The sequence below is a fragment of the Hippoglossus stenolepis genome, chromosome 5 (assembly GCF_022539355.2).
Source record: "Hippoglossus stenolepis isolate QCI-W04-F060 chromosome 5, HSTE1.2, whole genome shotgun sequence".
In the NCBI taxonomy this organism is placed as follows: domain Eukaryota; kingdom Metazoa; phylum Chordata; class Actinopteri; order Pleuronectiformes; family Pleuronectidae; genus Hippoglossus; species Hippoglossus stenolepis.
Window position 1 is genome coordinate 20,310,363 of NC_061487.1, and position 60,948 is coordinate 20,371,310.

Here is a 60,948-nt window from a genome sequence, read left to right on the forward strand (position 1 = left end):
AATGCACACAGTATCAAAATTAACTTGTGTTATTGCATAATGAGCAAATGGCAAGTCACTGTGATGTCAACACCCATTGATTTGTGACCTGACGCTGAGAAGTTTGGTATTTCGAGCGACACCATCTTGTTTGTTGAAACCAGACGTAACCATACTTTTCGAGGGTGAGTCTGACTGAGAGCTTGACGAATATACAGTGTTGTACGATTGCAATTACATACAGTATTTAAACATCTATTACAAACTATCGATTGACACCAGAAAAGCTGTATGAAGATGTTTACTGACGTTATAAATCCAGTGGGTTGTCGGTTCATTTTCTCATAGACATAAAATTATTTTTGAGACAAGCTGAGTCGCCCTCCACTGGTCATTGGTTTCACATTTCGGTCCGAAAGTCTACATCCATTTTTTATACACAGTCTGTGATAATGAGTTACAGCCGGACCTCCGATAAAGCCTGGTATATTCAATAAAGTGTGATATATTCATCGTGTTACGATCACTTATCTCAGCCTAATGCATGTTTCCTATAAAAAGTGAGTCTGATACATTTTTCGAGAGCACGTCGATGGGTTGCAGAACCTGACTCCCCATCCTTGATATCATAATAGGTAAATCATATTTCACATCCAGCCGATTGCTCACCGTGCCTTTTATAATAATCTGTGAGCATTATAATATATCAACCGCCCAAAAAGCCTTCACGCCGTGCCCATAATACTGAGAGGTCGCTGATGTGTGAAATAAAGGACAGCTTGACAGCACCTGAGCCGTCCTGTAGGACTCATGCAGAATCGTCCATATTAGAAGACAATGGAATTCTCAGTGAGGATAAAACGCAATACATCACAGTCTTCAGTGCCACAATAAGGGGGAGACAAAGAGGTAATAAATCATGCCAGGCTTCTGTGACTCCTTTCCTGCATGATCCTTTTGTAAGGTTTGTCACAGCACATCATTACTGCACCCCTACATTGGACCTATAGAGGAAATGGGTTAATGCAATCGCTTCTAACATTAAAGCTTAAACAACTTTTACAGCTGACATGATCTGTGTAATAAGCTGCAGGGTAAAGAATAACTTAACAGACCATCTATTTCCTCACAGTCACACTTACGAAATGTAAATGATTCACTCAACACGTCAGAGATCATCATTACAGAGACAACAGGAACAGACACGTGGCATGTTTTAATTATTTTACACCCGAGAGTCAGTAATTGCTGTTATTCCCAGATTGTCTCGGCTCAATGGGGTTATCACCACTATTGTCAATAGCCTGTTAAGCGTGTGTTGTTTGGATCAGCAGTTTACCTAATGTAATTGGGGTCAGAGTAAAGTGATGAAGTGATGAAGTAAATAGAAACCAAAAGCTAGCCAAGCTGTGTTTAATGTCTCATATAAATGTACCCGGGGAACGGTTTACAAGACGTCTGTTGTATATGGCTTGATGGAGTGAGAATTCACAGCCCCGTGCGCGTGCGTGAGCGGAATCCAGCGAGCTGAAGCAGCAATGTCACTTTCAAGGTCATAAACAAAGCTTCAGAAGATAATTTTTAATGAAGGCCATTTCCCTTCCTGCCACCGTCGCCCGTCTCTATTACCTCTAACATCTTGCTCTTTGCTGCAGTCACATGGCTGCCATGGTTTTTATCTTTTTTTACAATTTTATGGTCCCCTGTCCATGGATGTGTGAGTGCATGCAGGTGTTGTGTAAAATGTGCATATTGTGCGTGTTTGTAGATGCAAGTTTTCAAGGCCTGCAAGAGATATTCCTCCAGGGTCCCATTTTATCTCACACCGGTTTTATCTCCTTCATAGTAGTTCTCTCTTTATTCATCCGCCTGATCTGCAGAGATGGTATGAAGCATAAGAGGCTTTGATGGGACCTGGGTGTGAACTCCAGAGGGTCTCTGGAAAAAAATATTTTAAAAATTGACAATTCAATTGAAAATCTGTCATTAAAATGTCTTTTAAAAGCATGCTATGTCCAGTATTAAGTAGTCAGGGATTCCGGTGTGTTCATTTTGTAGCCGCGGCCGGTTGCTCCTTCAGGATTGGGGCAGACACATTATAGGTCTGGTATCCTTGTATCCTTGTATCCTTGTATCCTTGTTTCCTTGTTTCCTTGTATACTTACCCTGTCCTCCCTCCTCTCTCCCCTGCTGACCTACACTGAAGTTTACTTTGTGTTTGTTTGATGCGCCCCCTCGAGTTTATGAGACATGTATTTAAACACATTGAAAAGATCCAACATTTTGCGTGAACGCTGTTCATCTGCCAGAGACGAGACGTGACGGGGACAGAGGTTAAAGTGACTGGAACGATCCGGATTCATGATCCGACATCATGGATTAATAACTAAACAAATTTGATCATCAAAAGCGACAGAGACGAGCGGACACACACTCAGGCTGTAAACAGGAGAGAAATTCTTCCCACAGATTATGACACAACACAATGCTTTAACAATCAAAATATAATGATCACAATTGATTTTATTATTTATTTATCTATTTATTTATTTACCCATCTATATATGTTAGATTATCCAGTCCAAGTTAATGCCAAGGAGACAAAAAGAGCAGATAATTACAGCACTGTGTGAAAACAATGTATAATGCCTGGTTTCTGAACTCAGTAATTTAAGAACACCATCTTTGAGTCAATAATAAATTACCCTATCTCCACTGAATTGCATAGTATTCATTATGTAAATCAATATGTTATAACAACTCATCTTAATTACATCTGTGTCTTTTTCCCAAATGTCGCAACCTTTCACTATAATAAAACATTTTTCTCTTGAGAGTCAGGCAACGGCTTAGAGACAAGGACTTAATAAGAGTTCAAACATGCTGGTACAGAGCTACACACACACACACACACACACACACACACACACACACACACACACAAAATCAATAACTGTATGAGGTCAGGCATTAGTGTGAAATGAAATGAATGTGTTTGGTGCCAGTAAACAGAAAAAAACCTGATAAAATAATGGGATTCCACATCTCAAGATAACATCACATACTGCAGACACTCAAACTATTAAACTGTTAAAACTACAACTCTGACGCTCTGGAGTGATGAGAGCTGCATCCAGCGGAGAAGGGACAAGGAGGAATGCAGGACATTATTTGCAATTAAATTGTAAAGCAAGTTTGAATCTGTGAACCAATCATGTGAACATGTGATCACAGAATGAAAGGGAGGTGAAGTGAAAAGATCATGTCCAAGGAGACTGTCAATTCTATATGCAGCATCACCAAATATGCGTCCCAACAAGATGCACATCATGTTATTAGTAAGTGTCGTTGAATGCATGTAAATAAAGCCAAAGAAAAACTGTGATCTCCCATTTTAAACTTAAACTATTTCCCTTTTAACAAAGTTTAAATGGTCTTTGTAGACTTTTGCAAAGTGCATATCACATATGCATTACTCAACGGGGTTTAAATAAATATGGCTAAAAATGGCGACATCTGAAAACAAAAAACTTCACTAAGCCAAGAGATGAGCACTGAAAACGCTCTCATCCTCTCTGTTGCCTCATCTGGACCCTAAAACCAATGAGACCGAACCAAATTACAACACTTCAACAAAACTTCAGTACTCGTCCAAACACAGAGGAGAAGCCACAGAGCAGAATGCAGTGTTGTGAGGCCCTAAAGAGACAGAGCAGAGTGGCACATTACCTGACTACAGAGACTGGCATTACACACACAGCCACTTTGACAAAGTACAGCGTCAGCGGGCACGGCTCGACTGTGCAGCCAGGCTGTTACCAGAAAACATGGCTCTCGCACAGCAGAGCAACTCAGCCAGCTGTAAAAGAAGAAAACAGAAGACACAGCAACAACCTCTGAACAAAATGCACTCAACTCTTCAGTCTGTCAGAGCGAAATATTTCCGCTAATTCATACAGAAACATCTCCAGCTGTACGCTCAAGTGTGAATGACAAAGTCTCACTGAACTTATATGTTTTAAATGTTCCCCAATGATGTCAAATGCTTTAAAAAATCGACATGTGTGAACTAAGGCATCCACCGGGGCAACATTAGTAATATATCATGATTAAGATGACTAAGAATATATTATTACTCTGGATACTTATACTGATATCAGACATATGTATGGATAAGACTCTCTCTCTCTCATATTCTGCAGGTATCTCTGACTCCAGAGCTGCAGGATCCAGATTTGACATGACGCAAAAAGAGGTACAAGCATTATTATTATTAACCGGTGCTTCTATCATTAGCAACATAATTGCATGCAGAGAGACTACTCCAGTTACTTCACATCACTTTGCTTCCTGCCTCGGCTGTAACTGTTTCGGTGAATGTAAATATCTAATGCATATGAGTGATATATGTGCATCATTTATAAGTTACAGGCTTGGTTTGAATGCAGAAATGTTTCCTTTCCATATGAAAAATAGATACAGTATATCTATGACAAATGTCCTGGTCCTCTGTATATTTGTTTGATTGGTTGAGTGTAGACGTGGATTTCAAGATGCAGTTTAGAAAACCGAGGTCCCCACGGGTGTATGAACCGATTTAGAATTAGAATAATGAAGATTGGCACTTATCGAGATAATTGGTAAAGAGAAATTTTCGTGATTAAACTTCGAGTGAAGAAAATCAATGCACTGTAACCTCAAGCTGTGTTTTGTGTTGGTTACCGGAAACAAGCACATTTCAATCAAATATCCAGCTCGTACGTTCTTGCATGTGTGGATGACAGGTGCTCTTTGATTTTGACAGAGATAAAAAAGAAAGGGGACATACTCATTACCTAAACTCAGCCTGCTGATGCACACGCAGGCAAAACAAAGCATGACGACGTGCACGCAGCCCTTGAGTCAAGTAACAGCTTTGGTCCCCTCACAATGAAACATCCTATCTAAATGTCATGGAACATGTGGCGTGTGAGGAGGCTTTCCTCCGAACTCCAGTGACCCTGGATGTTATCATGTACACAGCTGGTAGGCTGCCCCTCAAGACGCACATCAATGAGTAAATATGTGACTTCCCAGAACACAAAACATAATCCCTGAGTTTGATGCTGAAGAGGCCTGATTACTTTTGTTGCTCAGTGGATTCGTTGTAAGAATAGGGGGCTGTGAGTCTTCCCCCTGGAGACATGAGGGGGACATCACACAGCACAGCGCCTGTCATCTCACATGCGTCCTCGCCGTCCCCTTTTCCCTGTCATTGACGACTGGATCAGAGATAATGAATCTCACAGGGACCCTTTACAGGATGGTGGTCATTACGCTGATATGGTGAAAAGAACAACAAATACAGCCATGCATGGGATGGTTAACAATGGGCTACGATACGGCAGCTGAGAGGAAGCAAGATCAGTCACTAGTCGTGTAATGCAGCGCATCATTTCCTCACCCTTTCCCCCTTTGCCATCACTGTTACACATCATGGAGAAAGGAGATTTGAAGAGAAAAATAAGCACATCAGTCATTCATCCTCCGCAGACACACATACTGTAGCTCATTAAATCCCCACACCAGGCCTCTTACAACATTTGCATTCATAAATCAGCGGGAGGACTGTGAATAGCCCCTGCTCCGTTATTTATTATTTCCCCCGCCACTTGAACGCTTCCATCTGGATCTGAGGGTCAAGGCATCAACAACGTAATATAAAATAAATAAATAAATCCCAACGTATTAATAAAAGCACGGCAGCTGCTCGCGATGTTTTAAGTTTGGGCAGAAGGCTTTTGGGCCATTTTTCTCCCGAGATCTGGCTACTACTATATGCAGTTATATAGCTGCTGGAAAACAGTTTTTTATTCTTTGAAAGCCACGGCTTAAGACAGACCATCTCTCCTCAACACTGGGAGCAGGGAAAACATCATTACTGGGCAGACTGTGAACGGCCAAGTTCCCCGACTGTGGTGGAGCACAGCTTAGAGTCAGGAAGAGAAAACTGCTCAGTGAGTCGAAAATTATGACCATAGACTGTCTGTGAAGACGGACGATGTGACTGCTCCCTGAAAAATGACGACAAAATGTCTCTATTGCCCCCTGTTGGCTGGCTACAGTATATGTAATAAATCCCACCTTCTCCATGTTAATGAATGGGTCATGGGCCAAACTACAATATCAAAGAATACATCTCTGTCATTTTATGTAGCTGTTATCACACTAATGTACGACCAAGTGAAAGTACATTTCCTTTTAATTCATTATTATATGGTATAATAACGGTGTGAGACATCATGATTGACAGCTGAGACTGACGCGTGATTGGTCGGAGCGTGTGTATCTGTACGACCTCACTACCGCTGCTCCATCATGGACTCTGGTTATAAATGCACAAGAGGGCAGCGTTTGCATCTGTGATATTTTAGCTTAATTCTTAGATAGTCGGAGGAAGTGGAGATGAGTCATCCATCTTTATTTACAGTCTTTGACAAAGAACCTTCAGGTGGAGAGTGACATAATCAGCTTTATTCTACTTTCAATATAGTGTTGAATTAAATTAAATTACATTTTCATTTAAGTCTTTTAAATTCTCAAAATGCACCTATGATAAGACCCAGTGAGGATCCACAATAAAAGTGTATAACAGCTACAGGTGGACATTCTCCCAATCATATCAAAAGCTATGGCTGCCTGGAGAATGTGCAGAGAATGCATGAGTCTGACATTAATGCTGATTTACTGCCTCCATCTCTTAATGTCATAAAGCCTCCCTTTCATTACTCCTCTCCCATCCGTCCTCGCTCTTCCCCCGCTCGCCCCCTCTCTCATACGACCAACACAGCCTGCATTCTGCCGCTGCTCAAAAGTTGCAGCAGGAGCCACAGGCGAGGCTGTGCCACTTACGCTCAGGTTTATAGTCTTGGTTTTATTATACACCTCCCCATAAGGCAGCCCTCAGAGACGATGACACCCCAGACACCTATTTAAAGGGCTTGGTGAGCTGCAGATGATGGAGCCGGGGCAGTGGCAGGTTGTCATCTGCAGGCCTTGTCTCTGTTTATGGGCTGTTAGAGCGTTTGAACCGCAGGGTCAGTCCTGCTGCGGAGCCACCATAACGCTCCATAGGCGGACCACAAAATGAACAAAAATAAATCCAAACGAACCTTTTAAGCCCTCTTGTCCGTCCGCAGGCTAGGAGTGCCATGTGTAAATAGATAATGCAAGTGGACAGGGGGAGAAGTGGTCTGCCAGCAGGGACAATGAGAACGGACAGAGGGGCTGTCACTGCTTGGTAAAACCCTGTGATCATCGCGTGAGGTGACAGATGCCGAGGAGGTGATAGTGTACTGGTGCACGTATCACAGGGCCATGTCCGTGTGTGTGTGAGCATGAGCGTGTGGGCGGGTGAGTTGAACTCTATCTACTGTCAAGCTCATCTTAAACAACCACTCACGGCCATTTTTAAGATGGCCAGTCAATAAACTACAGAGGATTCATAAACATGGGGTGCGGTCGTTTGAGGTCGCTTCATTTTGCCTGGGTTCCGACGGCCCCTTGAAGCCTTCCTGTCAGCATGAACACATTTAAAACTAGCAAACATACACACATTTATTCTCTATGTGATCAGCTTTGTGACCCTTGGTCCTTTTACGTCTCCAGTCTTGATGTGTTTACTATGTTTAAACAGGGGGTAGATTACCGCAGGGGTTGACAATCCCCTAGATATTTTCCCATATGCAGCAATTTTCTGGACTGCACTTACGACACAAGTTTCACTTTTTCATTTCTGCCTGTGCAATTCATGGCTAATGTGCAATCCGTATTTTTGTGACTTTGCTCTTTGCTGCTGTAACACATCAAATGTCCCCGTTGTGGGACTAATGGAGGATTATCTCCTCCTATCTTATCTGAAAAAGCTGAATCTGAAGGGAATAAGGAAACATATATTTTGGGCTCTCTCCTGTCTGACCTCTCTCTCCTGGTCCTCATTCTGCACCTGACTCCAGATCTGCAGTATCCAGATCTGCAACTTCTACTCAGCTGTTATAAATATTGGCCAGTTGCTTTTACCATTAACACCATAACTATCATTATTACTATCATTGATTGGTGCTGCTATCATTGCCTCTATTATTTTTAACAACATTATCACATCTATAAGCAACCAGCCTGACAGAGCTTGAACAGTAACACCACTGTTCCCAGTTTCTCTCGAGGAACTCTTGCTTTTAAAGCTCTTTACTGTAAGCATGTGGAAGGTTGCTGACTCTGCCTGGTGCCAAGCGTCAATGGAGAGAAGGTTCCAGGCCACAGGCTGAATTATTCTCTATCATACGTACCTCTGGACATCCACCCCCAACCCGAGGAACCTGATCCATTTTCAGCTCTGCGCCGACAGACATGACACCCACCTACCAGACTTGAAGCCTAATTGAGGACCGAAGTCACTGTAACATCTACTAGGTGGTTTTATCATTATGTGGGGGGATGTTGTTCGGGATGACTTATTATTAAAGTAAATTCTGTAAAGTCACCATCTGCCCCGGCTTTGTCACAAGAGCTATCACCATCTGGACAACGAAGAAGAAAAATTAAATTACATTACTCTTAATCACCCTCCACTGTAACCTTCATTTCTTTCCATTCTCACTTCATCGTATTAGAGGATCATTTCATCACCTTCACATCGGGGTGCAATAGAGACTACGCCGCAGATGTGCCCCCGCCGCCATCATCTCCCTCCACCCTTTATCCCTCCACCTGTATCAGAGAGCGTGTGGACGGAGGCTCAGTGGAAGAGGGCACAGAGAACAGGCAGGCTGAGGACGGAGGTAATTTCTGCTGTCTCACCTCAGCGCTTTCCTCATTCGACTCTGATTAGCTCCAATAATGTATCTCAGACTTTTCAGCTGTTCAAAAAAGAATGGAGGCTGAAAGGAAGTGGGCGAGAGGGCCAAGATGGTGAAGAATGCCCCCCCCACACACAAGTCTTCCACACCATTAATCTTTCTCTTCTCGCTGTCGTTTCCAGAAAGTGATTACGGTGACTTAATTGTATTTGAGCAGTTTCTCTACAATATATATTTTACCGTATAAGAGGAATTGCCTCGTGTTGGAAACGTAGACTCTCCTGAGACACTTCACATTTCAGGGGTGGCATTTGAAATATAAAAAAAATTAACAATTGTCTGATATGGAGAAGAGTAAAGAAGAGAGTAGAAGAGGTGATTTATAAACAGCCACATACAAGACAGAGGTTGTCATGGGTAAATAATTCGTAGTATGAACATTGAATACATTGAATGTTCTCATCAAAAGGGAATGACTGTTCTCTCCATCAGAGTGTGTATGGAGTTTTGCGATCACGTACCACCACCCCCTAGAAAAGCAGGCTCATCGGCAGACACGCAAAGGGACATAACGCACAAAAACACACGCAACACACACAATGCCCACAGGTTAGCCAGTTGTCATCAGGCACTGTCTCATTCCTTCTGCGCAGACGAGAGCTTGTGACATGTTCATTAAGTAACAGGGATCCCATTACTGCACTCTACAGCCCCCCCTGTCACAATGTTCACAAATAATTAGCTACACATGCAGCCCCAGGAATGCTAATTGTCGCTCTCCTCCCCTCCGTCTCTCATTTCTTTCCGTACAGTTTCTCACGTCCTCCTCCTTCTCCCCTCGTTTGGTAGCTCCGCAGGTGGCATGGTGTGCCACTTTTAGACTGTCAAAGTTGTTCAGAAAATATGTCAGAGTACAGTTTAAATTTCCCTGCTGAGAAACGATTAACTCTTAATGGAGGCAGAGAGACAAAGAGAAAAGCAAAGGTGCCGATGGCAGACTGGAGGGCTGGGACGTTTGACACTTTAAGGATCCAGATGGGTTATTCACATGTCCTAGAACAATGGCCCCCACTCCACGATCAATTGCTGGCTGCTAATTTAGTGGAATAGGTCAGCAAAAATGTCTCAGTTCCTGGATGAAAAATGATGTTGCCTCTTTTGCTTTTGAAAACCAGAAAGCCAAAAGTTTGTTGCCGGACATCATGATGCAGCACAGCCTGGTGGGTATCACTGAATAATGAATGGAAAAAACATCTATGGACTCACTTGTGAATTCCATCCATCTATTATCTATACCTGGTTGCCCAGTAGGATCTTATAGTTTCCCAATCCCTGGTGATATTTGGTGAGAAGCCGGGTACATCCTGGGTAGATCACCAGCGTATCGCAACATACACAAACAACCATTCACACCTACAGTCATTTGAGAGTCTCCAATTAACCTACCCTGCATATCTGTGGAAGCAGTACAACCCACACAGACAAAGATCCTGGGATTTGAACTTGTAACCTTGTTTTGTTTTTGTCTCCGCGAAATCCTTGCTTGCTGCTGTTTGCAGTCTTCCTTCCAATCTCTCTTAATTGATTCTTAATGAACTGAGACGAACAAAAGTGCAACACAGAGCAAAATTTAATCAACATTTGGTTCTATTTTGGGGGGAATGATGCTGATTTGGTTGGCTACAACTGTATTGCTGCATTTTGTTGAGGAATTTTTAACCATCCTCACACAATACTGTATATGCCACTATATATTATGCATATTGTATATTACACCATATCTGTACAGGAGAATAGTGCCTGTCTAATTCCAGAGATAATCTGTCTACATTAAAATCTTCTGCATAAGACATCAGCTGCTGCCTGAGTTCTTCTTTCACCAGTTTCCAGAAAACTTCCATAACACATTTAACGAGCACTGGTTATAAACTTCACAAAAGTACATTTTCTCTGTTTGAGAATCCATTACTTGGATGATAGGTTCAGATTTTTTAGTTTTGTTTCAAATAAGCCAGGAATCTCCAAGAATTTTCTCCATTTAATGCCAAAAGACATTTTCACAGCAGATATTATAGAGCAAGGAAAGCGAAGGTGAAACTTGAAATATCAGAGTTAACATATAACCTATTACATTTACCAATAAATGTAAATGTAACATTTGAGTGTACAGGAGTCAAAGAAGTTATTAAAAGGCTGTCCAGGTCTTTCTGTTAGTGGCAGCGGTGTTAGGCAAAATGTACAGGTGTGGAGGTCTGGGTGAACGGGCACGTCGAGCATCAGGAGAAATAAACACCATCACTACTCATGCAGAAACAAACAAAAAACCATGCTCCCCACTTCCTCCACTAATGAAATATGCCAAACCACCGACATTACACCTCGTTATTGTGAAGACCTGCTGTTTTCTGATTTATGTTGCCTGTAAAGCACTTGCACAATGTTCGAAACTGAAAAATATTATCCTGCATGATCCCAAAGTACGACAGCAGCTTTAACACCGCGGGGGAGGGTCAAAATTGATTAATCTGCCCTGCAACATGTGGTTTCACCGAATTATCATCCCAGAATCATATGCACACAGTGAGGGGTATCTGGTAATTTCAGGAAAAGGTTGACAGCTGTGAAGGCGCTGCAGCTAATTCACTAAGACCAGAATATCAGCCCCCTGCTTGTGCAGGTTAGCTGACAGTATAGATAAACCTTCAGAGCTGGTAAGTCACATGATGTTCTGCCTCTATACACGATCTTTCCATATTCCCTTTCCCACTCATCACATTTCAGTTCTTTGATTTCCAACAGCCTTTACAAAGTAGGGTTGTTACTTTGTGAGGGATGGACAAAGATCACATGCATACTGTGTGTTTCCATGGTAACTACTTTACCCATAAGCCTCACCAATGTGTGACTAATTAGACGAGCTCAGACGTCCATTCCACTGTCTGTTAGTCAGCTCATCAGCTGATCAATCATTCCAGCAAAAATCTAACTGATCATCAATAACATCTCTTTGATGTTAAGTAACATCAAAGACAATTTATTGATGCTTTTTGATAATGATGATTATATGCAGGAAACAAACACCCAGTGCCATGCATAGTAATGTAGTATTAACAGTTTATACAATTAGACCATTCAATGATATTTTGTTACCATGTTTTTATGAAATATAATTGGAGTAACAATAAATACTCCGCTGCTCCGCTCCCTTCACTGGTTAGCGGTGGCTGCCCGCATCCGTTTCAAAACATTAGTACTTGCGTACCGTGCTGCGAACGGATCAGGTCCAGTCTACATCCAGGACATGGTCAAACATTACACCCCAGCCCGTTCACTCCGCTCTACTTCTGCCAATCGGCTTGTTGCTCCCTCACTGCGAGCTAAACACTCATCAAAATCACGACTGTTTGCTGTCCTGGCTCCTAAATGGTGGAATGAGCTCCCCGTGGACATCCGGACAGCAGAAAGTTTACACATCTTCCGTCGCAAACTAAAAACACACCTCTTCCGACTATACCTTGACTAAAAGTTTAAAACTAACAATTTAGTAGCACTTAAACGGCACTTACTTTGTAGTTTAGCTTTTTTGAAGAAATTGTACTTACTTGATTCTTGTTGTTCTGGGTTTGTACCCTCATGGTTGAATGCACTTATTGTAAGTCGCTTTGGATAAAAGCGTCAGCATTAAATGAAATGTAATGTAATGTAATCTATGGAAAGTCAGTCAAAGTGATGAAATGTTAATGCAGGCCAAGTAGTCATCAGCTGCTATCTGACATAGTAAGTATATACATTAATATGACATCAATGAAGCCTGCAGTATATGATAGCACCTTGTTCTCCATGCTCAGTAAAGGCTTGTTATTAAAAAAAGATGTATGCAAAGCTCTTTCCCGACAAGAGAGGAAAGTTCAGCTTGGAGAGATATTTTTATCATATATATTCTGTTTCATCGTCATGTTTGTCTGTCAGATATCTGTTAGGCAGATATGCGTATGTACAGTAAGTATCCAGCCACTCGTCTTTTCATGGTATTCAAATTTTTTGCTTTTCTCTGCGCAATTATTTCTATTCGATAGTTCTGAGGGTTTAACATAGGGCCCCTATGTAACCAATGGGTTGATTTTTCTATTTGCCATGATAAACTAATACGTTTCAGTTCAGAGACTGGTATCAATATTGTCGGACGTCAAATTAGCAGGTTTCAACATATTTAAACCAATGCATCGACAATTTTTTTCGGCCAAAGTCGGCTTACGATGTAAACATTCAGCGGTCACACTTAGAGATCATTTTGAGTCCGATATCCTCACTCTCTTTGCTCTATTTGCTCTCAACCAACTCCTGAGTGAAATATCTGGCTTCTTAGCAGCTACATTTTCTACTGTGTTCACCTGCTCTAGTCGATAACTGCTTCTGCTGTTTAGTGCTGTGCAGGTTGGAGATTTTAGGGCTTCTCTGCTGAAAAACACCTGCTGCTTCTGCAAATGGCGCCGATGGGATCAGTGAGAGAGAACCAAGACCAGGGGCCGTAAAACTGAGACACTGAACAAGGTAGTTATGTTTTTAATGGAGCTGAGAGGAAAAAGGCAAAGTCTTTATCATGATTAATCAGTTATTTATTGTGGAAGCTTCGGGTGATATTCATTGTGATACTGTTATTCACCAATAACAAGAATACATTGAGAGGAAATAATAGTATTGATGATAATAATTATACTTTTATTCATATCAAACAAAGCAAGGTAAAAGAAACAGTGTCATTATGTCCAGGGTCCGCTGGCTGTTTCAATAATATGACACTGTACATTCATGCTGGTTACATGTACAGCCTCGGTGTGACCTGTCTGTTGATGTATGGTACCTGCAGTAGTTAGGACACTGAAAGACCAGCTGTCATTCATGTCCAGTAAGAACTGTGTCGGTGGCCCATCTGTGTGATGTGTTATTAAACACTTCCTCCATAGCTGTGGCGAAACCCCTACAGGACAGCTAAGCCAACAAACCGGACCTTCACTCCTTGGGAGTCGGCACGGCCCCTCATCCTCCACTCTCCCCTTCTCACCTCAGTGTAAGAGCTGTTAATGTATGTTTTACTGTAACCCGCATGAGTAGCACCATCCATAGGTACTGCGGTCAATAACTGTCAGGGAGCGTGTTTCATTGCCTACACATTCTCATATCACATCTGTGTTTTTTTTCACTCCTCCTTTCCTTTGCCTCCAGAGATGCCCAGCAGTGTACGAGACAACAGTGTCCCCTACGGGCTGAGGAGGGATCTACACCCCCGGCTCGAGGAGTGCAGTGCAGTGCAGAGCTCGGGCTCCTGGACACTGTTCAGGTGAAAAGATTCTTTCAACATCATTCATGTGATGCTCCAGCACTTCTTCATCTGAACATAACACTTGTGGGGGACATACCGAATTTGTATGTATTATCATTCCTCATGCACAATGATAAATACAGGCAGCCAGATGCCAGGCAAATGGAAACGGCGGTGTTCAAAAGAACAAGAAAGGGGGGGTTGTGAATAATTCATTTTTCTGTTGCACTCCTCATCACTGTAATTACACAGCCATTGTTCTTTGACAGGGAGGAAACGTAAAATTACGATTTAGGCAGTGAAATTGTCATTTGTAGCAGTAATTGACACTAATAAAATGATTTTTCCTTCTTTCCCCGTGGATCATATGCTAATCAAAATGTGAAGTATTAAAGATGACACTAACGGGCGTGATAAGCAGCTAATGAAAGAGGGGAGGCAAGTGGGACAGTAATAGACATACCCCCGCTAATAAGTTCCTGTTCATTAGAGCATGCAAACTTGTACCCTCCTCCTGTCTTGGCTGTTTCCTGTGACTGACGGCTTTGACAGCCTTTTCCCGTCAAAGGGACACTTTTGACCGCATCCTCACATGAAGCATTAATATATCACACCACCAATAAGCAAGTTATTAGCCTCTTTATAAATGGATCAGGCAGTGTACTATTATTGGAGGAGTGACATAAGCCTCTGCTTGATTCTCTATTTAAAAATAGATTACGCTGTCTATAGTGCCAGCATTTTGGTGACATTTTTCGTTGTGTGTCTGGGAGGACGTCGTCTTTCGCTGCCTCTCTCACGATGTCGGGAGGCTGACTCACACAGAGCGGAGTTGATATGACAGACTTTGATCTCTCCCACTCTCTTTCTCCCCCTTCTGCTATTCCCCCAGCGGACTTCTGCATATGTCGACCCACATCCACCCTGAAAAAGCAGAACGAAGATCCATGAAATGAGATGCCAAGTACCAGGCTCTCCTTGTGACATGGCAAAAAAATAAAAAATAAAAGGGAAAAAAGGGTTTGATAGAGAAAGAACAAAAAGAGAAGAAGCCGAGAAGCAGGCCACACTGGTGACCATAATGAGAAGTTCAGTTCAGCGCTGATGGTCGTATTAATCTTACTTCAATAAAAATCAGTGGCAGGCCTTCACAGTGGGACAGCGCCGAATGAAGTTCAGGTCCCATATTGCACCCTGGAGGCGGTTTACCCCTCTCAGAAAAAAGAATGGGTAAAAATCCAGAAAATAGCACCTGTGTTACAAATAGGCAGCAGACGGGCTGCAGAGAGGGCCACAGGCGACTTATCCTTAACCTGCACAGGTTGGATGGCGCCGGGGAGTCGCAGGGAGATCAGGAGTTGTTGGTTTTTTACCATTAGGACTTTAGCGATCTGGCGTGCACGGGGAGATGAGGGGGAATAATCGTGCTAACTCTGAATTCCCTCATTACCTCTGAGGCTGAGCTGTGGGCAGGAGTCCAAGTCCCACATGCCTCAGAGAGAGAGAGAGAGAGAGAGAGAGAGAGAGAGAGAGAGAGAGAGAGAGAGAGAGAGAGATTCCAAAGCAAACTCAGTGTGGAGAGCACAGAGGCCAGTGTGTTGATCACAGGGATCTATGGAATGAATTTAGCCCATTAATGCCGGCCTGTTGGGATAATAAGATATGCTGTTTAATAGTGCGATGCATGTTTCATTCCGGCTTTCTCGAGATAATTAAACATTAAGACTCGGAGTTGGCCCAACACGATCACGTGGCTCGACGTGCTACTATTAAATAAGAACAAAATAATTGAGTTTATCTGTTTCTGCATCACGTCTTGTTTCCCCTCCACGCGACTCTGCTCCGAAACCTGGCACACTTTTCCTCACAGGCCTCTCCACGCTTCAGCCTGTTATACAATTCAACCCTGCTCCGAGTTACTTCAACTATCAACATGCCACCATTAGTGCCTCAGGTCCCGGGAGGTACTGTAGTAGTACAATGCTACACATCGCATTTAGATCTCAGATCAAACATGTTACATTTTGCCCAAACCGCTAATTGGTGTCATGCAAAAATAGCATGTTTGAACTCCCTCTGATCGCTGTGTGTGCAGGGCAACAGCAAATATATATATATATATATATATAACAAGGTGGCATAGTTCTGTTAAAATGCTTTTTTTAAACCCGGTTAATTGTGCACAGAAAGTATTTAGTTTTGATTTAAAGAGACAGGCTCTGAACTTGACTGCAAAAAAAACGACCAAACGGTAGAAATCTTTGAGGAATTTGACAGAAAGCAATGATTGACAAATTCAAAGTCTTTCTATATTGGTACAGCCCTGCAGTGCATTGGATTTGAATAGAAACATGACTTTTTTTCCCTTGTGTATAACACTGTTTGCACTGACTTAGCTCGATGTAACATGTCATTTACAGTGCTATGTGATGTCCTCCTCAAAGAGAACACATCTTGTGAGTGTCACCCGGCGAAGTGCACGATGCCTGACAGCAAAACAGTCACGTGTGTATGAACACTGGCAAAGAATGCAGGCCTAACAAAGGCGTTTTTGTTTCTCCACTCCTGTCATTGTTGTGCCTGGATTTGTAGGAAACATACCGAAGCTAATTATTAACCTGACAGTCTCCGCTCAGACACCTGTGGATCGCTGCAGCTGATCAAAGTTTGATAGCTACAAAGTGAGGTCATCCGTAGTTCCATGGGAAAATAAGCCTATCCTCAAAAGCGATCGACGTATTAAGTACTAACGTATTTTCCAACAGTCTTTTCAGGCACACAGCCACTCATGCTTTTTTTTTTTTCTTCTGCCAGTTCCAGCGACTTTCAAAAAAAAAAAAAAGGGGAAGAAACAAATTCTCTCAGGTCCTCTTACCTAAACTGTCAGCACCTCATTCATCATGATGAAATAAGGAAAACAAATGTTGTGCTACATAATAACACAGGGGAAATTTTCTCTAAAGGTTAAACGCTATTTTAAGCAACCGCACGAACAATGACTATAAGCAATTTAACGCAGCCTCTGTGGGCTTGTGAGTTGTGTTTGGATCCGTGCCCGTGTATACGGCTCCTCGCAAGCGTGCGCTTTTCTGAAAGAGTGAGAGGGAACGGTGCCAGTCGGGGATATAAAAGTTGTGTGTGTGTTTTTTATGTCTGTGTGTGGGTGTTGCATCATGCAAATACTCACCTGATATGAGGCCGAGCAGGTAGCCAATTGGAGCATGATAAGGAAGTTAGGAGGATAAAACAGCCATTGTGGCGGGGCAGCACCTAGTGCGCCTGCATACCTCTGTTGATTCAAATGTTTGGGCAGCAGAAGGACTCGTCTCATCTCACTGTAAACACTGGTGCTGTAGGGTATTGGAATCTCCACACACGGTATTGATCTCTATTCAGCGGAGAGCGGATCTACGTGAGACCTCTGTCAGGCCTGGTCGGACATCACTCTACTGCTCCGGTAGGCTGTTATATTGATGCTGGGAAAACAGCTTTTCAGAAAGAAGGCCGGTCTAATACGCTCAGTGTGTCTCAATGCCATTTCATTTTTAAATTCTGATAACTTAGGCTGCTTCTATTAGCTTGTTTTCGGTCACGGTGCCTGTGCAGATGCGGAAATTCTGGAAAATGTGGAGGAATTTTTCTCTCATCATGAAAGATTCAGGATTTGTTTTTCTTCAGGTGGGTTTAGGCCTCGGGCTATCTTGTTCTTGCAACAACCTTCAATTATAGTAGTAAAGAATACGCATGTGGACCATTGTAGTGAACAGCATCGGACATTTGAGACATTTGCTCGTGTTCACTGAGAATATCAGATTCGATAAAGAAAAAAAACGTTTTCTTTCAATACTTTGCACAATGTGTGTTTACTTCAATATCTCCCCCTGTACACATGATTTTTTCAATGCTTTCACATCACCAACAACTCGGTTGCAATTGCTGAGGCATCAACATCAGATTTGATTATAGGTTAGTATTAAAAGCAATGCGTGCAGTGAAAGAGTAAATTCATATAGAAAAAGCAATAATCGAGAGAATCTAAACAGGACAAGTTCAATGATATCATAAGGCCAGAAAGGAAACCATCCGTCTTCTGAAGAGTTGACTTTTTTTCTTCCACCATGACTCAGCTAAGAGAATATCGATCACTAACTGTGACTACGTCTTCATCTCCTTCCCTGCAGCACTGCTCCGTGATTGTTGTATTGACGGAAATTACTCGCTGCCTTGTTGATACCTGTTCGGTAGAAGTAAACAACATCGAGGGTTAACACCAGATCAGGTGTTTAAGCAGACTTGGCAGATGATCTACTTTGGCATGAGAGCATGTGTCACCTGTCCGCGGGCGAAAATACTTTGTTGTGAAATTGATTTACCAGGGAAAGGAGATTAAAGGAGATTAATTCCCCTGTTTGTAGATATGGTAGCACAGTATGTACTTCTACAAAATGTGCGACAAGGCTTGGTTTAATTTTGTTAATAACCCAACACAAAGGTGTGACCAGGCTTTCCTGGGAAGTAGGTGAAGTAAGGATCACTGTGTAAAGATTTGGTTTCACTGTGCCGACATATGGATCAGATGTCTCTCATCATGTTGCCCTTTTAGTTTGATTATGATATGATGAAGTCAGCCTTGATTTAGTTGTCACAGGAAATTTTGGGGTCATTTTAGACAGACTTTATTTGTTTGAATTGTTTGAAAGAGACAGGGATAGTGTGAACATCAGAATAATGGAATATATGAAACAAAACCTATAATTCAGATGGTAGAATGTTGAGCAGTCATTTATTTATGTTGGCAGTTTGTGAAAACTAAAAGATGTTTTGTCTCATGTCTCAAACATTCAGAATCCAAAGCAAGTTCCAAAGAAAACCAGATAGTGTCAAATATGACTCAGTGTATGACTATGTGTGTGTGTAACACTTCTCCATCTCCGATTGGACAACTCAGTGCAGGGGATGAAATTCTGACAGGCTGTATCTGTTTGAGATGCAAATATGTTAGACGCTGAGGCTGAAGCAAACCTTTATCTTTATGTGTTTAGTGCAAAATTCTGAGTAATAACTGTAGGCGTGCAGCATGAGTGGGGGCGCAGTCTATGAACATTCAAAATAGTAAAAACAGCTCACAAAGAAGCACTTGTGTGAACATTGAGTGTAAACTTGTGAACTGTAGAAAATATATTAACTTCAGAAACATGAACCCAGTTTCTGTTACTTATCACATTTTGAGCATTTAATGTACTAAAAGCATAGCAGCTCAAAACATATATGATTAAAGAGCTGATGGAAACAGATGTAAATGTATGTTTTAGACTGTGTGAGAACAAATAAACCTACTTTAAAGATTTAACTTATCCACTTGTCCGTATTTCAAACAGCTCAAATAACCCATCTACTACCAGTGTAGAGTTCTTGGTTACTGTTTAGTGCCTTTTGGTGAATTTTTAAACACAGCCAGATAAATGTTTTAAACTTGCAGTGTAAATGATTAAGAGAGATTTATCTGCAGAAGTAGAATATAATATTCAAAGTTATGTTTTCATTAATCACCTGAAATGAGTCATTAAACACTTTGTCTAGAGAGGAACGTTTTTCTAAATAACCCAAAGACCACTGTAGTTTCTCCTACATAGGGTTACACAAGGGTTTTTCATTTGCCTGCAGTATTCAACTTCACCACTGAAAAGCACTAAATCCAATGCACTGAAGGCAGTGTGACGATGAAGGCTAATCCTGAACCTTTCAGGCCAGGTTGATTTGACCAGTCCTGTTGTTACCATGGTAGAAGGGAATAAAAGTGTAATAATACAAAAATGATTCGTTGAGCAGCTGCTTTACAGATGATGTTCAGTGCTTATTGTGATGACTGACACGTTGTATTTCCTGTAGCTGCTAGTAAAATAACAAATACTAACAATACTACATCAATTTGCTATTTTCAAAAATGACCTAAAAAAAAACTGGGTTTGAAAAGGATAATAACATTGATGGACCTGAACATCCAGTTGAATTAAAGAGAATATTTATCATATTTGAAGTAAAAATCACAATTTAACCATCGGAAGGGTTGTGTGTTTCACCTTGTTTGTTTGCTCTGTGATTGGATGCCCTTAATCTGTAAAGAATACTGTTTCATTTTAAATGAATCTATGACTCCTGTTCTGCCTCAGCCCCTCAGCCATGGTACATCACAGTTTAGACGCTGCAATGAGCATAACTCCAGTAACCACCCTGGACAGCATGCTGACCACGCCTTGGAGCCCCACTAACTCCTACGCTGATGGTGAGGATATGACCCACACTAACACACATGATGAATCCTGCTGTGAGACTTCCGAGCCTCATACACTCTCCACTGACATGAATCGGTTAATTAAATTGTCAGAAACATTTCCTAAGAATGCCTCAAGAAAATATGCTAATTTGCTCTCAGTTCATCAGTCCCGCTCTCTCGCTGGTTATGGAACGATGGAAAATGAAAATCACTCAACAATTAGCAACTGATGTATTGCTCACCTGGTGAGCCCAGAGTTTAGCTAACGCAAGACATGAATTAGAGATTCCCGACTGAGAAGCAGCTCAGCAGCTCTTTCAGTAAACTGCTCTGCAGATTAATTATTGACAAATACCTTCGGTGGTGGAATTCCCGTTTCCCTTATCAGATGTAAATTTACATTAAAGCTAGATTAATTCACTGATGTAGATGAATACGATCTTTACAGTGTGTTCGTACAGTGCTAACTACTGACGTCTGTCTCCAGTGCCGATGGTGATGTCTGGTTTTACAAGTCGTCTGTGGCCTCACGAGTCCCAGCCTCAGTTCTGGAGCAAGTACCAGGTGTGGGAGTGGCTGCAACAAGTCTTGGACATGCACCAGATCGATGCCTCAAACATTCCCTTCCAGAACTTTGACATGGACGGCCATCAGCTCTGCAGCCTGAGCTACCAGGACTTCATCCGCGCCGCTGGCAGCATGGGAACCATTCTCTTCCACAGCCTCACAGAGCTCAAGTGGAGCGGTGCGTCCGAATGTCTGAGAAGGGGGTGGGGGGGGGGGCTAAAAGGGCAAAACAAAAGACGATTATTGGTCCAGATGAAAAGAGGAGCTGGTTTGAGCTTGTTGTGGAGCAGTGTTGATGAAGTGATGCCGAGAAGGGATCATAGAGTCGGTCAGGGGTCACGCTGCCTGGTGCGGGAGAGGTGAAGGAGCGCTCAAAGCGAAGGGGATGATGTATTTGTTGTTTGCTCTTGCTGGAGTGGTTCTTCTAACAAAGCACAGAGGGGGTGTGAAGCTGAGACACAGGCTGAGATTTGAGCTCATCCCCTGTTTTTAAATTGGGGAGTTATTAAAGTAACTAGAGTCCTGAGGCTTCACCTTTTTGTGAACTATTCAAAATGTGGCTTAGAGGAAATTAAAAGAACAAAAAATGTCTGAAATGACAACAGCACATCTGAACTTGATGGCGTTTCACAACAACGGCACATGAGACCAGGCACAACAGGTTTAACCTCCAGGTTGAGGGGAATTTTTAAGGGTAAACCAAACCACAATGCAATGCTGTTATTGTTACTGTCTGCACAAAACCAGCTCAGTATCTGACATTTTCACACAACTGACATTGTTGTACTGGCTGTTGTAGCAGGGTTATAATTACCACAAAACAATTGAGGTCATAGTGTTGTGTAAGATGGATTGTTAGAGTTACAAAACGTTGATTAGAGTAGCCTTGTTGCTTCTGGTTGAAAACTGTCTTGTGCTTCTGTTTTGTTACTGTGAGAAACAACCAGACGAGATGAGAGTGCAAGATGCAATATTTTAATCAAGGTCTCTTCTTTTTCTGAAAGAGAAATAGATGAGAATTACAATAGTAAAATGTTGTTGCACAGTTGGGCTGTGAAACAATGTCTAAATATCCCATAAATGAACACAACTGTTTTACATTACAGTGCTGCATGAAATCTCAGGATGACTCACATGCAATTTAGACCCTAAAGAGGCTTTAAGTGTTTGATGTAATGACTTGGTTCATAGATTTTTGATGAAGCATAGTGAATAATTGATCTTCAAATATTACATAATTCTGCTACATTAAATGTTCTGATACATGCGAGTAATTTACATTTTTTCTTCCCTTCCCTAAACAGCCCAGTGCCATGTGGAATTAGGACAGCTGGAACTCAAACCAGAGTGTAAGACTCTCTAAGATATTAGCAAATAAAAACAAAAATTTAAATATAAATGTTGCTTCATCTTACCTTTTTTTTCTTTTACAGTAGATTTCCCCTGTCCATTTCCAGATGTCAGCTATCCACCCGGAGGTACTAGAAATATCCGCTTCATTACAGATGCTATGTTTGAAACAAATCATGTAACAAATGGTTTATTTTTCTCAAATTTTTTCCCCCTTTAACTCAGAGATCTACGATCCCATGATTCACCCTCTCGCACCAGTCGCCTCTCCCACCCCTTCTAGTCCTGGTCAGGCACTAATAATACACCCAACATAAATTCTGACTATTGCATTAACGCAAATTAAACTGTCACAGTTTGAAATCGACATAAGCATTAAAAATGATGTCCTTTCTGTTTCTCAGACATAAAAAGATCCTACAGCCGTCCCCATCAGGTCAGAAAACACAGTAAGTAAGATAAATATATATTGAAAAAAATTTCGGAACATATATGTTTAAGCCAACTATTTAACCTACGACCCGACCCTCCACAGACCCAAGGGGGACCCACTTGTGGGAGTTCATCAGGGACATTCTTCTGAGCCCAGAGCGAAACCCAGGGCTGATCAAGTGGGAGGATCGGACGGAGGGCGTTTTCCGCTTCCTGAAGTCAGAGGCGGTGGCGCAGCTGTGGGGCAAGAAGAAGAATAACAGCAGCATGACCTACGAGAAACTAAGTCGGGCAATGAGGTAAGTCTGCATGGCCATCGTACACACACATAGCAGAACAAGGCAATGTTGGTAAACTGCGTCATTTCAATTTTATCCTTTAAGTACATTTATGCAAACTTTCTCTCCAAGCAAATGAAACTTTGAATACATTCAAACATTCAACACATCATCCTACATTCACACAAGGCTAAATTCTGTGAAAAGGGGAAAAAATGTAAACTGCGTTGTTGCTCATTCAATTTACTTAATAGGAACTTATTGGGGGGATCATTGAGAGTTACACATCTAAAACCATTGAACTCAACCCCTTTAAAACCCACATTTACCATTCCCAACCACTGATTAGCTCGAATGGACCCATTTAGAAGAGGTGAATGTTCCACTATTTCCCCAAGTGAACCGAAATGGCCGTTCTCTGCAATAGTCACAGCTTTACCTCCAAATTAACTTATCTAATGAGTTTAATCTTAATGCATGCAAACCATTGGGAACGACTACAAGCGCCTGCGGGTACTGTGACGACAAAGCTGATTTTCTATTTGTGTAGTGCAGCGGGAGGATTCACAGCTTGATGGTGATGATCACCAAACAGAGAAAACAAAAGACAACCAAACAATTTTCTTTCATTTGATTTGCTTTAAATCATTTCACCTCCTGTATGTCTAGTTAATGCATTGTTTGATACATTTAGTTAACTTTGGAAAAATCGTTTAGTGCCTTTTTGAATTATTAGCTAATAACGTTGTCTTTAGATGTTAATGGTTAGCATGAGAGATTTTGAGTAGGAGTTTCAGATTCAGTTCAAGCGCATAAATTAACTGAAGTGACCCCTGTAGTGAATTCACTAAAATGGTTTGAAGTGACAGTTGAAGTAATAGACCCTCCAGTGAAATTTGGGGATGTGTCACTTGAATTGTAAGAGCTGAAAACAGTAAAAATCTGTACGAGTGTATCGTGGAAAACATCAATGGCCCTGGTGCATGTCTTTGCCAGTTAGTTGTTATTTTACAGTGCATCACCCACGTTGTTTAAATTTCAGATCTGCTTGCGCACATGTTTTGTTGCTATTAAAACGATGTGGGGTGCATTGTTGGCACGTTTCCCGAAACCTTATTTCAAGGAAGAGTAATTAAAGACAGTAATATTCGTCTGAATAGGCGTGTCCACAACATGCGTAGTGTGCTCGTCAAGCTCATGCACAAAGTGAAACCATTTCCTCTGCAGAAAAGTTGTGTCTCTCACAACCAAGCAAATCAACCATTTTAACAGCAATGGATCCACCAAGGTGCAAGTTCCCCTGGGTTTTAAGGAAGTGGGAGATGGGACTCTGATTGGTTTATGTATTTTATGCCCAAATTAACCTAATACATACTCTTTTTTTTTAACCATGCCCGTGGAGAAATTACCTTTTTTCTGCCACTAGAATTAAGTGAACATGCTCCATAGCTGCACTTGCACCATGAGCTTAAGACCAATACACGTAGCTCGCCCTTTACATTTAAGTGTTCAGTTTAAAGCTGAATTTTCCTCAGGCTGTGCATGTAAATGCATACAGACAGCTGACTGACAGACAGCTACAAAGCATGTTGAACATTTTTGAAATGATTCAGATGATCGGTAACAAATTAATTATTGAAGTTGATTTACTAGTCAGTGCCATATGTCCTGTGTTGCAGATATTACTACAAAAGGGAAATCTTAGAACGAGTAGACGGACGCAGACTGGTCTACAAGTTTGGAAGGAACGCCCGAGGATGGAGGGAGTCAGAAAAGTGATTAATTCATGTTTTACTTGATGTCGTATGTAAAAATGTGACGTTTTATTATGGTTTGAATTGACTTTTTAACGACGATATGTTTGAAGTGTTTACACGTTCTTGTTAATTGTATGTTTGCCTTTTTTTATTCTTTAGATGAACCCCTTTGTTGTGACAATGCACTGAGATGTTGTTTACTGTGCCTTATTGAAAAAAAAACCTTTGCTTATGATACATGCTAGCAGTCTAACCTCAAACCTATTTACTGAAGAATCCGATGAATGAAGACTTGAATGAAAACATGACAGATGCTGGTTTGCTTTTCTTTCTCTCTAAGTCAGATATTTTCTACTGTTCAAGTCCCAAATGAGTTGATCCAAAATTCAAACACACATGTTTGATCACTGCATTAACACAATATGAATAAGGATCATAAAAGAATGTGCTTTTAGCACCGTGCAGCATTGAAGTAAAGTGTAAATATTAGCAGAAAAATAACTGCAGATATGAAGTTTGTCTTTCTTGGCTCATTTCATTGTTTGCTTTCACTAAGCTGAAAAGAAAGTGTGTAAATGTTTGTTGATGTTTATTATAAATAAAGCTTGTGATCTTTTTTATTTGCACGTCTACTATTTGACTGTCTGATTGTGTAAATCAGGAAAAAGACGATTCCTGGGACTTTTAATTGTTACGACAGTAGGATATTATCCTGATAAGTTACGCTGTATAAATCAGCATTTGGGCTCCAGTCTCCGAACCTGTAGAGCAGCTGTTCTTTACCAGGGTTGATCAGTAATAACTGTTGACACAGTGTGACTCAGATCTCAGCCACATACACTCAGAGCTAGTACTGATCATTCCGGTTTTTTTAATCATTTTTATCTATGTGAGATGCCACACAGTTAATCCCTTGCCAGTGCGTGCCGTAGCTGCCAGTGCGTGCCGTAGTTGCCAGGCAGGTTCTTGATGAACCACATTCGTCTCGATGGTCCAACAAGATTAAAGCAGTGTCAAAAATAAAAAGGCTCCTTTCTGTGGCCTGTGTTGGCAAATCTGGGTCTAATCTTCACTGCGGTATCTTGATTTGGTTTCCCCTCTTTACATAACCTGCCGTTGATTGGCACCATGTTCTGCTGTTATCTGTCCTGCTGGCTTTTAAATTTACCCATCGTCACATGCCTCTGGATTCTGTCACTCTGCTCTGACACGCATCAGGGTCACAAACTAACAGCGTGACGACCGGAGCTGAACACAGTGATTTTTACATTGCACAATCCATAATAATGAGGTTCTGTTTAATTTCAGTGGCGGATCTAGGATTTTTCTAAATCCGGGGCCATGAAGGGGCCACAATTTACACAGAGGGACCAATTATATGTCCGACATCTATGTACTACTCCTGATTCAGTGAGGTGCACATTTAAGTAATTCCTTGTTCACTGTTAGCTCTGTTTTTTTTAAAGGGGACATAGCATGCCCATTTTACCACAAGTTGATATGGTTCCTTGGGGTCTTAATGAAATGTCTGTAACATACTTTGGTCAAAATACCACAAGGATCATATAAAACAGCACCCTTTTTACCCTGTATAAAACAGCCCTCCACAGAGTGACCTGTTTTGAGTGCCTGTTCCTTTAAATGCTAATGAGCCAGCTCCCCCCTCCCCCCTCTCCCCCATGATTTTAAACGATATAAATTACATATTTTATATGATATAAATTATCAAATATGCATCCCATACTTTGTATTCCCTTGTTGTCCTGGAGTTTTAATTTTCCCAATCACATAATTAAATGTCCCCCTCTGCCCATCCACTACAAGCACACAAGCAGACAGACAGAGAGAGAAAGAGAGGGGGCTATGAAGACCATCATTTACCCCGAACCCCGACATTCAACGGTACAACAACAAGCGGAGAAAGCAGAATCGCGGGCTGACCTTATATATACAGTCTATGGGGCTGACCAGCGGAGAAATGCTCGTCCCGGGTGAACAGCCAGGCGGCTGCGTGCTGGAGAACGGCGCTGCGCTGCTCGCAGCGGCGCCGCGTCCGGTGTAAACCTCGCGGAACTACTGTACGCGGAACTACTGTAACCCGGCGGAACTACTGTAACCCGGCATACAGTAGAGCTGAACACTGCGGAAGTCTTCCACACAGCTGGCAGTGTGGAAGATCACAGTGGAGGCAGCGCAGCGCCGTTCTCAGGCGCGCAGCCGCCTGGCTGTTCACACGGGACGAGCATTTCTCCGCGCTGGTCAGCCCCATAGACTGTATATATAAGGTCAGCCCGCGATTCTGCTTTCTCCGCTTGTTGTTGTACCCGTTGAATGTCGGGGTTCGGGGGTTACAGTAGCGCTGAACACTGCGGAAGTCCTCCACAGCCAGCAGGGCTGTGTGGCGCTGACACAAATTCCAGCTCACGCACGGGAGAGCGAGCGGTCGCTCCCGAGCAGCTGCTGCAGCCTCCCAGTCCCAACGATCCAGACAAATGCCACATGTGAGTGAATCGCGGGCTGACCAGCGGAGAAATGCTCGTCCCGTGTGAACAGCCCGGCTGCGTGCTTGGGAACGGCGCTGCGCTGCCTCGCAGCCTCCGGTGTAAACCCGGAAGTAACGAGTGTGGGGGGACGGGGGGGGGGGCCAAGACCATGTAGGGAGACTTCCAGTTCCTTGTTACGACACAATACCCAGGAAGCGCAATCGAGTCGCTCAAGCATGACGTTTCTGACTTAGAGGAACTATAACAAAACGCGCGAGTGTTTTTTCCCCAGAGTTTTTGGGTTGGTAGACATGCCAGATACCCACATTAACCTGTAGAAGCACTAACAAAGTGGAATTTGCATGCTATGTCCCCTTTAAAGAATCCTGACAGGACAGAGACACTTCAGGGGGCTATCAGATTTCAGCTTGGGCCAGTGCCCCCCTGGGCCCTGTTGTATTTATCTATAAATATTATACACTAAACATCAATATAAGACCTAAGGAGAATTTCTTCAAATATTTACGCTGATTTTTTTCTTTCTTTCTGTGACACAACACCGTCTCTGATTAGAGGAGTTTGCTGTAATTTTATATGCCGTTGATTATTGGATAAAGTAAACAGAATTTTGTACAGAGACAGAGTCGGCGACGGCCCCAGATCGGCTTGAGATAATAGCGACTGATTGCCGGACGAAACAGGCAGGAATCGGGATTCAAATTAAAATGTGTATCCATCATAGCCCATTGTTTAGATACTGTGTTGTTGCACTTCACATCGAGCAATCACACTGTCTATTCTCTGGAGCAGCACTTGTCGTGACCCAAATGTATTTTTAATTCAAGAGATTAAACAAAACTGCGACTATTGTAGGTTTATATATTTTAAAACGCTTCAATAATGACAGCGAGAAGGAAATTATGTTTGATAGCTGTGAAGCAAAGTGCCACAAACAAATGAGGTGAAACATTCTGAATATAATTGTGTATTATTTAACCTTCACCTTCATTTGGCTTCAATTCATTTGATTACCATAATATTGTGTAATCATACCTGACTGTTAATAAAGCACAAATTGGTGAAAATGGAAAGTAATGCTAGTTTCCATGGAAAGATCAGAAGCACAGAAGCGCATTGAACTTCTGAAATCTGGCTTTACTTTCAGGTTTGAATATTGTGCGTGCTGCTGTGATATGGGAGCATGTTTGAAATGACCAACCGAAGATTAGGGAACAGTTAGGCAAATTGCTCGGACTTATCGGGCAGCTGCGACGCAAAAAAGACAGGAGCTTGATTTTCCTAGCCCACCACTTCCCTGTGAGCGCAAACCCCAGCTTTACATACCCGGGAGAGATCATGTCAGCCACATACATTTGATTCAAATCCAGAGACTTTAATATGCACAACACGGGGTGATGTGAGTTTTACATGTTATTCTCTGAGCCTATGACCTATATGGTTCACAAGTGTTGGCTGCAAGTAAGAGGACGATATGCCAAACCAATGTGGGGAAACAGTTAAACCAGTGTGACGAGAAATGCCAAAACTTGGTTGGAGGGCACATGGCAGCAGGCACTGATGGCACGTTGGCAAACATGCACCCAAACCAGTTGTAAGAGATCTGGGAAGGAAGACAAACACCCTTGTGCACCTGAGAAGAGTTATTTAATCCAATGGTCTGGGTTCTTTGGCGAGTTGTTTCATTGCACAAGGGCAGCATTATAATGTGAATGGCACCGACAGCTGTCTAGAAAGATGACAATGATATGTAAGAAAATAAACTGAAGGCCTTCTACCCTGTTTGTTACACGACAGGCTGCACAGTTGAAACAATTGGCGCCTTTGTTTTGCCAAAAACAATACGCAATATCATTCCATGATTGCATTTATCTCTTATAGTCAGAGAAACGCAAAGGCTGCTTTATCATGAAAAATGGAAAAAAAAGATTCAATCAGATAGAAAAACAGGGAAGTGATGGAGGATAGGTAAAGTATGGGCCATGAACACAGCCAGCTGGGATTCTGTGTCTGTCCCATGCCCCATCAGTAGGACTATTGTGTTTTCTCAGCAGATACACAGGCCCGGCTTATCAGGCCCCCTTATCACTTTCTCTTCACACTCAAATGGACCTGCAGGCGATCAGCCCCAACAGATTGAGTGAGTTGGACAGATTAGAACTGTGCCAGTGATGCCAGCTTTGCTTTCTGTGGGATTGTGTCGCAGTTCTCTGCCCATTTAGAAACAACTCACCACTTTATTATCTTATCAGAAAAAAACAACATTAGAGTGGAGGTTTAATGGTGAAAACTAAAAATAATCCCAGATGTCTGGATGCACTTGTGCTGAATCAGCTTTTAAGACTCAAACTATTTATTTTGCATTTACATTAAATAAATACAAAATAACCATGAAGTCACTGTGCTAAGATAAACATTTAATAATCATTGTTGCAATTTACCAAGTTCCCTGAATTTTTGATGAAACAGAAACCTAATATACAAGGAAGCATAATACATGCACGATAAAGCAACAATGGTAATTCCAGCCTGTAGTGAAGCCGGTTTCCTTCTCGGATTTTCCCCATGTGCTCTTGACAATAATCTCACTTGATTTCCTCTTTGGCACACAGAGTCAAATGAATGAATTCCTAAAAAAATCTATGTGTAAACTTTTATGTCGTCACACATGATTACTTCATACAAATTTAAACATATGAGGTTGCATGTGCTGGAATGTTTTCTCTCACATCCTAACACAGCCACTACAGCACTTTCACGTCTTGACAGCAATCCCATTCTTGGTCAAAAAAAAAGAAAAGAGAAGTAAATAAAAACACGTGCTACAAAGCAGAATGTATAATTGCATCCTACCAAAAATTAATTTATTGATAAATAAAACATTGTAATCAATATTAATTTAAAATTCTTTTTTGTATTAAAATAGATTCAGTGAATTCATTAAATGTTATATGCATGTATTTAGATGGATTTGGATACGAGGATACGGGATAGGAAGAAGATGTGAATCCTTCCCCACTCACAAAAATGCTGATTTATTAGTGTTTTCTTCTTTCTCTTTGGCATCAAATTAGATTTTTATTCATGGCATAAACACAAGATGATTTGAATATAATTTTTTGTATTTTTTGACTGACGTTTTAATTTAATTTGTAAAATGTTCTTTCAGCAATAACAATAAAACAGATTTGCTCTAAAACACAACAAGAAGTTTTGGATGGACTTAGAGTTATTAATAATATGGTAACTATGACAATTATTCTCGTTTTTACATGTAATGTTCAGGAATTAATGATTAATTGACAAGTTTCAGTACTAAATTTCCCTCTGGATCAATAAATTATATCAATCTATCTATCCATCTATCTATCTAAAGACCATAACTACTTTCTATAGGAACCTGTGACATCCACCCAGCAGGGGGCAGTAGAAATCTGAGCACTGGTTATTCTGATCATTTGAAAGCAACAGAAGAAAAGAGGGATGGTCCTCGAAGGACCCAAAACAGCGACTTCTTTTGGCCTAGTTGTTCATATTTACATTATTTAGAAATATATTTTCTGTGCAAAACAAAAACAAACCGCGCTTCACCTTAGATGTTTTAAAGTTTTCTAGAGTCTTTTATTGTCTTAAAAATAATTATGTTTCATCAATCATCCCTTCCCTCACCTCCGTTGATTTACAGTCAGGCATTTAAACGGACACCTCTCACCGAGGGGCGAGGACGACAACATGGCGGCTTCCTTGCGTCTGGGTCGTCAGGGGATTTTATTCGGCCTGAGATTGTCTCAGTTTAACAAATGTGTGCGGAAGACAAACCCATGGCAGGAGCAGGTCCGACGCTTCTTCTTGTCCCCGTGGGTCCTCGGTGAGTGTTGGCGGTCAAACAGAAGGATGACACGTCCTTTTCTCCCCTGACATTCACCACCGTCGTTAGTTTGGCTAATGGTGTGATTCGGTTATAACAACTAAACAACAGTGTGGTTAAGTGTGAAGACTGGTGTGACGCAGGTAGTGTTGTTCAGGTGTTGTGTAGTTTGTGTGACAGGAGAAGAGAAACGCAATTAAACATCCCGTTCGTATCGTAACCTGCTTGAAATAGACGTGAACTGCCTCTAAACGACATTTTTAAGGTTATTGGATCCAAGTTTCTCGGTTTTAAATGGTGGATTTTAGGTGATTTGTGTCACAAGCTGGTTACAGACACTCATAATGTGTCAAGGATTAGAGACAGAACCTCATCGGTCCATCCACTGTTTGTTCAGCGTTACACAAGTCTCTCTCTCTCTGTGTCATCTGTCATCATCTGATACCTCTCAGGTTCAACCAAGTTTGTTACAGTTCAATGTCAATTTATGGAGTAGTGGTAGTAACATTCGGGGGGGTTGTTACTTTATAACATTTCTATACAAACCACTACAGTGAAAAGGTGTTTATAATACACTATTATTCTATTGCCTTTTTTAAAAATATGTTTGATTCTCTTGTCTACCTGGTTCTGATCTGCCTGCAGCTGTAAAAACAGAATCTCCCCAGTGTGTGGATCAATAATGTTTTATCTTATACTTTGTTACACTACTAAAGTAGATGTTTCCGGTATTTGTACTTCAGAGTATTTATTATTCTGACAATCTTTAAGTTCCTACATTTTAACACAAATATATGTACTGTCAACTCCTGCCAGAGGCTTCAACAGGCTTGTTACCTTTGTTGTAATTCATTTGAGGTGAATTATACGTTATTTTTTTTATTTTGCATCATCGAGCGCTGCCTTTCCCACATCAAGACACATTTCAACCTAAATGGACAACAATGCAGAAAAGACGATTCATTTTTCTGCATCTATCAGTGCATATCAAGACTAAACAGACTAGAGGGACAATCAAGTGTAGAGAAGAGGCGTGGGACAAGACGTATTACTGATAACCTTGATAATGTCCACTGTTTTTCATTGTATTTGAAGTAAGAGTGCTTCAAGTTAAAGTGTCTTTGAACTTTGTTATTGTGACATGTAACTTTTTTCTTTTATACTTTTGAGTATTATTTCAGAACCTGTACTTTAACACTCTTACTTGAGTAAAAAGGCTGAAGCAGTACTTATACTTTAACTTCAGTCTTTCGCCACAAGTATCTGTACTTCTACTTGAGTAAAGAATGTGTGTATTCCTACCACCTCTGGTAACATAATTCAACTACTCATAGTCAACTCACGTCTAACAATTGTGTTGGGGAAGTGATTGACAATGATTTCAACACTTGACTTGCACAGAACATATTCAGCAGTTATGTTGGTTTTCAGATTATAAAGAAAATATAAAAAGTGAGGGTAACTCCTACTCAGCTTCTTTATATACACTTCAGGTTTTGTGATATTACCAACTATCCACCAGATGGCAGCATCACACAACATGGACATAGACCACGTTCATTTTTCTGGAACGTTATTCACCGACAGGATGCGAAGGCAGCAAACACCACAAGCCCTTAAACACCTGATGTACTTTACTTGTTTTTTTGTATTATTTATGTTAACATAGCCAAACTGATTCAAATATATTAGTTATATTTGTAAGTACTGTTGCAGTACATTTAATCCTGGAAGAAAAAAGTTGCTGTGTTGACAAGACCACATGTCAGGAGCATTTGTCATTTCATGATTTATTTGATTAAATAACATCAGTAATGCACAGCTGAGAGACGTAAAACCTCAGAATAGCTTGTCTGGCAGTAAATTCATCTAGAGTCTGTGTTGAAAAATCTACAAGCTGTGTCATATCTCAAGGACATTTGATTTTTCAAGCCTCTATCATATCTATATCACTTTCTCTCTCTATACATTACATATCTGTGCATTTCACTGAGCGTATAGAATTCACTAGACAAAGGGGCATTTCTTTGGAATCGTGTCATGTTTGAGCAATTACCCAGACTGGGCTTTCATCTGCAGCACTCGAGGCTAGCTGTAGTGAAGCTCTGAGGCCACTGCAGCTTGGATCTGTGCTTTCCTCTGGCAGCCTGAAGACACAGTGTCCAACACGTTGCTCGCAGCCAGTTAAACTCTGGCCTCCTGAGTGGCTGCAGCTGGTGACAGTCGGGGTCTTTGGTGGCTGCTCAAAGGCCTGCACGAATACGAGGACCTCTGCAGCCTCTAGTGTCTTGTCAGCCACAATCACAAATTATATAAGTGACCTGCCAGCGCTCCTCTGTCATTGCCTGAGGCCTTGTTGCAGCCAAACACTGCAACTTCTGGGCATGTTGCTTGATTTATTTTGACATACACATAGCCTAGTTGAAGTTGAAGTCCTAGTTGTGGGAAGATTATGAATATGTTTTTTTATGGAAATACTTTTGCTTTATTTTCCAGCCTGATGACCCACGACCACTGCCTCGGTTTAAGTTAACTGTGATTCTGTTTCTGTCCTCTAGGTGGCAGCCCACTCAAAGTGGAAATGCCTGCTCTGTCCCCCACCATGGAGGAAGGGAACATTGTCAAATGGCTGAAGAAGGAAGGTAAAAGAAACAAATTACATAATGGATTTAATTACGACTTCATCATCACACTCTTGACGTCTCTTAACTAACCTGCTGAACCTGTTGTCTGTTATAATTTCTTATCTAAAGGAATGGATGGCTTACTGTCCTTCTCCATGTATTTGTTATTATCTTTTGTTAACTCTAATAACTTTTAAATTCTCCCTCCCAGTCAAAAAATATATAATTCCAAGAGTCTCCATCTTTTTTCATCGGATCATAAAGCTCAACATTTCTCTTCCCACAATGGCCGACCAATAGTAGTCATTTACTCTTTGACACCACTTTCCTGTCAGGCAGAGGCCTGTGCAGTGAAGCACCTGAGGGTCTCTGGTGGCTAATTGGCTCAAGGAAGCGCGGTAGTCACTATTCATCACTGCTTAGCAACTCTGCCTGGCCATGCGCCTCAGCCACTCTCTCATTTATCAGGAGGTATAGCAGTCTGAATTCTGATTGGCTGCTCTGCCGTGTTGCCATGTGCTTCTGTGGCTCGGGGTGAGATGTGTACATGTGTTTGTAAGCGGGAAGGGGAAAGCAGGATAAATAAATTCTCAGTGACAAGCAAAACGCATCCGGGATGCTCCTTTCTGCCCCCAGATTCATCATAGAATTTTATGAGAGCTTACAAAACAGGATGTATGTATCAAGATACTACTGTGGAATCATGTTTCAAGTGGTTTTGAAGTTTAGAAAAGCACCTATCGTCTTGCCCCCTGAATTAGAATTAGACATGAAATAAAATATTTTCTCTGGAGTTGTAAAAGAACCTGTTTTTAAATGAATGCCCATTTTTGACATTTCACCAAAACATTGAAATAAGATCAGCATTTTGTTTTGGTGGAGTTATTTGTGCAGGAAATTATGCAATAATGATATGATACCTCCTGTGAGTAATGTTTACATAGTTAAACTCAATTTCACAATTCAAAAATCAAACACTTGGCTCCTTGAATGACATTTTTTGTTTGTTTGTGAAGAATTAAACCTCAGGAGGGAAACTAATAAACGGTATACAATAAACGTCTTAGCTGCATGACATTATTGACTGCTAAGTGCTTCACACCATTTGTTTACTTTTAGCATTTCCCTGCCCAACACTATAAAGGATCAAGTAAAATAAAATAAAAGGTCAGTGGTGGGTTCAGTTCAAACAATGCGTGAGCCGTTTTAAATGCCAACATTCTCACTGTGAAAAGTGATAAAGCTACACTGTCTATATTTCACCATAATTTAAGATGAATTGACACAAGTAATGTACAGTATGCTTCCTTTACTGACCCAAATAGCAGAGAGCAGTCTATTTTTGTTGTTGTTTTTCCCACTTCCTTTCTGGCAGAGCAGAGGTGAAAAGGCTCGGGGTCGCATGTTTAATCTTTAATATTGCACATCACACCTCACCCCCAGGGTCATATGGTGTTAAAGCCTCATACAAATCCAATCTTGACTCCACTACTGCTTACTCTCAGGGGCTTCCAACGTCAATACTGCCTGTGCTCTTTCAACCTTCCCCCCCACCCATCCCCAGCTACTCTTCCCTTGATGCACCCACTTTCCTTCCCACACATCTCCCAACCCTAAACACGACCCTATATGCTCATGTCTGTTTCAATTTAGCTTTTAATTTGAGATTTCACAAGGTAATTTTTGCTTTTGTCATATAGCACTCCGCTGATTTTTCCTTCCAAAAGATAGAAACGTCCCCAGATGTCAGACCTAGATGACCCTTGACCTTTATCTAATATACCCTTACCTCTCTGCTTCTTAACGAATCGGCATATGTCACGAAGAGGATTTGATCACCCTGTTCATTACCTACACTGTCTAAATAAATGCTGGGGGCTATAATGTAACCAAAGCATTCTATTGATTCTAGCATTTCCTTTTTAAAATGAGCTGTTCAGCTGACAATATAATTTGTCCCCTACCGTCCCTCTTGGCTGGTAGATCAGGATTTTATTGGACTCCTGTATGTTTTCAGTGGCCCTGCAGAGGCCCCACATTGCAACACTTGCAGTAAAAAGAGATTTCAGTCATTTCCGCACCGTATAAGACACTAGGTAAATATAAACATAATCAAAGAGGACAGTGCAGTGTAGGGATGCCGTTATTGTTGTTGTTACTGTTGCTGTTGGTGTTGTTTTTCTCATTAACCGCCCTTGCCTGATGCTAACAACATCTTGAATAGTGTTCCAGTCCATAAACCTGGTTTGGATGGGAACAATAAATCAAACGTTCCCTTCCAGACACCATGTTTGTTTGGGGAGTAGCTAATGAACACCATTGTCTTAAGTCAGACACACAACCCATGAGTCACGTTGTTTGTTTAAACTGCTGTCTGTGCTGTGTGGATTAAATGTAACACTATAAAACATTGACTTATTTTGTCTCCGCTTGAGATATTTTTGCAAGAAACGACTTCCTGCTAAAATAATAAACACAGAACGCAATGCTGGACAGTCAGCTAAAGTGAAAGTTTATGTTTTGTTGGGTTTATGAAAAGAGGAGCTGGAATAGAAAGATCTGTGTGGGGTTCACACATGGGATATGTGATAATCCATTTACAAGTATTTTCTGATTTTTATATTCATGTCCGTACAGGTCGCTAAGCTTTAAACCTCAGTGGTTCCCATAGCAGTCTATCTCTCCTCACAATAGGGTTAACAGTCTCCTGCTCTATGTGAGATGACCTGCTCATTAACACACGCACATGGGTGTCATCACTATAATGAGACGATTTGCACTAGTTCTGGACTTTAATTTACCTTCATCACACCACATTAGTGACATATTGGGATTTAATGTCCACACAGTTCTTAAAGTGGAGCAAGCTTCTTTTCCTAAGCAGACGTGTTATCAGGCGTGCTCAGTCAACTTGCCCGTCACACATTTTGGTCAACAGACCAACGGTTCTGTTGAACCCTGAACAGTAGTTTGTCTTCTGCTCTTCTTTTATGTCCATGGGAACAATAAGGTAAATTTGTCTCTGTGTCTTCCTACTACAAGCCCATTTGAGCTGCTCCACTAAATGTTAAAAAATGCATGTATGAGTATGGAAGAGCTGAAGCAGTGGCTTCTAATTGCCGTCCTTTTCCCACTACTAAGCATATGCTAATTTATTCCAGCTCTCTCGTATGATAGACCAATGGGACTCTACTGGGACTCCACGGATAGGCAAAGATCTATCCTTCTATCAGACACGCTACGTTTTCGTATCTCACATTCTTTCCCATGAAACATTGATTAGGCTCTGCCTTTGATATGTCAGCCTCAGCCAGAGCAGATATTCTTCCCAAATAACCTTTCTGTCTCTTCAATGGGGTCCTTTCATTCTTATTGCAACTAATTTGTTCTCTGTGTGAAAAAGTCTCAGTGAAAGTGCAGGTCTTTGCTGCTGGTGATTGTGATTCATGCATTTATTTCCAACCAGAGCTTAAATATTTGATTTGCACTTAAAACCTCTCTAGTTAAATTCTTAGTGTTTGTGTTTTATTGAAAGCTCTTATACGTGTTTCTTTATCTCTTCAGGTGAGGCTGTGGCAGCAGGCGATGCCCTTTGTGAGATCGAGACCGACAAGGCCGTTGTTACCTTGGAGTCTAATGACGATGGTATCTTGGCAAGGATCTTGGTGAGTGAGCAAAACAAAAACCAAACCATAAACCTCCTATGCATGAGATGATTAGATAACATACTTTATTTGAAAAACAACAGGTTGTACTTAAAGGTTCAGTGTGTAAGATTTAGGTGAAAGGGATCTATTGGCAGAAATTTAATATTAAATAATCCTATATGCATTCACTAGTGTGTTTATTATCTAAATTGTACGAATTGTTGTTTTCTTTACCCTAGAATGGGACCTTTTTAGTTTTAAATACTTTATATTAAGATCAGGAGCGGGTCCTCTCTCCGGGGGCCTGAACAGGACAAATCAAACATCTTTTGAGTTTTTATCACAACTGAAGGCTGCCACAGGTTCTCCTTCATGTTTGGAATGGGAGGGTGAGGGGAGGGGTATTCAGCTGCAACATGACATTTCACCACTAGACATCACTAAATTTTACACACTGAACCTTTAAGCCTTTAGTGTGGCTTGGGCGTTACCAATTAAGCAGAGGGTTTAGTTGATTTCAATTTTATTTATTAACATACACTTAACATAGTAAGATCAAGACTGTACCATTGTATAGAGAAACCCAACAGTTTCTAAATTATGTGTTCGTATCAGCACCAGGTTGTTTTTGAGTTTTCAGTTTTTCTGATATTATGCCGTCAAACTATGTAAAGACAGAAATTTATTTGAATATAAAATGAATTAAATAACATAACCATGCACAATGTAGAGTGTAGTCCTGTTAATATTTGTGTGCGTGTGTGTCTTTCAGGGTTCATTCTTTGCATATGCTAATTGGGTACACTTGTTAAATGTGTTTTCTCTATGCAGTGACAGGAAAGCTTTGACAAGATGTCTCCAGTGACAAATATTTCTCTCCCTCCATCCCCTCGGTTGTGCTGTTTGTTGTTTGAATTTTTAATGGGCTGCCAAAGACAGAGCAATCAGTTGTCTTTCATCAGTTTTCCACCACATGTTCATTTCGCCAGCACCGAAACAAGAAGAGGTTTTATCTTCTTTTGCTTTTTGACCGATCTGCAGGAGAGCAAAATGCAGTTGTAAAGTGTGAGGAAATAGATTAAATTATACAAAATGTAAATCCACTTTCTCAGTTGATATTTAGTTGTTTGTTCCCATGCATGCACAAGGACCGAAAGCCTTGTTGCATCACACAAAGAGCCTTATCTAATAACACAACATGCTCCTTAGCTGTGTATTTGGACATGCTAATGTTCTGGTGACGCCTGAGTGGAGCAGGGTTTAATTGGCCGATGTGCCTGTTTGTACAACCTTAACAAGAAAAAGAAACATGACGGGCAGATGAACATAACAAATGCGCATCCAGATCCATTTATCTTGAAGAATATATAGTGCTTTAACATGCTCTGTCACACATGTAGAGGTGGCTAAATTATTGAATTAATTATCAGAGGGATGAGCATCCATTATAAACCATAGGCTTGGGTCTAATTTTTCCTGCTTTTCACTCCACTTCACTTCCATTCTTCCACATTCCCCTACTCCATCCTTGTCTTAGCTAGTAGTGGGGATGAGGTAGTTTCCATAGCAACCACCCAAGAACTGGGGGTAAGGGCTTCGCTGCTGAAGCTGGCAGAGAAAGATGGTCTGCATTAGATAAGCCCCCTAGCTGTGTCTCTCTTTGATAGAGAGGATGCGTATATTTAATAAGAGAAACTGCAGCTTGTGGCATTATTTCTGAGATCTGTACACTCGCACATACTTGGCATGGGCAAAGTGGCATCCGCTTTGTCTGGGTCAGAGTACATTAGCCCACAGTGGTGTAATTGTGGCTCTTTAAACACCCACTAGGTTTCTAATTTAAAGGCTGTCGCAATTACCCGCCTGTGGCCAAATGCCTGGACATGCCGCAGTAGACGTGGGACTTCCTGTGCTCCACTGGGATTATTTATGAGGGTCAAATAGCACAATGGCCCTCCACCAATTTCCAACCATGGCTTTTGGGGGTGAGAGAATGGGGGAGGGAGCCTGCTCATACTGGGTTGTAATGGTTGGGGGAAGGCAGCACCAGCACCATGAGCACACATTACTGTATCTCATCATACTCCTATTGTGTGGCTCTACCCTGACCCGAGGGCTTCAATCTGAAAATCTGCCTCGGGTACAATCAATCATAGCCTGTAGGAAATGACAAATACATTTACAGCACATAGATGCACATAGCTCCTCTGTGTTCGAATGTATTTAACATTTAGTGCTGCTGAGGACGAAATTGAGAGAACACAAGATGGATTCATGGGTAGGTGTATTTTGGATGGAGTGGAGATTGATATGAGGAATAGATGCAGTAGGTGGTTGAATAGATGGATAAATTGATGAAGATATCCAGCACATTCAGCGATACTAACCTGTCACTTTCCCATTTATCAGCTCCTTTCCCCTCCTCTCTGCATCTCCACTCTTTCATCCAGGTGATAAATTTAAACACCAGCAGCTATGTGTCCTCTAAATCAATATTTTTTTATAAATCACTCTCTAACCTTCTGAGGTCAAAATTGGTGGCGAAGAAGGATTTATTTCAATACTGGAGGAATCAGGAAGACCAGCAGATGAGCCGTTCAGATGTTACCATGTTAACAGTTGTATTGCCATCACTACATCGGAGCTGTCCTTATCCTACAAAGTCACGGTGGCTACATACCATCAGATCGCAACGCTTCTAAATGGACAAATGCATCTTAACATTAGCTTGTCATCTTGTATCTGTATCAAAGAACGTCAGAGTGCGTTCTTGCAGAGGTATTTTGTACCGTCCTCAAGTTGCTATTTATTTGGCCTCTTAATTCAACCTGGGGTCCTATGGATAGGGCAAGAGAGAAAAGTAAAGTCTGCATTTTAATACATGTGTGGTGACATTGAATTTTCATACTTTACTCTATGTATTGTGTCATCCTGGACAAAGAGAGGCCTACATGTAATAAAGGTTTGTTACTAAACCAACAATATTGCAGTGATGTGGTTAGAAAGCTGAACAATAAAAGGTCTAAAAACAAAACTTAAGAAAAAGAATAGATTCTGTAGTTTTTGGCACGAGTTGTGTCTTTGTGTTTTATATTACATTGGGCCGGCAGACTACTGCTGCGGACATGAATGATGTTGCAGCTGTCTTCTCTGTGTGATATCTGTCATGCACTATTGATCAGAGACAACCCATATCTCATCCCCCTAACCACAATTTTGTTTTTTATTCCCTGTGTTTATTGGCACGCTGAGGTTGAGTCTGTCTTCCTAACAGGAAGACAGACTCAACCACCTTGCACACTAAACCACCTTCCAATGCCGTTTGACCATGAACTGATGTCCTCTGCAACGACTGAGTGACAAAGCTGGAATTATCCAGTTTTATGGAATCCAATCAGTCAAAGTTGAAAGAAATGTTAGTAACTGTTGAGACTAAGCTCAATGTAACTGAGCCGTTTAGACTCTCAGGGGACTTGTATGATAACAGTTTGGTGATAAGTAGGTTAAACCTCATGAAAGGTCTAGTTTGACTCTGTAATATCATTAGCCTCGCTGATGGGCTCTGAAGAGGTCCCATAAGAGCCCCGTCTGAACGCTCAGACTTCATCAGGGTCTTTCTCTACTGTCATGAGGCCATTTATGTAAAGCTTTCAGGAAAAGATGGCTGTGAGGATAGGGCATAAAGATCAGGAGTCACATGTTTCCAAAAAGATTTGATTCCTAAGAGGCCTTCCATTCACGTAGCAGAGCTAGTTTCATTTTAATTGCAGGCTATATATACACACTTTAAACTTTCTGTAAGTTACTTAAGGTCTGAGTCTACCCAGTTACCTGTCCAGACCAGTTCAGAGTACAGCAGGGCAGTGAAGAATTTAAAGTGTCTTTTTAAAAAAGGTTGAATTTAACTACTGGCTTCTTCCCTGACAGCTGCACCTCTTTGTACAAAAGTAAAATCCTCCTTGACAAACACAGAGGGAATTTGAACCATTGCAAATGCTGAGACATGAGCATCATTTACACTTCTTAGATGTTTCACTGTGTTCTCTAACCATTTGATGGCAGTGTTGAGCCCCACATCACAACAGTGAACTTAGCATGTGATTATGCAACGACCCACCAGGGCTACTGTATACAGTGCAGATGATCTTATTGTGAGAAGCCACCCAATTTCTAAGTTAGCAGTCATGTTTGTCTGTGTGTTTGCAGGAGTTAACATTACTCTTCTCAGTTATTTGTGACCTCAAACTATATTGAGTATCGAGAATCAGCTGCAAAACAAATTCACTAGTGCTGGTGATTTTAAATTCACCCTCTCTGTACTTGTAAGTGTATTTCTCACAAACTTGATACGTACATGACATAAACAGCATTTTTTGGTTGGATGCATTTTTGAGTGGGTATAAATAATATATGTATCATGTGATTGTTTTTGATTTATGTTGAAGAACTGGCAGCAGAATTATGACACATTCTCTTATGCCCTCTTGCTATTTTGTGGCTATTAGATGATGACGCATGAGTACATGCTGTTTTCTGTGTGTGTCTATGCATTTCACACTGCAATGAATACATTCAGTTTATTATGTATCTTAGTTTGGTCTCTTCAGGGCTATGTTTTTCTCCTCAGATTATCTTGATACATCTTGACAACTGTCTTAAAAACAGATCACATAGTGCAGTGTTATGGGAAACATGTTGCGTCTCGGGTCTCTACAAAGGGAGAGTCCCCTGAGGGACTTTCTGTCCAATTCTACAGAAGTCCTGATTTCCCTGAGTAGCCCTTAGGCTTTACCTTCATCCATCACCTCCTCATGACCAAGAGGTAGAGACTCAAAACACGGCGTAACACCGGCTGAACATTCTAATGCATACACATTCACCAAAAAATATCATCACAATGGACTTAGTCTCGCATCAGAAGGTTTTCTCATTTTACAACCTGGAGCATGTTGTGCTGCTTTATATATGGTTATAATGGGTTTGTGTCCACCACCATCATTCAGTTTGTAATGTTCCTATTTACTAGTCGGATGTATTAAACCTCAGTACTTTGCACAACAGGGCTACTCACTGTCTGAACCTGAGAAATGATTTACCGGTTTGTTTTTGCATGTTTGTCTCTGTAACCTTGCTGCAGGACAGTCAGGAAGACCTGCTTGTTCTGTGCTGCTGTAGTTCAGTGTAGACCTAACAGTGAGCGCAGGTGCTCATATATTCAGCTGTTCTTTCCACTTTGGTGGATACGATTATGTTGCTTTTGATTGTGCATGCCTGCGCGAAAGACATGGTGGGGGTGGAGTATGTTGGTAACTGTGGATTTACTAGTGGTACTTTCAGTTTGCACCATTTTATTGTTTAGAATTGCAGGTTATCACCTCTTGGCTGATGAGTGCATGAACGTAGGATGATTGAATGAATGCAACTTCTCCTTCGCCTCTCCTTGTATTGAGCTACATCTTTAGGAGACAGAACACTGAGTGGATACCTTCTTAAAGGAGATGAAGCGCAGCAGCCCAGCCCTGTGTATTTTGCCCGGGCCTTTCATTTAGACTGATCAATATTGACTGAGGAACATCACCTTGCACAGCTTGGGCAGCGTACCACAAGGCTTGCTGTGGATTTGGATTGCTCCGTAACAAGAAAGTGGATCAATGGTTGACAGCTTCGAACATCATGAAAACACATCCATAGCACTCCAAGAGCCTATTCCAGCACAGCCAGGATTTTGCCATGTTAAGAGAGTGAGAAAATGGAGTGATTGAAATTGATGTGAAATGAGATGGCGGTGTCATTTTCAAGAGGCCCCCCTTATAGTGGATGTCAAAGGTTTATCTGTTCGACGACCACTGGTTAAATGATTAACGTCAGTATCACTACAGCCCTTCATTTAGTTTCTTATTTTCTGCTTCAAAATTATACAGCGGGAGTCCTTCACTCCTGCGATCTCAGTTCTGTTTAAAAGAATGTGGGCTGGCCCCTACTTACATTTTGCAGCACTCGACTCCGTAGAATCCCAGTTGCAACCTGAGATCCGCCAGCCTGACCTTGTCAGCTGTCCCTAGGTCAAGACAACTCACTACCTGTCTTAAATCACGACTCAAAACATGTTTTTATAGGAAAGCATTTTTAACATGTGATTTGTAACTCTGGTGCTACTGTGTTGTTTTTATTCCTTTTTTATCTTACTTTTATTGCAACTTTATTTTATGTAGTTTCCTAAATGGGGCAGCTTTTGACTCTGCTGCCTATGACAGTATGTGTTTGGTTTAAAGGCATAGAGGTAATGATGTCTGGTTTCTTACAGTTAATGAGGGAGTTTTTTTCTCTCCACAGTCTCCAAAGTGCTTCCTCATTGTGGGAACTGCTGGGTTTCTCTATACATTTTAAGGACTCAACCTTGATATGTTGTGTTTGGCGTGAATTGAAAACATTTTATTTTTTGTTTATTCTGTTTTTGCCATGGATTTTGTGAAGCACTTTGTAACCTTGTTTAGATAAGTGCTATACAAATAAAGTTATTATTATTAAAGGGACAGAACCAGTTTCGCTACTGTTTAGTCTTCACTGTAAAAGTACCTCTCTCTCCCTCTTTACAGATGGAGGAGGGCAGTCGCAACGTGCGCCTGGGCACTCTCATTGCCCTCATGGTGGACGAAGGGCAGGACTGGAAGCAGGTTGAGATCCCCCCTCCAGATGCTGCAGCTCCACCTGCCACGCATGCAGCCGCTGCCGCTGCCCCAGTTGTGCCCCCTGCTGCTCCACCACCACCTCCTCCACCAACACCGGCCACATCAGGACCGTGAGTGCTATCTGATTTCAGTTTAACTGTTCAAATCATACCCCTATACTGTAGAGATTGTTTATTAATCTCAATTCACAGTAATTTGTTAATGGAGTGAGTGGAGGTCTATGTACACACACACCTCAATGTGGCAGTAATGGAGGGTAACTTTAGGTTTTATTCATATATCAGTGTATTGTTATATTATCCACAGTGTGAATCAGGTCATTGTCATGGTGTTAAAACATAAAAGCAGCCTTACACCAGATTCGGTATCATAAAGACACACAAACAATTGACTTAAGACACTCTATTTTTGCTCGGTTTACAGTTGTGAAGATTGAACGTCCTATCATCTAACACTCTTAGTAAGATGATCTTTCTCAGTTCACAGTGTGTGATCCTACCTGCCCCTGTTCACACTTTAAATGCTCTCGTGGAAAGCAAAGCAGCTGCCACAGAACAAACAGGGCCTATTTGTAATGCAAACATTTTACGCTGAGCCCGTCCACATATTCAGATTTGCACCATGGCTGCCTCAGCTTGACAGGTGTGAAAGGTGGATGGGCTGTGCAGGTGGCATGATTATCCTGAAATAGATGCAGACATTTTAAGACAGTCAATCTTAATGCCACTAATGGACAGTTTACCACTAACTTCGTTCAGTAGAGGCTGGAAGACAAATGACAGTGACATATTGCTCAATGCTTAAAAGTATGGACAGTAGGGAAACGGTTTTAAAATGTCAGACCTCTGTAGACTTGCGAGTTGTTGACTTAAATAAAAAGCATTCAGTTTAAAATCTAAACGGGAGCTATTGTATAATTGTGTCATACACTCTTTCTTGTTCAGATTACGTCTGAGTCCGGCAGCAAGACACATCCTGGACACCCATGGTTTGGATCCAAAACTGGCCACCGCCACTGGACCAAGAGGACTTATCACCAAGGAGTGAGTATACCTGAAGGCTTTAAGGCTTTTTCAAGCTAAAACCAAGACTTAAAAAACCCTTCAGGCTTTGTTTTAGTTTTAAATACAGTTTTTAGTACAGACAGGCAGGAAAGTGCAGACTTCCTGATTGGATCTTATCAGTCACAACTTATCCTAACCTCATTCGTCACGCTCCTGTCATGTGACCTTTTTCCAGATGAAAACAAACGGCGTCAGCCTCGTCTACCGCTGGTGAATGCAACATGGATAACAAATTACAAGCATTGCTGACCCTGTCTTTGCTAGCAGCTGTTTTGCATTTAAATTCTTAATTTTCTAATACGGCAACTGCCTATGTGCATGAGCCGAGCTATTATTTGAGCAATCTGCAACAGTTCACATGCACACGCACGAGCGTCATGTGATATGTATTAAAATGGACACAGACTGATTCTGACATGAAAAATACTAGTTTTCATTTTAAAATGAAAACATTAGTGTGGATGTGGCATAAGTCACACTACATTTACGATGTGCTCTTCTTATTGCAAACAACATAGAATACAAAATATTACTCACAAAACAAATTTAGTTTGAGCTTTTTATAACTTCTGACTGGACCTAGGAAAACTAACCCACACAGAGAACGCACTCATTGTGAAAACATGTTGTTTCCTTTCTTGTTTATTTCGGTGGGAGCTGCAGGCATGTAAAAACTATTGCAATGACTCATAAAGTCACTTTACACTATAGATTGACTATCACAGTTTTCGCAATAATTGAACACCTACTGATGACAGAAAGATGTGTTCTATATTAAGCATCGTGCCCCAGAACTTGTTTTGTCATGTCATCCTTTTATCTTAGACCTCTTTTCTTTTGTAACTTTTGACTTTATTCCAGGTGATGAGGTCAAAGTGATCTCAAACAAACCTGTCATGATGCAAGTCTAGGGGGTGATAGATTTAGTGTCAGATACAGTGTGACTAAGACGTGGTTAACATTTAAGGTTCTAGTGAATTCAGACTAAAGAAAGCTACACACACACACACACACACACGCACGCGCGCGTTCTCTAATGGCTACCTGCTGTCAGTGGGGGCCTGATTGAATGCTCTCGTTACCCACCTAACACCCTGCTGGGGAAACTCATTAAGCAACTTCTGTCGCCATAGCAACCTATTCTCCAGGAGCCGCTGGTGACCATAGTAACACAGACCATGTGTATTTTGGGCGTGTGTTGGTTATACAGTAAAAGAGAAATTGATGTGAAGCTTAATAAACCTAACACTGAAAAGAATGATAACTCCATTTAATAATTTATAATTAACTTACCACAGACCATTTTTTAATTGTCACAAAAAACGCTGATTTCAAGCTGAATTAATGGTATAACCACAATGACTTGTATGATTTCTAGGTTTTGAAGAATGTTGTATAAATGCAGTTTCTGAGTTTCCTTCTAAACCCATAAATGACTCACTCATTCCCTTATTGGAACCTGAGCTGAGTAATTAGCACAGAGAGTCTTCAGAAATGGAGGCTGATGCTTAAAGAAGGAGCAGATGAGACTCTGCAAGAAAAGAGGTGGAAGAAAAAGCAGCGTGTCTCTGCTGAGAGGACTTCACAGATTGTATGAAGCTGATTCAAGCAGTTTGCTGACCAAGACACAGAAAAAAGAGCAGATATCTTCAATGTCTCACTTTTAAAGCACTGCCAAGCCTGTTTGTCTCTTTTTGTTTGAAGAAACCATTCAATTCAAGCTGTGGAAAACTTAATTTCGGGAATGGATGAACATGAATGTAATATGTGGAGAGTTTCCAGAATAATTTCAAATCAGGAACATCCTTTTGTATGAAAGCTCTGTCAATGATAAAACTGGGGTTATTGGCTAAATGGATGCATTGATCATTGACCAATGTCTGGTGGCTGCTTACTTGAGCATAACATTTTTTATGTTTAGTTTAGTTTGTTCAGTAATAGCTTTGGTAAAGCAACCAGACGCTGAGTAATTGTCCGGAATTGTACTCTTGTATTATTCAGAACACATACAGCAGCCACTTGAGTTTTTTCTTTTATTTCAAGCCAATGTCTTTGAGAAATCTGGATGAAAAAGTCTGGACCTAAAGCTCTACAATATGGGCTGTAGCTCAGGTACGTTGTGAGACTGAAGAGTTCTGTTCTTGTTGGAAACCAAATCTCCTCGTGTGAATAGTTTCACATCTATTTAGCTCCTTCAAGAAAGGGTAGAATAGACCTTATTTCCCTTTCTTTGTCCTGTGGCACATCAGATAAGACTGAAAGCAGGGAATGGTACCCACCCCTCCCATTCCACCCTCTGCTCCGTGGGGCCCCTCCTATAGTGGACGTGAATAACAGAGGTCATGCGTCCCAGGGATGAGCTCATTGCATGTTACATAATCCACAGCGAGGTTTAAAAACAGTTTAGGCACAAAGACACTCATTTACATCACAACCTTTTCTCCCCTTATCTTTTAATCATTGTTATAAATAGCAATGTTAGCCAACAGGCAGAGCTAACACATTAATGGGTAAAGATGTTGATGGTTTTTGTAAAACACTACCAGTCTTTATATTTTCTTATAGGCTGAACTAGTATATAAACTGTGGGAATACTCCTGTGCTTGCCTCAACACTGGATTCCCTGTTAAATTTTGTATTGCTTAAAACATTGTATTACTCACTTTTAAGGCCTTAAATGGCCTTGCCACTGGTATGTGCCCTCTCGACCGCCAAGATCCCCAGAGAGAGCCGTACTGGTTACTCCCAGGCCTTGGCTTATAACGAAGAGTAACTGAGTTTTTGCTATTAGAGCCCTCACATTATGGAATCCAGTGCCCATTGAACTAAGACACTTAGATAAGCTGAGTTATCCAGCTTCTTTTAAATTCCCTTTTTAAAATGCGTACTTTTTATAAAAAAGTTTTAGCAAATTAAGCTCTTATTTACACAGATTTTATGCCCATGTTCGTTTGTTTTATTCTCATTTTATCTATCTGGTGATGTTTATTCCTTGCTAAGCACTTTGTAACATTGATAATAAAAGTGCCTTATAAATGGAATTCAACTTTATAAAAAATGCTTAATAGTTAAATATCAATTTGTCTAGATATGAACAAATAGATGCCCTCCGGCGCTCAGTAAATTGAGACGTATTTATTTTACTTTTTGCTTTCTACAGCAGCAGTTTAGTACTTCAAAACTTACAAGAAGAGGATAAGTAGTAATGGAGCTGGGCCCCAAGAGTATTTTTATTTAAAATTGTTCATAAATTGTCTTTTTGTGTTTCAGTCCAATGCACTAAAACTCTCTTTTCCCCATCTTAGCCTTTCTTAGGTGGCAGTAGAAGGCAAAGTTTATTCAAGTGTGTCTGTTTACATTCGGTGCTCATTTTATGAGTGTGCCAGCGTGAGTGTGAGCGCTGCCTTGCTCCCTCTTTAATATTCCAGTCACCCTCCTGCAGTCTTTCAGAGGCTCCTTTGCCTTGGCTGTCATTAGGGTTGTAAATGGTCGGTGTGAAAAGCACATGCCAGCCAGCTACACAAAACGTATCTATGGTGTCATCATTGTTAAATGGCCACTGTAGGCTGCTGTTGACCCGACTTCCTCTTATTTCATAACAGAAACATTGTGTGAATTTATATATAGGATCCTTATTCACACATTATTTGCACAACTCATCTTCTTTTTACAGTTCTTACATACATATAATGTTTTTCAATCATATATATATATCTTTTTTTTTTATTTGCTTGCACACATAGCTTGTGTTCTTTTTTCATTTTTTTTTTGTCACATGCAACCTCTGTGTTGCATTTTCTTGGGTTTTTTGGGTGATCTGCAATGTTAAACCCTCTCAGGTTAGCTGGGGAATTTCCAAGTTGCCTCAGTCCCTCCACAAACAAATACTCCTATCACTGAGAGAAAAGGAGGAACTACTGTGATTGAGAAAAAAAAAGAAACCGCAGCTCGGATATTGAACAAGTAGAAAATAGCTGCCGGGCCTAGACTGTTCTTGGCTACATGATGAGGTCAGAGACAGCTGGTCCAGACAAAGGACGGGATGCATATGGGTAGATGGACCCTGGAGTGCATTGAACTCGTGCCACAATGCTTCAAGCAGGCACACCTGATACCTGCCCCTCCCACTGTTTTCACTGTCAAAACTAGTGAGTGGAAAAAAAACAGGATAGTTGTCTTAGTACTGTACAATCATACATGCAACCTTTATTAAACGGCAGAAACATGTTTTACATGAGGCATATGCACCGACATTTAATTAGTCTGTAGTATTTAATGAAATGCCACATGAAAAGTAGGGATATCAGTGGAAAGGGAAAAAGGAAACAACAACACCTCTTTTCCGTGGCTGCAGCTGTCACCTGATCCTTCCTGCTCTGCTGGAGTTTGTTTGTGACTTACAAATGATTCTCATGACGCCCATCCACTGGAGGACGACCGATAGTTACCCCCGCTCTCTACAAGCCTGACACAAATAGAAACCAAACAAAAGTGACAAAGAGAGCCACGTATAAGCTTGTCAAGTGGGAGCAGATGGGTTAATAATGTATCACAGTACATTGTTTCATACTCTTGTAATAATGAAATGTTTGAGTTGTTTGCAACAGTTAAAAAAAAAAATGAGGCCATCATTAATAGTAATATCAGAAATGAAGAAAAACATGATGAAAAGAAAGTCTGTCTTTGGCTTGAAATTGCATCGGTCATCTGGTCACCAGCGGCATTCTGGGAACCAGCTAGTGTACAAAGACGGATCCAAATCAAATTTAAGTTACAAACATTACTTAAGTCTGCATAATATATTTGGAATGGACTGTGGGAAGCACTTGTTCCCATATAAATGTTTTTGATTAGAAATGCGTTAACGTCATGAATATTTCATCCTACACACATCTAATATTTACTCAGTTCTGCAGCCCGTCACGAAGACAGACATGCCGTCAAACAGTGAGCTGCAATATTTGGGTTTCTAGTCGGTCATGGCAGAGAATATCGTAATTCAGACCTGTATGAGTTTTATAATAATATTAAATTTATTGCATCGATATTTCTATATGAAATGAGACCGCTGTGTATTTTTTGTTTGTTTTTACTCACCATATCTATTTTTTGTTTGTTTCACCAGAGATGCGATGAATCTTTTGAAGACGTCTCCTGCCCCCAAAGCAGCACCAGCTATGGCGGCCCCAGCTGCTCCAGCTGCCCCGAGTCCTGCTCCCATCCCGGTCGCTTCCCCTCCACCCCCAGGCAGCAGACCCAACATACCTCCTCTCTCTGTTCCAGGGAACCCAGGAGCACCAGTGAGCATTCCTCTCTCTCACTCACTTATACTTACATACCTCGTTGTCTTGTTTTGTGATAGTGCCGTGGAACTATAAAAACACTCAACAACCCGTCATTATACTTTTGTCTCATGTCAGGGAACTAAAGGGATTGATGACTCATCCTCTTGAGTATTCTCTACCTGTAGTCTCGTCTCTGTGTGAACAAGCAGTGTTTTCATCGAACAGCTTCTGATAGCTCTGTTATTTGTTTGGTCTTCAAATCTTATTGACAGACCCTTTTTGTTTTTATATATGTTTAAGTCTTCATGGGTGCATATGCTGTAAAATAAGACCCATTGATGTGAGAGACAGGGTCTGTAAATAAGCAGATGGACACATCGTCTTTTCACAAAGCCAGTCACTCCTAATCAATCTTAAACTCATTGTAACAAACTTGTCAATATAATCTCTACATCGTCAGCCCTTTGCATGTTGTGAGTGATAAATAGCAGGTGAGATACGTCTATCACTCTTTTTCTTGATCCTCATTATTCCTCGTTGTCTCTCTCAAACTGCCATCTCTTTTTCCCCTCACTCCTTTCCTCATTATTTACCCCTCCCCTTCGCTTGTCCCCCCTCAGGGCACGTTCACAGAGATCCCGGCCTCTAATGTTCGCCGTGTGATCGCTCAGAGACTGACACAATCGAAGACCACCATCCCCCATGCGTACGCCTCCGTTGACTGTGACATGGCTGCCGTCACCAAGCTCCGCAAAGATTTGGCCAAAGGTGAAAACACAAGACTTTCGAGGGAGCGCAGACACGTTAGCGCTGTTATTTAACACATACATGTGGCATTTTGGAGGAAACTGTTCCATGAAAATGTGGATTTCAGGGTTTTCACATGACTGCTCATTTGACAAAGATGACAGTCATTGAAAGGAGCTGTGGTTCATGTTCTCTGTCTCGTTCCCCTGGTTCAAACATCGCACACATCTCCATTTCACAGACATGTTTGGAGAAATTGATGTACTCATACTCTCTATATATATATATATATATATATATATATATATATATATATTCATATTCATTCAATATACAGTACATATATATAACACAATAACTGGTGTTGGTGATTTACAGGTTATATGCTTTGTGGTGTCTGAAGTGGATATAAATTGGGCTGAATGTTGCATTATGTGATTTTAATCAGTTCTCTTTCTTCACACTACACATCACAACAAGGCTGATCATATTTTGAAAAGACGCACATAGTCATCATCATATAACATAGTGTTTTATCTGTATTTTCTCACATCTGATTAATGCAGTTGATGCCTCTCCTATGTCAGCTCACTACAGTTGAGACAACAAATTACATCAACAAGCAAGCTCACTGACAACTAACGTTAGGAATGGAAGCTGTTTTTCTTTTACAACTGTGATTGAAAACAGAAGAGTCAAGTATTCCACCAGAGTAATCGTTTCTCTCTGCGTCAGAGTATTTAAAATTGATTCTTTCGAGTGTTTGCTCTTCGGTACACCCTGTGCGATAAACGACAGTGTTCACGATTTTAAAAAAAAGCGCATCAAAAGGGATGTTTCAGAGAGCACATGTGCCTGCGGATAGCTGTGTCCAATCCCTACAGTGTCAGTAAGTTCTGTACTATATGGTTAGCATGAGTCTGGTAGAGTTTGAATAAAAAAATTGAACAAGAGCAGTATATTCCCTTATTTTTTGGCAGGCACTTCTTTGACTTTGTCCTACTCACATCCTCTTCTGGCAACCACAAGTTCTTGTGCAACAGCCATCAGGATGTGTGTTTGTAAGCTGAACATGTGTCACAACATTCCCCCTTCAGCATTTTGACACATTCAGGTTACAGACTATTTATCATTAACAGCTTCTCTTCATGGATTCCTTCAATGTAATCTGGTTTTTTTTTCGTTTTTTTCATGTTTATATAGCAAGAGCACTTTTTCACTTTCCTATCTTTTTAAACAGTTCAACCCACTATTGCTTAATTGGGTTTATTTAGCTTAACTTTGCCAAGCTGTCAAACAAACGTTAAATCTCTCTGCGTCCCGTCTCTTTGACGGAGGAAACGGTTCGGCCATACCAGACCTATTAGCGAAGGTTGTGTGTGTATGAGGGATTCTCTCTCCGGTTGTTTTTGCGGACCCTCATTGTTCAGGAGCAGAGCGATTTCACGGTTAGCTCGTTAATCATCCTGCTCGCAGCATTCATAACTGTCTAGTACAGCACTAATGGACACTAGTAAAAGTTGGCAGCGGTGCCGGGCCAAACCCGCTCGGTCTGCTGTGACACACATACACACAGAGATAGAGGGGGAGGATCAGAACAATTGCTAGTGACTGATTCAGATAGAGAGGGATGGATTCGACAGGTCAACACAATTTAAAATTTTCTATATATTTTTTTTTTCACATACAAGAGCATGTTGGTGCATTCATTTTCAACCCTATGTATTAATAAGGAGCCTATTTCAGCACTTTGGAAATATTTTTCATTCAGAAAAATGTCCTTAGCATTCCACTTTGTACATTAGCACATGTCAAATGTCTTGTAGAGAATACATTGTCATATGTTCATCCCTGTCTTTGGCCCTTCTTTGACACCATCTACCAGACCAGCTCTAACTGGTTGTAATAAGCAGAAATTACTTCTCATTAGAGTTTGAATCAGGCTCACACACTGTGTCTTCTTTGTCTTTTCAGAACAGATCAAAGTGTCTGTTAATGATTTCATTATCAAGGCTGCAGCTGTCACACTTAAAGTAAGTATTGTTTAGAATCTTTTTCCTTTTGCCGTCATTTGTTCCTTAAATCTGCTGAGGCCAATCTTTTTATGAAATCACCCCCTAATGCTGTGCCTAAAGCCTGCGGCCACACAGTTTATGACTTATGTTGCTTTCCTTGGTTAAATTTTCAGTTTGTGTTTCAGCTGGTGGCAGTAGCCTCGCCATCATACAAAGAAATTAATATATACGCAGATGCTCAGATCGTTTTATTCTTAGAAGTTCTGAGGCATTCATCTCCCTGAAGAGTGGAAGAAAACCCAAACAGATAGAGGGACACCTCTAAAATACTTGTTTACGTTTATATTTTCTTCTAAATGATTACTGTGACTTAAGCTACTGCTTGATCTAAGGAATGTGTGAGAGGGAAATGCAGGTTAAAAATAGATGTGGCCCTCTGGTAATTTAATTATTACAGTGAGGAATGTCTCAGCAGCATCTGATAAGAGCAGCACAGCCTATCAAACCACTTATGTTTATTATTTAGCATGGAATAATGTACATGCTTCAGTGAATGTGTCCACCTTAAGCATCTACATGTACCAGACGACAGAAGACATGTATGAAACGCTGTCGTGTGAAGCTGCAATGGGAGTGTGACATTAAATGTGAAGAATGTGAAACATTGACGTGTTTCCCAGCAAAGCAACACAAGACTATCTCATTGTCTAAACACTGTGTTACTGTTAGTCCAATGTCCCACGTGGCTAAAATACCTCTGTGGCTTCTGCTCAAAATTGAAATATGTCACTCACTTACGTAACACCCGGAAACTGTAAAAAATAACACAATCGCGCTTCCTTCTTTGACCAAAGTACATCAGGAAGTGGCATCTGAGGCCAATTTTGTGTCACCACTTTAACCAACTGGCATGCTTTGGCAGAGTGATCTGCTCTAGTTAATGTGAGCAGATAAACATTTTCTGTGTTGACCTGACCCAGGAATTCACCGTGGATGCTTTGTAATGTAGAGTAACCTGTTATGGACGCTTCATCACAGAAGATTAATCATGATCAAAGTCTGTCACAGTCTGACTCTGATGATTTATATACATATGTACTGTGTCTATACAGATACAGTACATATGTTTTACATTAGTTTTCCTGATAGAAAGTGTGTACAATCACCAACAAATTAATTTATTATTCTTCCACATTTAGTGTTATATAAAGATACATATCTATATATTTTTATCATGTAGTTTGAGTTCTTTAGGACAAAGCACCTCAGCCAGGCCTGATCCTGGATGAGCGGTGTGCATTTTTCCTCATTGGAGAAATACAATATACTTTATATAAGTCTTATACAGTATATTTGGTGTTATATCAGACTTGCAGTTATGAACGTCATGGAAACGCCATGTAACCAGGAAGCAGTCGGCTTTTTAATCTGTCATTGTCTGGTTGTTTTTTTCCTCGTCAGAATCTTCACTGACCTTTTTGAATTTTTATCACAGGAGATGCCAGAAGTAAATGTGACCTGGTCTGGTGATGGACCCCGAGCGCTTGATTCCATCCACATTTCAATCGCTGTGGCGACTGACAGAGGCCTCATCACCCCCATCATCAAGGATGCTGCAAACAAAGGGGTCCAGGAGATCTCAGCTAATGCAAAGGTAAAAACCACCGGCTCCAGAGAAATGAAGAGCAAGAAAATATTATCAACCATTCTGTCACAGTTTGTTAATGGATAACTTTGTGGGAGTTTCCCTCATGGTTGTTTGCGGTTGTTAGATTATAACTTGAAGCTGTGGGGGGTTTCCGTGTTCCACTTCAGGTGATAACGTGGGGTCTTGCTGTTTGCGGGAATAGATAAGGAAGTTCAGACTCGACTGTAGCCCAACTGTATGTGAAAACACAACCTGTGGGTCACTTATTACGTCTATTTCCTATCATTCGGATCGTGTAGAGTAGAAGTGGTCTTCAAATCATCCTGATAGATCTCATTAGATCTCAGATACTGTGATGTTTTACCATTAGGTTGCAGGTCACAGCTGTCACTGGCCACAGATGGAGTACAAAGTTACAATGGTCTGCTCTTTTCCCTGCCCACAGTCAGCAGCTGGGGACAGACATGCAAAAAAAATCGAAATCTGACATTCATATACAGACACACTCTCTATGAGCCATTTTCTTATTGAAGAGACACACAGAAATCAAAATAAATACATTTCTGAAGATCAAGGTAATGCAACGTAATGTTTCTCACCAGCAGTGACCCGGTATAATATTCCACAAATGCTCAGGGCTGCTATTTATGTCTCTATGATTATTATACAACAACAAAACCTGCAAAGCCCAGCACATTCTCCGAGGCCAGTTTAGATTTAGGTGCTTCTGGTTTAACAGCACTGTGGTGGACAGGTGTTTTATTTGTGTATGCTCTAAACCACATCACAGAGCAGAAAAAGGGGTGAAAGTTAAAGTGTTCCCCCAGTGACAGTGGCTGAAGTTGGTGATTATTTGTAGCAGTGACAATACTTGGCAATGGTAAAAATATATGTGTGGTAGTTTTTTGGGAAAAACCACACGGCATGTTTGTGCCTATCAGTGAGAGCTGTGTGCTGAGTTGAGGGAGTGGGTGTGTAATTATCTTTTTTACTCTTACTCACGTTCCAGCAGTTATGACAAAACAGTCATGGTGCAATCAGATGCTGAAATGCATTGTAATTGCTTGTCTGTTTGTCTGGACAGGTAATTTAGCACATTAATGATGAATTGTACCGTGAGAAAAGCCAACTGTGAATATGATGTCTCAGAGTTACTGGAAATGATGTAGTTGTATTTGCAACACATTCACACAAAGAAATGGTTATAATGGCATACGTGAGTGTTGAACTGGGATATGATAGAATACAGTGCAGAATATTATAACCACATTGCAATTGGAACTTTTAAGAATTTAAAATCTGTTTAAATTATTGTCGACCCTGTTTAATCCATTTTGAAGATAACAACAATATAACCGCTGGTATAAGGCATTGGCACCAACTCTGCAGACATTTCTTCAAACACCTTGAGTTTTCAAAACGCACTTTGCCTCCCACTGCTTTTCAGTTGAGTTAAACGTCTGCCTTGAGCTCAATCTACACGTGCAAGTCCTTAATGGTATCAAATCAAAATCAACATGTGGAATGTCGAACTCTTTTTGTACTGACGACTCTTCTCTCAAATGTGCTCCTCATGTCCCACTGTGTCTCAACGATCCGGATACTTACACTTGATGTTCTGTGTCGGTTGCCTTTTGTAATGTAACATTTTGGTACATTGACATTTGACCTAAATTCATGCCGAATATAGATGCTGTGGCCAACCTACAGTTTCAACCTCACAGTGAGCAATACCTTGAAAAAGATGAGTGTAAAACTACCTTTTCATCAGTAGCTCACTCAGTCTTTCAGCAAAGTCTGGAGTTTAATGCAGAGCCGGTATTTTCATCAGATTTAAAAGATTATATCTGATATGACGACAGTGTATGTTTCTTGGATCACAGAAATCATCCTTAACAAACATAAAGTGGATCATATGCAAACACACTTGCACTGGAAACGATACCATCTTCATACTTTGTTCTCATCTGACAGATACGTTGTGTTTTCTCCAGGTTTGTTCATGCTCTGATAGAACATGCATTCACAGGAACTGGCTGCAGTGATGTGTTGGCTTTCCTCGTCAGGTGCCTCATCTTCCCTCTGGGCGTTGTCATGTTCCCCTGCCTCATTTGAGCATTGCACAGTCTGGTGGTTTTCATTTATCTCAGGGATTGTTAGACACTGGATCATTTACTTAAAAATTGTATTTCAAAATTGACCACTCTCAACACTTTTGCTGAATTGCAGTGAATAAGAGGTTTGTCTAAATTAAAAGCTTATTGTGGCTTTTTGTCTGGTTGGATTAGACAAGCTCTGGTGTTCTGTACACCAGAGTTGATAGAATATCAAAATGTCATAATAGTTAGTGTCTAGCTTTACAAAAATAATACGTCCATTTGGTCTTTACACATTTTTTGTTATGCTAGTGGCATCGCTGTTGGGATAGAGTTGAGGTCTCTTTGCTCTGTTGGCCCAATCAACTCAAATATTCCAACGACTATTAGATGTTTTGCCATGAAATATTGTTTATGTATCCATTGGTCCTAGAGATTGAAATATAATGAATTGGGTGATCCCTGAACTTTACCTGTAGAACCACCAACAAGTCAGTTTTCTTTTATCCTGTGAAATAACTCAACATCCAGTGGTTGGACAAAAACATTTTATTTTGATATATATGATACAGTACATGAATCCTAATACTGATCTTCCCTGATTATCTTTAAAGTTTGGTATTAAACAGCAGTCAGCCAGGAGTGTGCTTGTGCCTCACATGGACAAATCAAGATCTCTGGTGACGTCTTGTGTAAGTGATGAATATTAATGCTTCTTCCATAGGCTTTGGCCCAGAAGGCTCGAGATGGAAAACTTCTACCTGAGGAGTACCAGGGAGGCTCGTTCAGGTAAACATCTAGATTTGAATAGAACATAAAACATTTCTACAAACATAAACCTGACACATAATTTCTTAGGGAAACAAGAGGCACATGAACAGTAGTGACATCATGATGTCAACAGAAAGATTTCCTCATGTGTGGGAACAGAGGCCTCTAACACCTTCTATCTTTCATTTGTAACTCAGTGACAAGATATCTGTTTCCACTTTCATCACTTCAATCGGATTTAACAAAGAGTCAATATGTATTATGCATATCCTATAGTTCATGTGGTACTGAACTGAACGTGGTCTTGGATGACAAGGATCATTAGATGCTGCACCATCAATTGCCAAAAAGTGGAAAGGGAGGCTTTTCAGCCCATTAGAATTAATGGTGCCATTGAGACATAAATGGGGTTTCTGTGTCAGGCAAGAGCGATGGATTCCAATGGAGCTGCAGTCCTCCATGTCCTCCTGAGGATATGTGTGTGTCTGCCCTCCCTCCATTCATTTGCCCGCTTCCCCCCCTGAGCTAGAATTCTCATTAAGGCAAACAGCAAACTGCCCCCCACCCCCACCCCCCGGTCAGTCTTTCTGACCCTACACCGCATTTAGGAAGAGATTAGAAGGCTGGATCTGCCGTATGAATCTTTACTGATCAGTGTTCTGTTTTGTATAAAATTAGATGCTCACAGCCAATTATAATTAATAGATTTAATTCACCCTCTGGTTTTTTTATTCACTCTCTCCATGTGGTAATGTTCTTTTCTTTGCATCAAGGAGCTGGTTTTAGAACCACAGTTTTGTCCACTTAGTAAATTTGTATGCGTTGTCCCTCCCCCTGCTGAGTCTGACTTCTTTCTTCCATTTCTCTCCGTGGCAGTATATCTAATCTCGGGATGTTTGGCATCAGTGGCTTCAGCGCTGTGATCAACCCTCCTCAGGCGTGCATCCTCGCCGTCGGGACTTCCAGGGCCGAGCTGCGACTACGCGAGGACGACCAGACCCTGCGCACCCAGCAGCTGATGACAGTCACTCTGTCCAGCGATGGTCGACTAGTGGACGACGAGTTAGCCTCACGGTTTCTTGATAAATTCCGAGCCAACCTAGAAAAACCCCAACGCATGACACTTGCCTGAAAACACAGAGACGAAGCACCAAACACCTTCCTGATAACGCCTGTCTCATGTGGTCACAATCAGACGGTTCTTAAGAAACTGATTCCCATTGGATTAAGGCTGACAAAGTAGTCTTGTGTATATAGTGTCTCACACATAATAACCAAGCATTGTGATGAAGTGGGCTTCTGTGACACAGGGTTCTAGCAGTGGTGCCAAATATTACCAAGACCCAACCGACACAGCCAGGTGCCCCGCATACTGTAAAAGCGATGTTTGGTCTATCACACCAGTTTGTGTATATATATAAAGTTAAAGTTGTATTTTTCAGTACCAGCGCATCTATTCTGTGTCACTATTCACACATGCAAATAGAACATGGGACTGAAAATGGGACCTTCTATGTACATTTGTCCGAAATATTTATTACTGAACATCATTGGCGAGGCTGTGCCCACTAAGGGTCAACCCACATTTCCTGTTACAAAATTCAAAGTAAATTTCAGACGTTGTTCATGTTAATATGTTTTAACTTATTTAAAACAAATGCTGTGATATCCCCGAAAAATAACTAATCCATTAAATCCATGTGTATACAGACTAAATACAACCATTTAGGTTTGGGTGTCCTCAGATGCCAATAAAACACACTGTTCAACCTTCAGATGTCTGTGCGCCTCATTAAAACATGTTCCTCCCACCTACAGCTATCGGGGAAACCACAGATGTGTGTGTCTGTGGGTGTGTGTGTTTCTATTTAATTAAAATCTAAAGAGATTACATAATAATTATTTCAAAGAAGCCAATTAGGATAATTTGCTGAGCGGAGTGTACGGGTCAGCCTCCGCTGGCAGATGCGTATCTTTGCTGTAAGCGTGGGCAGAACAGCTGTTTACATACAGTATGTATCCGCACCAGTCAGGCAGAGCTTATCCCAGATATGCATAAGCAGAGTCCGGTATTGTTTCTTTTGGAGATAAAGGAAGAAGCTGCGATCACAGACTTTCATTTGTCTCTGTCTTAGATTTGTTTTTCACATATTACTACATGGAAAGAATCTAAAAATGAGGACAGGTGCTGTTTTCTAAGGTGAGATAAGGACAACAAGGTGCAGGAACTGAATTATTATCCAATCTGATTACCTTACTCCCATGATAGTGACTCCATAAATGGCCGTTTTCTCTATTTTTCTGCTTTTGCCAGAACTTTACACACACTTAACCACTTCTCAATGACTGGAGCGAGGACATTTTGTTCTGTGGTTGCTGTGGTATCAGATTCTCGTGACTCTGCATTTAGGAGGGAGACATACAGGGGAGGGTACATGGGGGCCATACAGGCAACTGGCACAGTCCCACTGTTTTCTACAGTGTGGCTACTGTTCTGAAGACACACATGCACCTTCAACAGGGCTAGTTACCACGGTGATGCTTGGTAGACTCAATAAAAAGTGATGAGAGGAGAAACAGTGCCCTTAAAAAAAAAACACTGAGGAGTGCACATGCACTTTTTATGCCTCAGTGACGGCGAAAGCCAGTGACCGCAGGTTTTCTTTTTTGCAGGTTGTCTTGTGAACACAATATTTAGAGAACACCTTTAGGGAATCTCTTCAAAGTTAGTACAAATGTTCACTTGGACTCAAGGATGAACTGATTAGAATTGGAGTAAAAAGGTAAAAAGTAAAAGGTCAAAGTCACTGTCCACACAAAACTTTTTTTGCTTAATGAATGTTCAATTAGACTAACAAATCAACTGATTACAAATTATTTTTTTCATTGAACATGATGTCTCAAGTCTGCCTTTGGGATATTCCTTCCCATTGTGACCAGTTGTCCCTTGGACTGATTAGATGTCAGTGGTCAAAGGTCACAGTGACCTGAGTCTTGGGGGAAATAAAAAAAGTATGTTGACTGAAACTGCACCAAGAGGCAAACAACCGCAGTTTGTCGTCGTGATTCGTTAAAACACTTTTTTTTTTATTATTATTATTTTCATATTTTTACTGCTTTTAAGCTGAAAATCGCTTTTCTTTTTTTTAAATATTAGCTGGGCATTCCGTTTTGTTAGCTATACACAGGTTATTATAGC

The 60,948-nt window shown here is 41.0% G+C and overlaps 2 protein-coding genes across 2 annotated transcripts; both read left to right on the top strand.

The window, feature by feature from the left end:
- Window positions 1-17,396: 17,396 nt before the first annotated feature.
- Window positions 17,397-25,414, top strand: ehf (ets homologous factor). Its single transcript, XM_035158001.2, has 9 exons — window positions 17,397-17,593; window positions 20,307-20,419; window positions 20,898-21,155; window positions 22,282-22,326; window positions 22,411-22,455; window positions 22,553-22,615; window positions 22,732-22,776; window positions 22,863-23,058; window positions 24,717-25,414. Exons 2-9 carry the CDS (start codon window positions 20,317-20,319, stop codon window positions 24,814-24,816), a joined length of 855 nt encoding a protein of 284 aa, XP_035013892.1. The 5' UTR covers window positions 17,397-17,593; window positions 20,307-20,316; the 3' UTR covers window positions 24,817-25,414.
- A 5,573-nt stretch (window positions 25,415-30,987) lies between these two features.
- pdhx (pyruvate dehydrogenase complex component X) lies at window positions 30,988-59,524 on the top strand. Its single transcript, XM_035157125.2, has 11 exons — window positions 30,988-31,163; window positions 33,722-33,805; window positions 37,352-37,452; window positions 44,031-44,233; window positions 45,068-45,166; window positions 50,313-50,487; window positions 51,093-51,240; window positions 53,194-53,252; window positions 54,730-54,888; window positions 57,703-57,767; window positions 58,626-59,524. Exons 1-11 carry the CDS (start codon window positions 31,028-31,030, stop codon window positions 58,879-58,881), a joined length of 1,485 nt encoding a protein of 494 aa, XP_035013016.1. The 5' UTR covers window positions 30,988-31,027; the 3' UTR covers window positions 58,882-59,524.
- The last annotated feature ends 1,424 nt before the right edge of the window (window positions 59,525-60,948 follow it).

Bases quoted from the DNA above. Each gene is read 5' to 3' on its own strand.
- ehf (XM_035158001.2), top strand. From the start codon at position 20,317: ATGGTACATCACAGTTTAGACGCTGCAATGAGCATAACTCCAGTAACC. The intron at 20,420-20,897 runs GTGAGGATATGA...GTCTGTCTCCAG, and splicing joins CACTAACTCCTACGCTGATG to TGCCGATGGTGATGTCTGGT. The intron at 22,456-22,552 runs GTACTAGAAATA...CCTTTAACTCAG, and splicing joins TGTCAGCTATCCACCCGGAG to AGATCTACGATCCCATGATT.
- pdhx (XM_035157125.2), top strand. From the start codon at position 31,028: ATGGCGGCTTCCTTGCGTCTGGGTCGTCAGGGGATTTTATTCGGCCTG. The intron at 37,453-44,030 runs GTGAGTGAGCAA...CCCTCTTTACAG, and splicing joins GTATCTTGGCAAGGATCTTG to ATGGAGGAGGGCAGTCGCAA. The intron at 45,167-50,312 runs GTGAGTATACCT...TTGTTTCACCAG, and splicing joins AGAGGACTTATCACCAAGGA to AGATGCGATGAATCTTTTGA.